Here is a 72,089-nt window from a genome sequence, read left to right on the forward strand (position 1 = left end):
TCAGAATAAATTAATTTGGTGGAAGTGTGGAGAGAAAATCTGATTTCTTCTTCAGTTTGGGAGATCTGATTTAAATGTGTGTTTAAAATAAATAAACATAAAAATAAATAATAAAAGGATAGAATAGAAAGAAACTGAAACCTTGTATGACAGCCATCAATTGTATAAGGTAAGGTATATCTGAGTACTTAATTTGTACATTTACTGTCTGTAAATAAATATAGAAAATACATAGTCCTGTGTAATGTTATACATATGTGAATGTGCACATTTCTAGCAGTGGCAAATATTAAAGATCTTAGAGAAACATCATAAAAGACCAAAAAATCATCTATATTTTTGAATTGATTAAATTGTCATTTAGTATTTTTTTTTCTAGAATATTTAGGAGAATATTCACAGATGAAATATTCTCCTAAAGTTTCAAGTTACAACTTCAGAAACTTTACCTAATACTTAGGCAGAAGTCAAGCATCCAGATGTTACTAAATACTCAGCTTTTTATGAGTATGTTAATTTATGGTCTAAGCTTTTTTATATAAAAACAGATTCACATAGGTAAGATATACATAGGGTTAGATAATCTGGTTACTAAAACTAACAGCAAAGAATGAACTTTTCTATGAAATTTCCTCTAATGTAAAAAAGTGTATACTGAATGCATTTACATTTTTCCAGCACTAAATGATTAATGGTAAGGTGGCTCATTATTTCAAGAGATTTTGAGGAACATATAAGATGTAGACTGTGCCTGCCTCTCTGGCAATAAAATAAAAATCAGGGAGTGAGAGTGACTTCACCTCGAAAGTTGAATATTTAGAGTGTGCAACCGTGGCAGAAATTTCCAAATTTTCAGCTTAATCATATTGAATAATTTATTTCTTTAATCCTCAAACCTTTCCAATATTCCTACCTTCAACTGTGAAGGACAAAGCCATATTCTGGATGATATAAATTATTTCAACAAGTTCAGAGCTGAGTAAACAGAAATCAGATTAAGACTTATCTTTTGACATGTATTATGTCTGTATTCCTGTAGTTTTTGAGTTAGGGAATTTTTTATCTGAAAACCTTAAATATTATGACAGCTTTCTGGTTTTAGAAAGAAGTTTTGTAATTCATGATAGCTTCTAAGAAGATTCTCCATATCCATGTGGGTATGGAAGAAGCAGAAAAATTCTGTTGTTGAGCCATTCACAGTATTTCTTGTAACTTAGGTTTAGTTGTGTACTATATTGCAGTCAGAATGATGTCATTATTTCAGTTTCATATACTTTTAAACAGAAAAACAATTTGGATTTGTAAGAAAGCTGGATATAAATTTAAATTTCAGAGTTAAAAACTTGCATTTCAGTAAACAAAAATCAAGTAAACCTTATTTTCTGAAGTGTAATCATAGGCTTTTTACCATCTTCTCTGTAAAGAACATTTCTAAGGAGAGTAAAAGGCTAGTTAATACAATAAACATTTATAACATATATTTGATAGTGCTGACAGTTTACAGCAGCTCAGACTCATGATTTTTTTCTATACACAATGTTGAATAATGAAGAATGAAATCCTAGTGCACTTTATTTTCTGTTCTTTCTGATGGCATGTGAACAAGGGTAATACATTGTGGAAAGATAATAGGATCAACAGATGACTTACCTGGGAAAAAATACTTTGTATCCATATTCTTGTCCAATCAATAGGGATAGGTAAAGCATACATTACCCTCAAATGATGACAAGAAACTGAGCAGGTTTATTGCCAGATATACTTAAATCTTTACTGACAAATTTTGTAGCGTACTCTTTTCATACAGTTTACAAATCTTGAGGAATCTGACAAATCAGATTTGAAATGTGGTTACCAGAGTCTTGTAAATAGTGGGGTGTGAGGGGAAGGAAAAGGAAATTAAGACTCTGAAGGTCAGCTTCTCAGGTTGCAGCTTTCAATGACAGTTTGACAGATTTTCTGGTGCTGTGAAAGAATTATATGCAATAACTATATGAATTGCTCACTTTCCTCCAAGGATTACTTAATTTTAATGTGTCATAAATACAGAGCTGTAGGAAGCACTTCTAGGTAGGAAAATATGAAATTCTTTTTTTATTTCCCTTGCAAATCATCTGCATAATGTAATCTAGAAGGTTGTGTTTATCAGTGATAGGAAGGCAGTTGAAACAGATGTTCGACATATGTACATCAGCAGCAGAAAAAGGTCATCATCTTAGGAGGCAGTTAAAAGTGTAAACAAAAGTCATCATGTCTAAATGCTCCCTGCATCATATTGACAGCAAATAATAGGTTCTTAACAGAATGTCTGTCATCTTGGAAACATTTACTGAGCATTTTGTTCAGGCTGACATAGACTGTTCAAATGAGTCATTGTAAGAGAGACAGCTACTGCCATTTCAGAAACTATCTTGAAACTTTGGCAATTACAGATCATTGTAATTCAGCAGCAGGAAGTGACAAGCTAAGTACAACAGGGTTTAACTGGTAATACATGGTAGAAATCCACCGTTTAAAACCTGTTTACTAGACACTATTAAGGACTGTACTTTTTCTTTACTCTTCCCCCGCCCTTATGTGGATTGACCAGTATGTTGGAATAGGTAGCTTGCCTTTTTTTTGGATTGTTTTGTGGTATTTTTTTCTTGCATTTAATCTAATGAAACATATTCTAGCTAATCATCTTACCCTCTTCATCTTAACAAGCACCAGTAAAACCACCTGCACAATTCAAAAGACACAGAATCTCATATAGGTTGCTACTTCTCTTCTGATTTGATGCAGGATACCTGCTTAAAGATTTAATTAAGAATTTTAGAGCCATTAAATCCTCCCTAAGAAGGCCGATTTGTAATCTTCAATAAGCCCACTCTGAATTCTGAATGTGTAAAACAACACTGATTAATTAAAACAGTTACATGATGATACGTAGTCCTATCAAAGAGAATGTAGGGGACAGGATAAGCAGAGGAAGAAAACTACTGTCTACTTTTATTGAGAAAGTGAAAACAAATACAACAAGTCCTTTCTGTGACTGTTCTTACTTAGCTTTTCTTTTAAATCACCAAGGTGCCAGAAAGAAGAAAAACAAACAAACAGGACCTGGTTTTAATCTCCTATTCCATCTGCTTCTGGAATTACTGCTAAGGGCAGGTGGCAAATGATTTCTTTCTAATTTCCTAGTTTTCTCCCAGGGACAAATTCTGCCTCCTTGTTCAGGTTGAGCAGTTCTTTACCAGCCCTAGAGATAGATTAAGAAGTAGCTCAAGCCAAGCACACATGACAGAACCTGAGCCAGTATGAAATGCGAATATGAACAGTTTGATGTTACATATGCAATGCACACAATTAATTATGAGACAATTAATTTAGTTGGAAGATTTTAGTAAAAGAAACTGGAACATGACTTCAAGGCATTTGTTGTATGATCAGTCTTCCTAGTGCACATCCATGTAAAGTCATTTCTGTACCTGCTAGTGTAATTGTATTCTGTTGGAAGTGAAGCTTTGAAAAGCTGCATTTCAAGCAAGAAGAATCTTTTTCTCAGTCTCAGCTTCTAACAGGCAAAGAAAATGACATCTCCACCAACCTCATTTGTGAATACCAAATCTTTCACTGACATTTCAATAAAAATCTGAATGAAGTGTACATGTGAATCATTCATAGACATTCAGATACACATTGATAATTACATGTTGATGTATTATATATCTCTATATATGTATATATACATTGATGTATATGCATGCATACAATCATTGTAAAAGTGCATAGAAAGTCTCTAATGAAGGGGAGAGATGTGATTTTTCTTATTTGACATAGTAATAATTCACTGATCTCTCCAACTTACTGAGGGCTGATAATAGAATAGCCAGAGGGGCAGAACCTATGTCAAGCTCCAAGATCAAAGGACTTAGATCTTTTCTCACATAGGTGCTGAATCCACAGTGGATTTCCAAGTGAAAGTGCCTGCAGCAACGTTTGTTAATTACAGGTTGTGTTCCCCTGTTTCCAAACAGGGTGAAAGTGACAGAAGTTTAACTGTGAATAATTACACACTTGAATAAGTATGTGATTAGCCCTATTTGTTGTGTTTGGAACAAGAGCGACAGGACAAGAATGGAGTGACTGCATTATTTACAGCTTGATTGTAGGCAAGTAATTATTTACGTAAGCTGGTGCTGTGGGGTCAGGGAATACATGCCTTAGAATATCTAGGATTTGAATGGAAGCTTCAGAAACTGGGTTTCCAAATGATACAGCAGAAGTGGACATTCTGCGTGTTTATCTAATAGTGGAGTGGTTTTCTTGAGATAAATGTCTTGGAATGTCAAATGACATGTTCTGTTGAAACCAGGGATTAGATGAAGCCTTTTAAAGTCTTTGCTTCCAGCCTAATAAATCACAAATGCCACCTAGTGGCTTTTTCCATATAGTGAAACGTTGCCTGTATGGGGTAAAAAAAAAAAAAAAAAAAAAAAAAAAAAAAAAAAAAAAAAAAAAAAACTAACAAAAAACAAAATCTAGAAATTTACCAGCATGTTAGTTCCATTGTAGTGCATATGGCTGATGGAATTATTTGTGGTTTTGTTTTTTTTTCTATCTACTTCCCAATAACTTTATTTGAATTGGATCATTGTGTAAATCTGACTCATGTTGGTGACTGGTAATGAATAATCCTATTAAAATACACTTCAAACTCTCTGTCTTGAGACTTTCCTTTCCTCATCAAACAGAGGAAGGTTCTAATTTACAAAAAGTCACCTTAAATTAGCTAAACTTATCACTTACTTAGATTAGTTAAAAAAAGTTCATGTAACATACAGCAAATTGTCCTAATTTACTAATATTCATCCAAGCTTGTTCAGTAAAATCCTTCGCTATTTACTTGTGTGCTACATTTTCAAACTGAAAATGTCTTCCAAACTAAAAAGAATGTCCAGCCAGCAAATATAAAGTAAATAAAAAATAGCAAGCCTTTTTTTTTTATCAGAGTTGTTCTCTTGGAAACATTTGCTTCACAAGTTGTTCAGTGCTCTGCAGAAGGGTGGGAACAATACATTTGATTTTGTTTTTGATTCATTTAATTCTATTAGTAAATGTTTTGTATGGAATATTTTTCATTTCTTTATGGCTTCACCTCATATGCCTCATATGCTAACCTCATATGCCTCATTCCTTACTTGCTTTTAGAGAATATTTATAGTTAAGCATGAGAACAAAGAAATTAATTTCATAGTACAAAGCCTACTTGTAACAGAGATTTTAATATAATTTGAGTTATTATGCTTGTTGTTACTAATACTACCAAGAATAATATAGTTCACTGGAAGGAAAGGAAATAGCTCTTGTGTGGTATTTGATAAGAAAGATATTTGAGTTTCTTGAACATCTAAGTGAGAGAATATGGCTCAAGAAATCACAATATATATTAAATTTCTATTGAGTGTTCTAGCATTACATGTTGCTTTATCATTTTCTTTGAATTTCCTTAAAACAGTATTTGAGAAAATTTATATCATGCTTTAAAATTGAACCTAAGAGGGGGGAAGAAAAAAAAGGGTACACTGATGTGTAGACTGGGTACATATTTCTATTAATGAAACCAATAGATGACAGCTTTTGGCCATGTAATTTAAAAAACAAGAGCAACTTTTCCAGGTAATATTTACATATTTTCTTGTAATGAGATATTTGAGCATATTAAGATTCCATGGCTACACAGGATTATTAGTGTCACTGCTAATAATAATAATTAGAATTTTTGCCATTTTTATTGACCTCTATTATTCCTTGCCTTCCACCTGCTCCCTACATACACCTGCTTTTTCTTTCTTCCCCTCTTGTCTCTCTCATGTATGCAGATTTGTTATGAAAAGTAGAATGAACATAGATCTGATCATAAATCTTGTTTGATGTTGTTTATCATGTATTTTCTCATTTACTGTCTTATTACGTGACAGTATATGTATATGCATATACTTAGATATGATTCTGTTCATGAGCTATATCATATTGTGAAGTAAAACAATCCTTCAGCAAGGTTATAGAAGAATATGAATATATATGAATATATACTTATAAATTTTATATAATATTTAAAATCTATCAAGTGATCTTTCAAAGCAATCAACATCTTGCTTTATTAATACACAAGTTAACAATAAAATACTGTTTGCCTAAGTTCATCTTTAATCAAATGAATCTCCGTAACTGACATTTCATATCAATGTTCTCTAGGCTAGGCAAAGTCCTTAGAAGATTCACTTTCCTAAGTGTCTATCAATAGCGATAGAAAAGTCATCAATTTCGCAAGTTGCAGACTGACATCCTTAGTACAAGTCTACAAAGGACTTAGATGTTTAGTGCTATTTCATATTTATCATCCTCATTTCAGATTTTTACAATGTGCAACTTTAACAAAAGTCAACAGAATAGGACCTATGTTCATTAACTGACTTTAGTCATGTATTTTCAAATCCTAGTCCACAGTAGTCACTTTCCTAGAACATGCTGCATTTTCCATTGATTTAGAAAGTTTGGATTTCCAGATCGTTTGCAAGTAAACTAGAGTATAATTACATCTAATCTCTCTTCCAGTTCCACACTAGAGCATGCATCAAGCTTATTCTTCAGATGTGGAAGCAGTGCAAAAACCACTAAGAGATGATAAATGGGCTTTGAGGGTTTCAAAGTACTTTTCACTTATGCCCATGAGTCACTGTGACTTATGTCATAGTTGTTCACATTGTGTATCCTCAAAATCCAGAACAATCATCAGGAAATCTGACTTTTTTCCACTTAAATACAGCAGGAAGAAGAAATAGGCCATGGAAGTGTTGGAAAGCAAAACAGAAAGATGTGGTGTTAGAGCTAGAAGACTTCTATCATCACTGAATGCATTCTGAAGACTCTGCAAGAAAATGTAGGATAGACTCAACTTCCAAGTGAGATGCTGAGCAGAGCTCCTAGCTTTAGATTGAATAGCTGTCAGAAACTGACAAAAGAAGTTTCTAAGGCAAGTGGTTGCTGGTCTTTGTCACTTGATAGTGATCTTAAGTGCAGTCCAGCTATTGAACACTGGTTTAATTTGTCAAAGACTTTTAATGTCATTACCATCTAGGACCTCTCAAAACACAATATTTCAAATACATTTCTATAAATGATTTTGACCTTAAAAATCTTAGTTCACTTCAATAATCTTGATTGAGTAAACTTTATTGCCTTTGAACTTCTCAATTTGGAAAGCTTTATGTAAAACTTATGTTTATTTGGGACAAATTATTTTAGCAGGAAAAACAAAACAAACTAAAAACAACTAACCAAAAAAGCAACCCCAAACCAACCAATCAAACAACAACAAAAAAAAACACATCACACATCCCCAAACTTTTATTTTGTAAATTGGTAAGACTTACTTAGAAGTCAAGAAAAGGTACTAAAGCTTTCTTAAAGTACATGCAGTTACCATTAATAAACTTAATCACTGATAATTTTTTATTTATTTAGCTTTTGTTCTTAGAGAATAAGCAAGAGCAAAACTAGATACTTTCAGCAAATGTATTTCCAGGTCTTTAGTGAAGGTAGCAACCCAGGTAGCAGACAAATAGGTTTATCAATTACTATGGAAAGATGGTACAGTGTCGGCAGCAAAGAATAGAAAGGGAGACTAAATAGATGAACTGAGAAAAAAGTGCTTTAAGACATAAGATACAGCTGAGTCTGCTTTTCCACTTTTACTTGCTGTCTACTTTTTTTGTTTAGCCTAGTGGCTAAGAGACTGAAGACACTCCAGGTATGTTCTGTACTCTTTCTTTCTCTAGGTCAGAAGAAGTTCTTTTATAGAGATTAAGCAGCTCATAATTAATTTATGACACAATAGAAATTGTCTTGTTGGATTATGTTTAGAATGTAAATCAGTGGAACACACAACTTTAATCACAACTAAAAGACGATGCAATGGAGTAAATACTTCTTAATTGATTTTACATGAATCCACTTAGAAATTTTAACCAATTACAAGCCAAATTTTCACTTCCAATCAAAGAAGGATAAAAAAAATGGAAACATTCAAACTGTGACTAGTTTTTGCATATATGTGTTAATCAGTTTGGATTGCATGTGAATGTACATTGTCAGAAACTGGCATACCTTAACTCAGTATACATTGGCAGACCTGTCTGAAATACTTCTAAAGCTCTTCACTCACAAATTCCTCTTTTACCATGAGGATATTTGTAAGTGAAATTGTTAATTAACTCTAGATATGTTTACACATAAAAGTTACAACAGGGTTTTTTTATTTTTTTATTTTTTTTCTTTTCCCTTAACTCTTGTGGCATAATGCTTTTTTTTTTTTTAATATATTCATAACGTGTACTGAACCTACTTCATTTAAACATTTCATTTAGATATGTATATCCCTCTAGATCCAAACACCTAAGTATTTATCTGTAGAGTTCTAGTATGTGGTACAACATGTATTCAAATCAAATATTGAAATTAAAGATGATGTTCTTTCTGCTGGTCAAAAGAAATGGCACCAGCCCCAAGAGAATAGCGCATATTGACAAGATACAGGCTGAAATACATCAGTATTCTTAATCTATCTGTTGATACTGTTGGACTGAGAAGAAATCAAACTGAAGCCAAGTAGAGGAAACAACATTAATTGGATTTTAAATAAATTCATTGTCTTTTTTCATGCCTTAATGAAAACAGAACAGTAGGGGTCATATCAGTGACTACAGTCTGAAAAAAAATCATTTTAATATAGGAAGATTCACACAGTAGCATTTTAAAATAAATTTCATACATCTGAAATCAGATTTAAGTTTGTGGGGTTTTTTTTTGTTTTTTTTTTTAATGGAAGTTATTGGGCTAGCTATAAGAATATTTATGCATTTTTCTTGCTTAATATATACATACATCATACACTTAAGATTCCATGTGACTGAAGAATATTCCTTTTTTTCTCCCTTTTTTCCCCTTTTTTACTTTTCTTAATTTTTAATTTTTTTTTAATGTGTTTACTTTGATAAACAGTACATAATATAGGAGACATGATCCTGGAAATCATTGCTTGTTGCTGAATTCCGTTCCCTGAGTACCATCCCCCTCATTAATGTTGCAGTGGAAATATTTCACTCCTTGTTGCTTTTTAGTACCAACAGTAAATAAATGAAAATGCCTTCTCCCTGGTCATTTCCCTAAATATACTTACTGCCCTTGCTTATACAGCATATATAGGCAAGTTGGCACTCTTCCCAGTATAAATGCCATACAGACTCTGGCAGTTACAGGGCTGTGGCACAAAAAGCCAAGCTCTTTTCACAAATGGTTACGAAAATACTTAAAGCTCCGTTAGAGATTCCATATCCCAGAAAATATGCCAAACACCTGATGTGTTATTGCCCCCATATTCAACTTCACTGGGCAACAAAGCAAATATTTTTTGCCTTTTGCATTCATCATATTTTTTTGCAATTAATACAAACATTTTTTGCAATTAATACAAACATTGAAACAGTAAGAAATACTTACTGCCCTTGCTTATACAGCATATATAGGCAAGTTGGCACTCTTCCCAGTATAAATGCCATACAGACTCTGGCAGTTACAGGGCTGTGGCACAAAAAGCCAAGCTCTTTTCACAAATGGTTACGAAAATACTTAAAGCTCCGTTAGAGATTCCATATCCCAGAAAATATGCCAAACACCTGATGTGTTATTGCCCCCATATTCAACTTCACTGGGCAACAAAGCAAATATTTTTTGCCTTTTGCATTCATCATATTTTTTTGCAATTAATACAAACATTGAAACTAGCTGGCTACAATATACTTCATGATCCAGCTGCCAAAAAAAACAAAAGGATGCCTCTGATGCACCTTGCAGACTAAGTCACCAGGCACAGCAAAGGCACGCATGATATACAAGCACAGAACTTGGGACTATACATGACAGTACATGACTTTCTAGTATTGAATGAATACTGGAAAGCTAGCTTTGGTACAGCATTGTATATAAATACTTATACAAATATACCCAGTTATCAAACTCAGTGAAATCCCCGGTGTTGGCTGAATTACTGAATTAAAACCATCTAAACAGTGGTACTGAAAAAAGGTTCAGTGTTAGCAAAACCTATTAAAAATCATTATCCTTTCTAACTCGTCCTACTGGCACTGGGAAACATGTTGCAAAGTTATGCTGACTTAACATGTTTGTTTTTTTCAGGTTTCTCTCCCCCTTAATAGGACTGATATTTGCTGAGTCCGAGTGAAGGATAAGGAAGTTCTATCTAGGTAATTTAATGTAACATTAAAATAGATACTTTTTTGGCAGTCTGAACTTCCTCACCTATGGTGGTCTCTCCCACTAAACATTTCCAAGTTCAACACTTAAAGACTGTTTTAGATTCTGCACTTTTGGATAAGTCAAGTACTCTCTCTTATCAGAGATGTATCTTTGTAGGGTTTTATATAAAATAATTGTGTCATTTACTACAGAATTAATTCTCTCAACTCTGGCTGTTATCTTCTAGATCTGTGTGAATTGTTGTCTCTTTCACTAAATGCAGATATTATTTGTTGTTGTTCTCCCAGGTGTTTGACAAAATATTTTTATTAATACAGTGATCAAAAATCTATGTAACAAAAGGCGGGTAAAGAACCAAAGGTACAAATCATGTTAAGATATTAATCTGAGTTTTAGAAAAAATAGATTCTGTTCACTCTCAGTAACACACTTGTTGTATGAATGTACATGGAGAAATCCATTGCTAAGATGCTTCTGACATCTTCAAACACAGCCAAGTTATGCCTGAGACTGTCCTCTCATGTGGAGCTCTTATTTTTCCTTGCACCACTTCTCCTCCCCATTTTTTTTTCTTTGCTGTGTTTATCTCATATAAAACTTCAAATACTCTACCTTCCAGCAAATTTCCTTACCTAATTCTTCAAGAACTGCAAAAATCCTGCCTTCCTAAAAAGAGAACATGTAGGGGATTTTTCATAATTAAGGACATTTGATATATGATGTTTTTTGCTTTTCTTAAATAAAAAAAGTACAATATGGATATCGTGGGACAGAGTATTTTGTTGCTCTTCATCTTTGTTTGTTTGTTTTTTGTTTTTTCCCCAAGGAAATGAATTATTTCAACTATTTTTTTTTTTCAGCCCCAGTTATAATAAAACGAAAAGAAATATCAAAATTACTCCGAGTATTGAAAACTTACAAGACTTTTCTCTGCTGAATAGGCTAAGATTACTTTCTATGATCACACTTGATAAAATATTTACTTTTCAATAACTTGCTGGCCAATTGTTTTGGGTATCCTAAACAGAAGGAAGCCTGCATGTAAACTGATGTGCACAGCTGTAACAGCAATTTGACTGCAGGTTACAGCACTTCAGTGTCCTTATCTCACTTACTGTCTCTATTCCATCAGAGTAGAAATAATCTGGGAAAAGCAAACAAACAAACAAACAAACAAAATAAATAAATAAAGGAAACAAGAATCCAGTAAAGAGAGACAGGATGCATAAAAACTTTAACCTCATCTTAACAATGAACAATGCTCTTACAGTGTTTTCATTTTATTCACCAGTCTACTATCAGGTGGTTGTTATATTTTCAGTTTGGTGTAAACCTGAATAACATGAGATTTTATTATAATTACATATGAGCTGTGAGCTCCAAATATTATGCTATCTAAATGTCAAACTATAATCTGCTTTAGGAGCTTGAGTCATATGTGTGGGCAGAGGAAATACTGAAGTACCCTATGGGAGGTATAGTTGAGTCAGTGATTGATTCCAGTACAAGAGAGCTATGATCCATACAAACTGAATCAGATGCAGGCCTACATGGAGGTTCAAGCAGAGTTAAACTAATGCATGAAAAGTATTTGAAACATTATTATATCTAATTTTACAAATCAGAATATCAAGAGTCAGTTTTACTTGTCCAGAAATAAAATATTTTATTCAGAATTCACTAAAATTTGAAATTCTGAGGCAAAAAAAAAAAAAAAAGAAATCTAAATGTGGAAAAAAATAATTATAGAAAGTCTGAAAATAAACATTCATAAATATCAAGCTTATTTTGACAACTTTTCAAATTGTTCTCAGCTATCAGTGTCTTCACTGATTTTCTCTATTAGTAACAATGCTAAAGAGAGAATGTACATAGTTTAACAACTGTTAGATCTCATTCTGTCCACTTCAGCATTCTTCATTCATCATGTAATTAATGAAATGCTATTAATGATTTTCTTCAGTCTTTACAGTTTTCCCCGTGCCTCAGAATGGCTCAGCACAGAGAAAGTGAGACATTTCCCATCTTGTATGTCTTTGGTGTTGTAAACTGGCAGAAGATACAGCAGCATGACTTAAATATTTTACTACTAAATATCCAAATCTTTGGATATAATTTAGTCACGTGACAACATAGACTATCTTAAGAATTCCACTGTATCATGATATGATAAGCTGGCTGTTAGCATGTGGATACTTTGAATGAGGAAAAACATTCCTTTAATAAGATATCAACACTAAAATTACTATGGTATTAAACAACTGCTACATAATATACGCTTGTGGCAAAGTAATGTAGATATCACTGCAATTTGATGACTGTAACTAAAATGTAAGAAGACACAAAATGTAAGTAGGAACAGACAGAAAGTGCATAAAAAGATGATACTGAGAACTGAAAGTTAGTGAAGGCAGGGAAATGGGAACCCATGCTTATTCAACAGCAGACTGAACTGTTCTAAAAAACTTTCCGGTGACTCTACACATTCAGAATTAGGCTAATCAGGCTTCAGAAGGGAATATGGAAGAAAGAAAAGGAGTGAGGAGGACAGAAATAGAATGAGATGAAATGGGCATCGAGGAAGAATTAGTAAATGAAGAATAGTCATTTGTAGACAATTCAAAACTTTTTAATAGTATCATGTTTCTGCCTTTGCAAATTCCACATGTACATTTGCTTTCATATTTTTACTAATATTCTTAACAGCAATGCTCTTTATCCCATTACAAAAGCAGCTGCACTCACAGTACATGAAATATCTTTATGTCAGAATGATAAGAACAAAGACAGAGAATGCTAAGGGAAACATACAGATGAGGATCCAGAGATAGTGGGAAATGAGCTACTTTTTATGCATTTCAAGATGAATGTCACCTACATGATTTTATAATTCTTTCAGACACTTCTATATTGTATCATCTTGCCTAGATTTGTATTTCCAGATCACTTTTTAATATCTATAAAACATCGGACTGAATATTTAGAAACAGTAAATTTTTATTTTTATTTTTATATATTTACAAATATTTACAAACAGCGGTAGTCCTACTTTAGCCCATTCTTTTGAAACAAGAAAGAGCTAATTACATAAATATACATTTCCTTTATTGGTATTCTTAATATAGGTAAATAGATATAAATAGATTTTAAAAATGGGATTTTTTTATCAACTTGAACAAAAGTAGTAGGCTTTTTGAGAAGTAGGCTCAGTAGGAAACAGATTCTGGAAGTCTTCAAACCTCTTTCTAAAAAGACTAGAGGAACCTCCTGAAGGTTCTCAACTATTAAATTATCTCTTTTGTTTTGAAAGACAGGAACATTAGAACTATTATTTTGTCTCCCTCTTTGTTGAGGAGACCTCAGCTATACAATATACTTAAAATATGCACACAGGTGTTTGCAGATGTCTCTGTCCTTAGCTTTCTTTCCCAAGTAATTAAAAACAAGATCAACAAAACTGAATTACTGAACATGATGACTCTAGTTTCTAAGTTGTAATTTGAATGGCCTTCACAATTGTTGTAAATTTCTCAAAAGCAAACAAAAACAAAACAAAAAAAACAAAAACAAACAAACAAAAAAACCAAAACACAAAAACAACTGTCAAGGGAGAAGCATTTCTTCCTCCCTGCAGTGCTTCATAGTACATAGAATCTCTGATGTGTAGCCAGAGTTTGAAGTTGCGTAGTCAGTTTCTCTTAATTACAACAGCTAGATACATGTTAAGGTTTAACCTGGCAAGCGGCCAAGCACCATGCAGCACTTTCTTCACTCCTTGCTCCCAATGAGATGGGAGAGAGAAACATAAAAAAAAAAAAAAAGACATTGTGTGTTGAGATAAAAGCTATTTACTAAGACAGAAAAGGAGAAGAAAAGGAGAATAATAATAGTAATGATAATAATATGTATANATAAGGTTTCTGCAGCGAAAGAAGTGTCACTTGCAAGGAAGTCATTTTCCCTTTTCTATTTTGCTGCTTTAATCTTTTATATATAAAACAGATGATGCACAAAACATTGTTCACCATCCACCAACCGATGCCCAACTAGTCTAGAGGCAATGATTGTTCCTCAGTCAATTCCCCACAATTTTAAAAGTTTTCTTTCATGATGTCATGTGTTATGGAGTATCCCTTTGGCCAGTTTGGATCAACTGTCCTGGTTCTGTCCTCTCTCAGCTCCTCGTGCACCTTTGGCCGTGACTGCAAACAGGACAGAACATGAGGTTGAAACATCCTTGGCTCTGTACAGCACTACTCAGCAAAAGCTAAAACATCAGAACGTTAACACCATTGTGTTTCTCCCTAAGTACAGTAGACTGAATACAAAATGAAAAACCAGCGCCTCTCCCAGCTTATTCACTGCACTAGATAAAGTTGTCAGCTTCCAGATGAAGACAAACTAAAAGGTAATTATTCACGTAATACTTAGCTAAATTGTGGAAATCTTTAGTACAATATATTGTGAGTAAAACCATTTCAGAAAGTTTCTCAAGTGATTAGATGTTCCAGTAGAAACTGTATTACACAAAGCACACATCTGGGTACACAGCAGAACCGGTCTTGTCCTTGATAATTATCCTCCACTGAATTCATTTTGCCAGCCAATTTGGAGTCAGAATATGAAAATATACTGCATTTTCTCTTTGACATATTTATTCCAACAGTACATTTCATACTCATATAATTATGGGCACAATAAGGTTTTCTATTTTCTGACACACATGACTTCTCGATCATGCCAAACAGAAAGTTGTTTGGTATATATTTTAAAAATATATAAGTAATCCTAACATTCTCAGATGAGGAAAACCCAACAAGTTCATTCACTCTTAACACTAAAATACTCATTCTGCTAAAGTCTGAGGGCTAGCTTCATATGAATAATCTTCCATATGAATTTTGCATTCTATCTTCAGAAAAGCCAGCTAGTTGTCTCAGTTTCAGATGATCTATCTCTTTAAGGTATAATGAGAATGTTATAAGACTTGTAAGGCTTGAATGCATGGCAGGTTGCTATACTATAATAAATGATCATTTTGGTTCATTGAGATAAAATACTTTTACTTGCATAATTTTGCACTTAAAGTTTACATCATTAAATCCTAATGTTCATTTAAATACATAATTTAATACAAACATTTTTTCATACACATAGTCCTTTCATTTCACAGAAAGAGTTCAGAAGTACGCGTCGTTTAACTCTTCAGTAATTCAGACCAAGGAAAAGTGATTCAGCTCTTTCATTTTAGTTAAATTACACATTCTTATGTCAGGTCTATCAGTGATCTTTGTATATTTACAAAATAAATAAATAAATAAATAAAATTGCTGTATTCCCCATGTCCACAGAATCACAAGTTTGTTGTGGCTAGAAAGGATTTTTTGCACACAATCTTCCCCTCAGAATCTTGAATTCCAAGACCTACCTCGTGGTCATTTCAGCCCAGGCTACCTTTGGTTTTCAAATCACTGCTGAGTGCCTCGTTGTTGGTGAGCATAAGATCATAGAACCATAGAACTGTAGAATCATATAATGGCCTGGGTTGAAAAGGACCTCAAAGATCATCTAGTTTCAGCCCACCTACTAGACCAGGCCTCCCAGAGCCACATCCAGCCTGGCCTTGAATGACTCGAGGGACGGGGCATCCACAACTTCTCTATGCAACTTGTTCCAGTGTATCACCAACCTCTGGGTGAAAAACATTCTCCTAATATCCAACCTAAATCTACCCTGGCTTAATTTAAAAACATTTCCCTTTGTCCTATCACTATCAAGCCATGTCAACAGTCATTCCCCCTCCTGTTTATAAGATCCCTTCAAATGCTGTAATGCCACAACGAGGTCTCCCCAGAGCCTTCTCCTCTCCAAGCTAAACAAGCCCAGTTCCTTCAACCTTTCTTCACATAAGAGGTGCTTCAGCTCTCTGATCATCTTGGTGGCCTTCCTCTGAACCCACTCCAAGAGCTCTTGACACACTTCTGGAACCTCCTGCATTGTTTATGCCCTGCTGTCTTATCCCTTTAATAGTTGTGAGGGAAGTTGAATTTCCCCATGAAGATCAAGGCCAGAGGATGTTAGAATGCTCCTGTCTGTTAATAGAGGGCCTCAGATTCTTTTTCTTCACGATCAGGTGGCCCATAGCAGACACCCACTAAAGTGTCACTCTTACATGTCTTCTCTTTAACCCCTACATCTGACCTCTCAACAGATTCTTCATACATTCCCACACTGGGCTGCATGTACCTCTGTTGTTCTTGTTTAAATGCAATTGCATCTTCTCATCTTCCTGTCCTGCATAACATATGTTTACGAGTGTTAAAAGAAAACATTAAAATTACCATGTTGTCCAAAAAACAAAGCTCCACATACCTTCATGCTAATTAGATGAAATTCATGCTTACTTTATAGTGATGTTGCTGAAACAAAATTTTTCACCTAGAAATCTTTAACATTTTTATTATTTTTTTCTTCACTTATTTATCTTTGATTCTTAAACTGCTTTTGCATTCCTTTCCATGCAAAGGTGTTTAAGTTTAGACAGAGTGCAGAAGAGAGGAACTGATTCTAATGCCAGCTCAGCTTGAAAAGGTAAGATGATAAAAACTCTGAAATTTTAAAAATGCTTTTCTGCTACTTTAAAAATCCCTCAGTCTTTACCTTTACAAAAGGAAAATAAAAATACAGTCTTTACAATTAGATCTCTGAAAACTAATGGTCATGTGTCAAAAAGAAACAAGCAGACCTATAATGCAATTGTATAAAACAGAGAGTAATCATATTCATACCAATTTATTCCTTAATAAGTGTCAACTGACTTCATGGTAGATTAATCTGAGTTCACTGCTATAAAGTGATATAAATAAGAACATAGTTTAATTAATTCCTAAGTGATCAATTCAAAATTAAAAAGAAAGGCATTTCTGGTGGTGATTTGAAGCATTTTTCCTCTTCATAACTGGGCAGTTTTCTTGAGCTTTGTCCTCAGACTCTCAGCATCAGACTGTCTTGAAATCTTTGCTATTCTGGATACTGTGAAGCACAGCTGTCCATGGGAAATGGAAATCTTCTCCACAGTTATTAGGTAAGAAGGCTGCTCTTTTCCTGATTTTGGGTTTAAATGTTGTAATACAACAAGATATATTGCTTTGTTCATTAATTGGTGGATTGAAGCAGATTGTTTTAGTTGTCTCTTTGTAGGCATAAAGCACTATTTGTAAAGCAGCACAGTTTGTTCCAAGCAGAGCTGTCTGTCGTAACAATCAAAGCCTGCAATCATATTTCTGCTCATTTTGAAGGCTCACTGTGAAATTTTTCAGGAATTAGAACTGCACCTTCAGATCTTTCTGTGATCTGGTTTAATCTATCTTTGGGATTATTTCTTTCTCTGAAATCCTGACAAGAGAAACATTCAGATGGAAAAGAAATATCATCTGTCTCAGGAATAAATCCAACATGTGCTCAGAAGTCAGTTTTATGGAGCCTACCAATCAAACAGTTGTGGGGAAGAATTCAGACATAACTAAGTAAACTTGATGACCTTCTCTGTTCTGAAAATACTAATGATGAACTTGCAGTATATAATGAAGTAATGTGAAAATAACTGTTTGAACTGATTTAAGCCCCAAGAATCAGAATCACTTTCAGAATGTAAAGTAAGCTACACATTGTACAATTTTATAATGGTGCTTTTATGAGAATTACCAAAGTCTTTTTGAAGCATCTGGAAAGTAGATAAACTGTGGGAAAGTGAGAAACAAGCTATGTTTATTCTTTATGGTGAATTCGGTGTATGGGAAATTGGTAATCACAGCCTGAACCTCTGATTAATCAGCTGAGGCAAGTGTTGGGTCAGCTGTGGGAGCACAGATCTTTTTTCTCTTCCAGGAGCTGTGCTCCTGGAAGGGGTGGAGCTTGACTCCACCTCCTCTAGACCTCATTTAGAGTCTGACCGCCACTAAGGCAGAATTTCTAGGAGATTGCTCTTTGGTGGAGATTGTCTCAGCAGTTCCCAGTAGACTGAAGGCTTCCATATGGGTGAGTTTTTCATGTAAATAACCTTTTGGGTATTTACAACTACCATCTTTTCATTATTGTCTTCATATGTTTAGTAGTTACTAAAAGCTTGACAGACAGTAAGGGAGACTTCATTTAAAGCACCTTGTATAATCCATTTAGTTCTGTTTTGTGAGCTTTTTGCTGAGGGAGGGTTGGTTAGGGAGGGTATAGGGCTGCTCAAGGAGCTGAGAGAAAGAATGGTAATCCCTGAGTATTCCTAGATAGCTTGATTTCAAATAAAATTCCAGTCATCTAAAAAACATTAGTGTGATATATGTGTGTTATTGATACTTCTGTTTGCTTCATATTCTGGGAGGTCATTTCTTTTCTTATTTTCTTTAGAAGCTTGTGTAAAAGAGGACAGAAATCAGCTAAAAGATCACCACTCCTAATGGAAACTTATGTTTTAGAGTATCAGACAAGTGCTTAAGACAATGCAGGTTACTTTATTTTTTCCTTTTATTCCCTGTAATAACCTGGAAATTCTATCCTAGAAACATAAAATGTGCATGCATGAGTGCATGTAGAGACACATTTATTGGTGTCATAGCAGAAAAGGATTAAAATGCAGGTAGCCTAAACAGAATAATTTCATTTTCCTTAGATTTATCTATTAGGAAGTTGAAACCTTGAAAAATATTAAAATTCATTACATAAAACTTCTTATTTATGACATCATTTTGTCATGTTATTGGATAGCACTTGTTTGATATCTCAAATGACTCATGAGTCTTTGCAATAGCAGTTATCCATACTGATACAGTTTATCATAATATCAACTATTCCATGAAGAAAAGAAATATACACAAACATAAAATCAACTTGAACATAATTTGAGTAAAGGCATTTTAAGAGTTGGATTTACAGTCAATCTAAACTTGCCTAGGCTTAAGTGATGGTGCTGTGGTCTACAATGGTGTGAAAAAGAACTCTGTACAGTATGTTTACTTTTAGGTAAAATCAACTGTTTCTTTGACTGGCTTTCTTTAACCACTGTGAGAAACTAACTCAAACAATCACCAATTGGCTTATATAGGAGATGTATAAAATCATAAGTAGAAACTCTAACTTAGAAACAATACTCTGAATTAGTCTGCTTAGAGGAAAGTGTTGTTTCCAATACTTTTTTTTTTTTTCCTTTTAAAGAGCGTTAGCTAAGATTAGAATAATTCCCTGACAAATATTTCTCCCAGTACTGCTTACTGCAGTTTTAATGCTTTCTCATTTATTTTTTCATCTATTTCCCAGATTTCCGACTTTTGAATGCTTACCTTCTCCTCTGGCTGAAAGAGACTGTTTTGGGTAAGCTCCAATACCATACTAAACAGGCAAAATGAGACACATGAAATTCATAGACCTTGGCAGCATAGATAGCCAAGCAGTAGAAGAAGAATTCCAGCTGAGCTAACAAGAAAAACTACTGAGAATCTTTGGCTAGCCAGCAACAGATTAGTGTGATACATTTCTAACACACTACAAAGATCTGATGTTCTCAAAATCAATGGAGCTAAAGATTCTATAGACCTGGCTTTTGGGGCATAATGACATTTTTTATTTTATTTTTTCTCCTGAGAGAGTAATTTCAAAACCATGTTAGAACACACATCTGATACAAAGACCTTCAATTTTCTGCATCCTATTTTGTTATGCTCAGATTCCCGTGTTGTTGTATATATATTCAGTTCTGGAAAGCTATTTGAAGTTCCAGGAAATTCTGGCCAGAATATTAGCAAAATTGGTTGAATAAATCCACAGATAACCAGCATATGATAGATAGATGGAAATTAATAATAGGAAAAGGAGTAGAGATTTTTTTGCTGCTGAAACAGATTTGAGTGTAATGTGAGACCATCATTTTAATCATTTTTGACAAATACAACCTGGAACATTTATCAAATCATCATATTTCCTGTATTGAAAACTGAAATAAGTATTGAATATTTTTATGGTCATTGATATGTATCAAAATTATTTTAAAATGTCTCAATACTTAGTTTAATTTTTCTTAGTGCCAAATAATAATTCCTATGAATACGTCAGATGCCATTTCTTGTGAGAGAAATGGGTTAATCTAAAAAGCTGGAGGATATCTTTTCTAGAAATTCCTGTCAGAGATATCATAGACAACTTGTGGCTTTTGAGCTAGTTGCTGGGATCTACTTTCTTAGAAATTTTTTTAAAAAGTGAAAATTTTAATGCCACTCTTTAAATGGTGTGGGTTAAATTTTAACTTTATGCAGATTTTAAAGAAATAAGCTGTCTGTGGATATGGTATATACTAGAAGTTTGTACTCAGGAAATTACACATTAATCTCTTATACTTGCATAAAGTCATACCTGTATCAGTTTTGCTACTAATGTCCTGCTATGTGTTGTAGGATATTCTGTTTCAATATTCATACAAAAAAAGTGTTCTGCTTCTTCTATCATTATTGTACAAAGCATATTATAACTTAAGAATACACATTTCCAGTCTAATCAATCATTTTTTAAGATATCAGTGTAATCAAGTTTGATATCTACTTTGTTGTAATGCAAAGATGCATAACTGTAACATTCATAGTGCTTTTATGCCTTAGTGATTAGAAAAGTAGAAACTTTTGATATTATATAGAATCTTCAAATAATGTTTGCTATAAAGGGACATAATTTTTAGTGGACAGTATACAAACAGATCTGTCACTGGTGAAGTGGACTTTAATATTAATACCCATTAATACTGTGATGCTTCTTATCATACTAATAGTTGATTACCTTCTCTGAGGGGCTGAAATAATGATGATGCTAATGTATGAAAATAAATCACTAAGTGTGTACTCTGTGCCATTAGTAAAATGTCTTTAAATGATAATAGAACAAGTATTTAAATAATTGTGGAGTTCTTGCCTTTGTGACTGAAGCAAATTGAGCTTGACTGGAAAATACCTTAAGATCAGTCATCATGTTACTGCAAGGAATTGCAGGAAAAAGAACATGTACTTGCTTGTAGTCTCTCAAGATGTCCTAAATGTTAAAGATTGGACTTTTTTTTTTTTTTAAATCATTCTCACTTTGGCATACTCCAGCTTTTTATTCATCAGACCTTTGTCAACATTTTCAGGTTCCCTGACTGTAAGTGGATGTTCTATCTAACTATTAACATGTTCCTCTTTTTGAACAGCAATTTCTTGCTTACTCTAGCTTAATGCTATTCTACAAATAATGGTACAAAAGTAATTACTAGATTATTAATTTAACAAAATCTTCATTTTTTAATGTAATTAATTTCTTCAGTTTTCAGAATAAAAGCATAGAATTGATGTTCAATTTTAACATTTAAAAAAAACCTACAAAAAACCACCAGCAACCACCAACAATAAATTACAGGCCAAGCACTTCATAAATCTAACATTTTATTGTTATCATGTGGAGGTCAAATAAATTTATAAATCAGTAAAGCACTGTACTGAAGTTTGATTTTTTTTTTTTAATGCATAATTATATCTACATATGTGATGGACTGCTGTTTAGGCACCCTGGTTGCGGGGAGAATGTTCTACAGATAAATGTGTTCAGTGCTCCTTGTTGTGCTTATCCATGAAGCATCATGCTTATGCAAACACATCAAAGCCCTTAGTAATACAGCATCATACAGCATAGAAAATTAGGAATAGTATTGTGAGCTACTGGTATGTGATATGGTCCTTGACCAAATATTGAAAAGCAAAAGCTAAGTAGAACTGAGATTTCTTTTTATCTTTGAAAGCTGCTGTACAGTTGTATTCTTTATGCTTATTTCATGCCTTCAGCTCTAAAATAGTTTTATCCCTGTTAGCATGATTTTTTATTTTTTTATTTTTTTGTTTTTTTATTTATTTATTTTTTCCCACTCAGTGAATAGTAGGTAAGGATACTTCAAATCAATGACCGGTAAATAAAATATTTGTTCAGAGCATGCCTATGCTCTCTATGAGAATGCTTTAATATTTAGAGAAATTTTAGTGAGAGTATTCTCTCTTCTAAATATACTGGGGCTTAATCTAGCACTGTCTTTCCAGTTGACAACATGTGGTTAATTAAAATATTCTGATTTGACTTCTGAAATTCAATTTATTAAATGAAAATAAGCAAAATACTAACCACTGAAACGTTTCATTTCATAGATCTATTCATATTGTTAACCAAAAAACTGTAAATGAATTACATATGGAAGTAAGGGTTACAGCTGCAGTAGGAAAAAAAGATAATAAAAAGATGTGGGTTTTCTTTGGGGAAAAAATGTCACCCTTAAAAGACATGTATGCATTTGTATTTGAGAGGAAGAGGGAATATGTGAATTTAAGAAAAATTGTGAAGGGCATATCATCACCTTGATGTAACAACACAGGGCAGTAAAGAGGTAGACAGTCATTTTCTTGCCCAGCCAAAAATTATTGAAGGAATTATTACAAGGAAAAATATAACTTTCTCTGTATTTTTGAGTGTAAAATCACTTATTATTAGTTTTTCTGAAGGCTTCTGTGTCCTGATACATGACATCAAGTAAGCAAGAAGATCAAACAATAATTATTCATTATTTGTATAGATACTTGATAATAGGCTGTATATTCATGTTTCAAGTAACTCCTGGAAAGCAAACAGAATGCATGCCTCAGAAAGATAAGCAGCTTTCCTATATTCTATAATACCAATAATAATTTCTAACAAAAATAGTAATAAAAAGGGTGAAATTCCATGGTTTGAAGTTTACAGAATAATAGCTGACTCAGGTCAGTCAGCTAAAATTAATAATGTTTTCATTTGGCTGCATAAAGTCTATTTCATATACTTAGCAAAGAGGAACAAAAGTCTATTCTGATGTGAAGTGACACTTGAGACAAATAGAAGCATGAAGTTATTCCACTAGTGTTGTTGTAGGATGGTCCAAATAACTATATTTATATTTATTTATTTATATTTGTTTCTTCTGTACACCAAACAGCTTCTCAGGAATATTCTAACTGAAATTCAAGAACTGACAAAATAAATGCATATCCAAATACATAGTTGATTTCTATATATGTATTTCTATTTACAGACTGTCTGCTTGATATTGGGAAAACTCAATACATGAAAAATATATGAAAATTAAATCTTGCTGCACTGTACTCCATATACTCAATATGTTAAATATTTGAAGAGTATAATTGCAGAATATTTGTAAAAAACAAACAAACAAAAAAAGAAAAAGTGCTGCTATAGTTATTCAACAAAGAAAAATTTCAAATCAACAGGTGGTAAAGTCATTACCAGCAAAGAAGAAAACAGAACTGTAACATTTGAAAGACCTTGCAGAGGCACACAGCTCTTCCTTCAAGAAATCCTTAAAAAAAACTCTTAATGAAGACAAATTTTAAATGTACTTTCTTAACATAAAGAAATAAATTCCTCTGCTTGTTTGGCTGGTTTTGCAAATATTACTTGTAGTTTAGTAAGACTGGTATATTTCTTATATATGTCATTACTTCCTGTAACAAAGAACACTTCTTTTGAACTACAGAACTGCTCATTTGTTATTGAAAAAACATTATATTTTTAGTCAACATTGGTTAAACACATAGTGGTCAATAATGTTGAGCTGTGAATCCAAAGGGTATATTTAGTTATCTATATATAGATATTATGAAATGCTTCAATTTCATTTTTATTACCTTCCAATCAATTAAAGTTTTGGTGAAAAAAAAACTCTCCCTAGTCTTCCCTAGGATTTGAAAATTTTCAGGAACTCCTCTTCTTGGTGAAGATGTGGACATGATGAATGAAGAACCTCCTGTGTCCTGGCAGAATGAATGCCACACAGGAATTTCAGCTCTACATTTCCTGACTTGGGGTGACCTTTAAGGAGCTATAGAAAGTATTGGGGCAGACAGGTGAGTTCCACAAGGGCAATAGTTATCTCTAACTCAGTGGGGTGAAATTCTGAATTTCCACTCTGGAAACTAAATTCTACTTTATTTTTGCTTTTGAAGAATAAGCAAGTAATATTGTGCTTTGGAATTCTCTTCACATTACAACTCTAGAGAATAATATTCTTTTTTCATTCCAAAATAACTTAGTAAGAAAATAGGCAATAATTATCGTGTAAAAAATTGTCTTATTCTGTTCTTTCAGAATACAGAACAAAGAACCTCTTTGTCTTCAAAGGCTAGACAGGCAGATACTTATAAAATAAAGCAGATAGATACTTCAATAAAATAAAACTCGATTTGATTCCTCTAACTTAAAAAATAAAATGAAAATATTTACTTAAAATTTTGGTATTCTTGGACAACATTTTCATTTTCCAAATTTGAACCAATATTTAAGTATGACGTGTAAATGATGTAATGATATAAAGTTTTTCCAGCATTTAAATATGAAACAACTGAGGGAAGTAAAATCATATTTAAAACATTTATAAAATAACTGATGAAACTAATTTTTCTCTTTCTCTCTTTTTCTGTTTCCTTCTTTTTTTTTTAGCATAGAAATATAAATAAAATAAATGAAAATTCTAGTGAAAACATCACTTTGCTGTCCTAGAAAATTATACCTCCATTCAAATCCAACTATTTGATTTAACTGTTAACTGAAGGGAGCCAATTTTCTTACTTCTTATATTAATATAAAAAATTTCAAATCATAATATTCTGAGGAATAAAACCAGTAGAACATTTGTTAAAAGCTTTTATAGTTACTATTTGTATTGATGCTTATTTGTACCTTACTGGACCTTTGTATATTCCCTGAGTTTTAGAACACTTTTCTTGAGAAAACTTTTCACACCAACACTTGAATCAGCCTTGCCTTCTTTGACAAGAAAGTGGACTATAGTATCTTCTATCAAGCTAACCTGAATCTTGTGCTACACCTTGGCTTCAGTTTTCCCAGGAACTTTTTGCATCTAACATTAATGATGTCTGAACTAAATGTCTTGACAACAGAGCACAACTTAGTTGACTGAAGACAGCATCAAAGTTCTTGAAACAAGATGACATTTTGAAAATGTTTTATGGTGTTAAAATTTGTTCTACTCCAGAATGTATGCTTGTGTCCATCAGATTGTGTCCTTAAAAATGTTTTCATTTGCTCTGCTTTATTTTCTTGAAGTTCACTACAAAAAGTAGTACGTAATTTAATGTTGATTTTAATCCTATAATCTCCTTCAAAGGGCTGATTTTGTTACTAGTAGTGAGATTACTGTGTGTTAGGTCGTTTCAAAATCTTCTGTTGGTAGAGAAAAACAAAGCTATGCCATCTTACTGAAAATATTTTCTCTTGAACCAAATCAGAATTCACAGTTCAAGTAGTACTACTTCCAGCCTGTTGTAGAACGGTGGGAGAAAAGCAAATGACCACACCTGTCATTGACATATGATCAGTTAATCTCATTTATTCCTTGGCTATGTGTACATTTATGACACAGATAATTAGCTCATACATATTGCAAAAGTGGAGCTCATCATTGGTTCCCAATTACATACCATCCCCAAGTATCTTTGCAGCTTGTTGTTATCATCCTGAAAGTTAGTCCCTTGCTGAGTTCACAAAACCATGGCTAGTTTCTCACCATCACAGGGCATCCTGTTGTTCTTGCTGTCCTTGCAGGTGGTATGGCTGCTTTTTTAGCTGCGCTGTGTTTATGACCCTTCTCAGCTAACCAGCTGTAAATAACACTCTCTACACCAGCCCTCTGCTTTTGATTTGTTTTATGACAGTAAGTATACCCAGCATGGGATGAGTAAAAGAACAACATATTTTTGTGATAAAAATATAGTTGGAAGGTTTTGTACCATTATTTTCTCAGCATATTTTCAAAGGTGCACTTCGGTGTAAATTATGTTGTTTGTTTTCATAGGCAGAGCACTGCAAAATATTCCTGTGATCGTTCTGATGCATAGGTTGTCCGTGAAGCAGTGCAGCAATAGCCATTGCACTGCTACAGATGTGCCTCGCATATGCATTGTGTGCACACAATGCTTTTGGACTGCTGACAAAACTACCTCAGTTCTGTAGAATGCCTCTTAAGTTACGGCTCTTCCAGAGGTCTGCAGCAGTTTTCTTGTGGTGCTAAGTTTGTTGATTTTTGTAGAGACAGACAGTAATCTGAAACATTTTTACTGCAAACTGAGTTGTAAATAAACTCTCCCCAATAGTTGAAAGGGACAGCTTAGTTGTGCAAAGAAATGTTGATGACATTCATTTTCAAATAAATAATTCTATTTCTAAGCCCTCCTAGAAATGTAAAATGTGTTCTCTAATTTAGAATTCATTACCAACAAGAATTTTTGAGTAGATGTCCTTCTAAATAATTCACAGATATATTTTACACAATTTGTCATACAATTAATAGTAGTAAAATTGTTTCTATTCAGAGAATCGCATCTAATTTTCTAGAAAGTATAACTGTCAGTTACAAAAAGGAAGCTCTGTCCTAAATTTTGAATAACTGCAATAATTTTAACATAAATAGGATGATCTAGGAGAATACTGTAATGGAAAATTACTTATTTATTTTCGACATTTCTAAATGTTAATGTATTTATTAATATTTTATTACCAATATAAAGGACAAAATAGATAAATTATATGTATAGTAAATGGGACTATAAATTGTAGTGAAAGAATATTATGTAGATTATTAGATTGCATGAACAACTAAGTCATTATCAGTATGAGATGTAACTGCTTACTACTTTTACAGTTGAGTGTAAAGTAAGAAGAAAACAAGAACATGAAATAAATTGAATAAAATGAAAATGGAATACTAGTAGCAAAATAACAGAAATTTGTGTATAATGTGTATAATGTGAAGAAAGGACTATCTGTCAGATTACAAAGAACAATTCCCATGTAAACCTCAATTAAGAAAAGATTAATCTGGAAAACACCCACAGCATAAGAAAAAAAGAGTAATATACCACATGTTTTACTTAAATGTTAGTATTGTTTTTCCTGAAACTAGAAATCCTGATTAAAAAATCCTATTAAAAAATGGCCTGATAAAAAAATTATTGGGTGTAACCTGAAAATAAAACTAAACTTTTGCTGGACAGATGTGGTGTTGAGCGGTCCGCATGGGTTATTCCCTCATACAAAAGTCTTATCCTACAAGTTTTATTTGCGTGGTGTAGGAATCCTCTTATTTCATCCCAATGAGAAAAAGCTGAGGTGCTACCTTTGCACAATACTGGTCCTACACTATGGTTTGTAGATATGAAGAAGATAACACATTCTTGTAAGGACTCTACTACCAAATCTGAATTTCATTTTATTATTGCTACCATGACCACATTGATTGTGAAGGTGTTTCAAAGGTAGCGGTATATTTTTCTTTATTAATTAGACTAGAGATGAATTATTTAATGCATTTACATGAAATGAATTATTTAATGCAATGTTGTGAAAACACAAAGTCTTGAGAAAGTAGATCACAAAGAAAGAAGAATTTATGTGAACTCTTTAAGAAGACTAGAAACAGGGCACGTGTGAATACAAAGTGAATTGTGTCCACATAAAATGTGAACATTGGCAGATTGCTTTTTCTTCTTGCCAGTAAAAAGTCATTCTCAAAGTAATGAGTACTTTTAGGTAACTGGGTAATGATGTGTTTATCCTCTGACTGTGACTGTCATGAATATCACTCTGGATTTGTACATTCTTTGATTTTTATTTACAGATTTATACTTCTATCTATGTTTTTTAGGAAAGTAATAATATTATTATTAAAATTAATTGCTAAATATTGTTGTGCTACTAATTCAGAAGTTAATGTGTATTTCTATAAGTGAAATGCATATGAAGAGGTCTGATATTTTCTTTTTTTAAAATTATTTTAATAAATCAAAAGGAGGATCCAGGGACTGTACATGTTTTATATGTGTATATATATATGTACAAAAAAGATCAGGTTTTCCCATATGCATGGGATTGATTATATTTCTCCAAAGCAATTTAAAATGCACTGAATTATACTTCCTTTAAGGTTCTAGAACATTCATAATAGAAGTTGCTGTTTATTTTCATATATATTTATAGGAAGGCTTCTTTGATGTCTTGTACATTCCCTTGCCTATAAAAAATGGGGGGAAAGGGGGGTAGGAAAACAACAGACCTTGTATTAAATTTAACTACACTCTACCTCCTCTCCTCCAACTTCAGATCTCATTTATCTTTTATGAGCTCTGGGCATTCTGCCATGATAAAACTGCATACTACTAGAATTCTAAAATCATTCAGTGATTACTTCTTCTTTTTTTTTTTTTTTTTTTAACCTATTCAACTCACTGTGACATTGATCCTGCCTCTTAAGAAGCTAGTTTTAATGATTCTATGCTTTAACTGCTACAGAATGTAGTTCAATATCCAAAGTTCTAAATTTGTATAATTACTCCATTTTCAGAGGAATTGCTCCATCCACTTGTTGTTAAAAATTGTAATGGAAATGCTAAGTCACAGCTTGAAGCAGTGACAGAGCACCTGGTAGAAAGGCAGGGCCAACCCAGGGGAGCTCAGGTGCATGCAATGCTCCTGACTAGAAGGGGTGGAGACAGGGTCCAACCCTCCCCAGACCTCATTTAAGGGTTGGCAGAGTTATCTTTCTGGAGATCCTTGTATAACTGAGGTATTCTGAAGGTAAGTACTGGTTTTCCTTTATTTATTTATTGTATTTGTTGTTGTCATGTTTGAGTAAATCCTCAGTTGCCTCAGCCTGGGGTATTGCTACCCTTTTTTTTTTTTTTACTTTTTTATTTTATTTTATTTTTTGAGGCAAGTTACAAATACTTTAATTTAATGGAAATGGGTTTTGTTAATCATCTCCATAGCTGCAATTTTAAAAAAACAAAACAAAACCCTATGGTTAAAATTCAGAAAAAAAAAATAAATCAGTTTTTGTTTCTATGTGGGTGTTTGTTTTTTTGGTTTTTTTTTGTTTGTTTGTTTTGTTTTTTGTTTTTTGTTTTTTTAGTATAAGGTAGCCCCTCTACTTAGGTCTTTATAATCTTTTCAGGTTGCTGAGATGATGGTTTTGAACGTTTTCCTACTTCCACTAATTTAAAGATGTCCCATGTTCTCAGAGATTCTGATTGACCGAAACCAAGGAAGACTGAGCTGAATCAAATATTATACAGGAAGCTTCTTTTTTTCCTTTCGTAGGAATATGAGAAAGTCTACATCTCTTAGAAAAAGAAAAATAAGCATTTCAGGTGAATTATCCAAACATAAACAACCAAAATATTTCCATTATGCCTTGTCCTGTAGTAACACTTCTTCCCAGGAGGATATGCTTACAGTTAGAATCATGGAACAATCATGTTCAGAAAAGATCACTGACTTAATCTGGTCCAACTGTCTGTTTAACATCATTATGCCTACTAAGCAACATTGCCCAGTGCCGTTATCTACTCTTTTCTTGAAAACCTCTGGGGACTCCACCAACTCTTCTTGGTTCTTCACTCCATTGCTAATCTTATTTCCCCTTACTTCCCTAAATTTATATTAGTTTCTAAAATGCCTTTATTCAATTCAGTGTTGATTACATTTGCAAGTTAGGAAGGTTTACAGTGAATGGTGGCATCTGCTGCTGCTCTCTGGCTTTCTTTTCATACGGTGATTGGCTGTTGGCTGGTTCAGCCCAATTTCTTATGTGGTAAGACCATTGTCTCGCTCCAATTTAGGAGTGAGGCAAAGGTTCTTTTGATATGTTATGCCCGGCGTGAGATTAAGAAGAGCATTCAAATGTTGATCCGACCAGTTTATTAGAAATGATAGACAACTGAGGGGATGGGGAAGGGAGAGCGATGAAATATCAAAATTAGGGTGATGGGGACGGGAAAGTAGGCGATAGAAAAAGGTAGAAAAGAGCAAGAATTACGTTAAAGCGGGGTATAGTCACCTCCTGGATGCAGCAGCGTCCCGTAGCATGTTGTTAACGTTGGTCCGGGGCAAAATAAGCGTAGGGGAGAGCAGCAGCGGAGTAGCAGGCCGCAAGCAGCAGAACGGTGAAACGCAGAGAAGATGGTCAGAGTACCGTGGTCTCTAGAAGCGGAGTCTCGGGCAGCGAGGTCCCACGGAGCAGAGTCTCGAGCAGCAATCCCAGGAGAGACAGTAGGCAGCAGTAGGACAACGGTGGAGGAATCTGAGGTCAGATACATAGAAACCTAAAAGGTTCTTCAGCATGCAGGCATCATCTTCAGCATGCAGGCGTTCACGTAGAGAGGCATCTGATGACAGAAAACCTCCTTGTTTCCGTAGTGAGGCATCTGGTGTCAGAAAAACCTCCTTGTTTCCGTAGTGAGGCATCTGGTATCAGAAAACCTAAATTCGGGGTTTGTCCGTGCCCCTTTTTATCCTTCTTCTTCCCAGCCTTCGTGACATTTCTGGAAGGCTCGGGTCAGAGTCCTGTGATTTCCTCAGAGATGTCAATCTTCCTTGAGATGGGCCAACACAAAAGACCACTTAAGGGCCATTAATCAGCATCTTATCTCCCTTTCGTAGCTCCCGGACTTGTCCATCTCTTAAACAAAGGGATTTCTCGAACCTTGGTTCCTGTGTGTCTCAGACAAAGGGAGTCGGTTTTTGTTGTTGTTTGTTTGTTTGTTTGTTTTTTTCCCATCAGCAATCAAGGACAGAATCTACACTGTGACTTACTTGCAGTTCCTCTCTTGATATTTTCCCAGCCCCAAGATTTAGTAAGATGTAACAGGGCAGAAACAAAGAAACTATGTTACAAACAATTGGTATTACAGAGCATACTTTGTCAGTTTTTAAAGGAAAAACTGCAGCTAAGAACAGCTAGTTTTCCATCTGTCATTCAACTTGTGTTGACTCAACTGCAATTCACAAGTACTTTAGAAGCCACATACCGCCTATCAGCCAGCACAAAGGATCCAATCTTTTCTACTGTTAGAAGACTGTATAGTTGCATGCTATGTTACTAAAGTTTTAGCCTTCTAACTACAAGTTATTGACCTAGCTAAAATGAAACTTCCTTGAGCTCAGGATCTAGTCTGTGTGTCTCACTGCAACTATGAGAACACAATGACCACCTTTTTTTTTTTCCTCCCTGAAGTAATCCAATTAGGAGACATTTTTTTCCCCATTTGCACTACTATAGTTTTATGTTTATTTAAAGTTGATTTTTTTTGTTTTTTGTTTTTGTTTTTTGTTTGTTTGTTTGTTTGTTTTGTTTTCAGATCAGGTAACAAGGCCTGCATGGAAAGACTCTTTATGTGTGAGAAAGAGCTCCTTTCATACGGGTAAATTCTGATTAATCCTCTAATTTCAAAACGAGGTTAATGTTTCAGTGACCACATCCCTTCTTTCAAAAAAAGAGACATAGGAGGGAGGTTTTGTAATCGTTTTTACTGTGTGTTCTCGCACCACAAATTTTAAAAATCAATGTATCTCAGAACTTCTTTGAAACTTTGACGATGTGTCTCAGAAGTTTCTCTTTAGTATTTGACAGGTGTCCAATGTTCTACATGAAGATATATCCCTGAGAAATGAAGTAATAAGTGTTTTTCTTCTTCTTCTTCTTCTTCTTCTTTTTTTTTTTTTTTTTTGTTGTTTTTTGTTTTCTCACTTGCATTTTCCTCTTGTTATCTAAACAGCCACGGGTTGAAATCTCCACAAACAAAAAGAAAACAGTGTAGCTCCTAGGATAGGTTTCTGTTCAGATTTCTAACAGCAAAACTTGGACATTATCAGCTTGTCACTCAGTTTTTCCACAAGAAATAAAGTCATTTGTTGTACTGTGAATGTGATTATGGAGTCTCAGAGCTGCTTGCTTCCATTCACAGATGCATCACTTGTGCTTGGGATGCCTTGCTTCTCTTGAGTTTGGCTATGTTTGTGAGTCACTATTTCATGTATGATGGGTGTTTCTGAAATAGGTGTGTTGTATCTGTGAAGCTGGGAAGCTTTCAAGAATTGTTTGTTGCTCTAGTGATTTGTTTCTGTCCTAATAACAACAGCAGTGCTCCAATATGTTATGTGGAAGCTTAAGAAAGCCTTTTAATGGTATTCCATTGTCATTCTTTTATTACTAGATCTTTAATAGTATTTTTAATCTCTCTTGTCATTAGGTAAATTTCCAATGATAATTCATTTTTACTTCTGCTAGAAACCAGGAGAAAAGTAAGATATGAAATAGTTACTGAAGGAAACCTGAACTACCTCAAAGACATGTTCTCCTTAGACTAAGTTAACTCCAAGTTAATACACAATTTTAAATTTAAATATGTAACTTATTTTTTATAGCTATGATGATTAAGGGAAAAGATGGATAGCTGAAAAACTATTTTGAAATTAAATTTTACAGACTAGTCATCTTATTTTTCATATTTTTGCAAAGCTGATTTGACATCTTCAGTGATTGTTTTAGTGTTGCTTTTTCAGGGTGTGGTGGTGTAGGGTGGGATAGGAAAGTAATTGTGCATTGATATGACTTCTTGCAAAAGCAAAGCAGGTGAGGAAGAACATTTATATTGTGTAAGAGACTACAGTGCATCTTTGGAGAAGGTTAGCCTGCTTAAAACTAACTTTAAAACTAATAACTTTAAAACTAATCCTGCTTGTGTGGACAACTATGAAAAGAAACATTTCCCAAGAGGAAGTTAGAAGAGCCTAACACTGCAAATTAAGACACTAATCTTTGCTTCTTTATAGTGTTAAAGTATTAGTCAGGATTTCTTTATGTATGTCCTTATTTCCTGTCTTTATCAGGGTGGATGTATTAAGATACAACAACTGTCTAGTAGTTGGTTCCTAGAGGTACCTGATTAGAAGATTCAAAAAGAGAATTGATAAGGAGAGACATTAAGTTTTATTCTGAGGATCTGTATTTGTTTCAAGTCCATGCAATGTTCTGTGGGCAACATTAAATTTATTAATTAACAATTCATTCTCTTAATAGTCTAAAGAGAGTATTTCTTTATTCTAGATGGAAGAAACTTTCTGAAAATTCTGCTGCATACTTGTGTAGCAGAAATATTAAGTCATGGCCTGAAGCAGTGATTGAGCATCTGGTTGGAAGGCAGGGCCAACCCAGTGGAGCTCAGGTGCATGCAATGCAGCTAGAATATATTGTTCCCAGACCTCATTTAAAGGCTGGTAGTGAAGCTGAGGGCATCTCTTGCCAGAAATCCTTGTCTACCTGAGGTCTTTTCCTTCATTTCTGTGGCTGTTGCATTTGGGCTCGTTCTCATTCGCTGTAACTGATGGCTTTACCATCCCGCTATTATTATGGTACTTTCCATTCTATTTTAGCACTACAACTGGGTTTATAATGTGTGTTTTGTTGTTAGTGGTGTTTTTTAGGTTTTGTTTTTTTTTTTTTTTTTTGGTTTTTTAGGATATCTAGCAGATCAACTGAAACAACATATCAACTCTGTGTAATACCTTAGTGGCTTTTCTTTGCATGTTCTTTTATGTTCTCTCTGCAAATGCATATACAAAAAGAATATATTAAAAAAAAAATTGCTATTAGCTTCCTCAAATGATTCAGGACTAGATTCAAATTTAAGTTTATTCAGACCCCCTGAGGCTACGTTGCAAGGGTCTGAGGCAAGCTGTCCCAAATTTTATCTTTTCTGATATTGCTGATGTCTCTCTTAATCATGAGAGAACAATTTATCATGCTACTCTGTGGAGTAGCAATACAATATTTACCTGCTCTTTGAACTCTGATTCTGTATAATCCTAAATATTTTCGTTCCCATGTCTCCTAACACAGGCTGCTAGTATGATCTAAATATGGAAAGTCCTCTCAAGAATGTTGTTTTGAAATGTTAAATTGCACATTTATATCTTGGAGTATTTTTTGTAACATTAAGAAACAATTTCAAATATTTCAGAAGAAATAAAATGTTGTGGTTTCTGGATGTAAGTAAAGGTGAAACTTCAATAGGAAAATGGGGAGCACTGATGATTAAAATAGTGTTGGAATGTTAAAATCTTACTATGTGATTGTTTCTATTCCAAAAGTAGGCTTTCTTGTGTTGATATTCAGTAATCAGCTGCAGGATTTTATTCTGAGTTGGCAACAGAATTCATTCTTGTAGCCATGTGCTTCCTTGTGTTCGTGGCTTTTTCTGTTTTTGTTTTTTTGGTCCAACAGCTTATCCATCCCCTTTTGCTCCTACATTTTACTCTGTTCTGCATAGTCGTATTTTCTGATCCTCTTTTTTGCATTTCATTTTCTCAGTTTTTATCCCAGTAGATTTCTTTTCAAAATATAGGTATGAGGAAAACAATTTGGGAAATAGAATCCCCTCGGAGGGGAGGCTTCAAGAAATGAAATAGTTCAGTTGAGACATAACAATTAGTTGCTTACAGGTTTGGATGAATGCAGTATGTTGGTGGCTGTTTGCCTCTTCAATAGTGGTTCTGTACTAAGCATCTTTACTTTCAACATATTTTGAGGTAAAAAAGAATTCTTAAAATACAGTGATGGCTACAATTCAAGTATCTTCTTAATTAAAGTTTTTATTTCACTTAGGAACACAAATAGATTTACTGTCATCTTTGGCTGCATTTCAACAAGCTTTGCACAAATAATAAAATCCACTTCTGGGTATTAAATCAGCATATGTAATTGAAAAGATTATGTGACAGCTGGACTAGTTGATGGGGAAAAAAATAGTTTTGCTAGCTGAAAAGATTATTACTAAGGACCTCACAGCGGTGAGATATCAAAATGAAATACAGATTTTACCTTTAGCTGTTGGCATTGTAACTCACAGGGCTGAAATTTATACATGCAACCCAATGGTTCTTCTTTATTGCACTTTTTTCCCTCTCTATATATTAACAAGATCTTGCCCTTTACCTGGACTGCACTAAATTATAGCCAGGTGGTACGTTTTTGAATCCTTGACTGAAGTGAAACAATGATCTATACCAGCTGTGCTGTCTCATCTGCACAGAGACTTAACTATCAAAAATGTTTATATTCAAACTTATTTACAATTTGCCTGTAATAAATGAGTACAAAAGCACTTTATTTTTCAGATATCTAATGCATTAATCTGAGGGGGTATATTATGAGGACACTAATTGCCAAATTCAGATAACTTCAAATTCAAATAACTTCAGAGAGTTAGATAGGATTGTACAGGCTATAAACTTGGAATCAGTCTGAGTTTTACTGGCTTCATATTATATTCTATCAGGAAAGGATGATAATGAGCTATTTGTGTTAGTACAGTAGTGAAACATTTTTCATAAAGATACTGTGTGATGATTTCACTCTACATCAATTTTATGCACAATACTTGATGGTCAGTGCTAGCCAGTAAAGATAGGGGTAACAGCCATTTAATGTGTAATTCATTTTTTTTCTATTTAACAGAAAAAACATAATACAAGCATAAAAGCTACTGCGAAAAGAACACTTCCCAAAATGATATCTTGTGTGTCTCATCTTTTTACTTGAATAATATTGAACTGGGAAAATGGAAACTACTCTAGAGGACAAAATTCTCAACATATTCATGACGTGATAAGCTCACATACAACTACAGTACAAGGTACATAATGCTATGCTATATTATGCATCCACATATTCAGTTCTGAATATTCATAAGTTCAGGTATAATAGGATTTTGAATCTGGCCATATATATGTGTCTAGTTCTACTACTATTAGGTTGTTCACAACCTTTTTGGAAAAGGTAGTTAAAAAATAAAGGTCAGGCATTCCTGGTTCCCCTGCTCTGACCTGTTGTTTTTGTTTTTTTTATATGCCCTCTGACAAACTTGCTGAAACTGAGCTTTCTTGAGGTATATCTGATGCTGATGTGACTGCTGACCCAGATTTTATGTAATTTGGTTTCTAGAAATTTTACTTCAGACTACTGGATGGTGAGTTTGATAATAAGAATAATAAGAACTACTAGGAGAGTGGTTAGGCCCTGGAACAGGCTGCCCAGGGAGGTTGTGGATGCCCCGTCCTTGGAGGTGTTCAAGGCCAGGTTGAACAGGGCCCTTGGCAACCTGATCTAGTAAATGTGTATATTTGGTGGTCCTGCTAGGCAGGGGGGTTGGAACTACATGATCCTTGAGGTCCCTTCCAACCTGAGTCATTCTGTGATTCTGTGCAATGTGTAGCTTGTGAACACTACAGTTCTGGCACCTTATACATTTCTGTTTACTTAAACTTTTTACATTTCTGTATTAAGCAGTAATTTAAAAGCCCATCTAGATAGGGCTTCTGTGTTCATGAAAGGGAAACTGATTAATATCATTCTGTAACACCTTGAATGCATCTCTAAAACTACCAAAGAGCCTACCTCTTTCATTTATTAGTAGGAGATGGAAAAATAGGCTTATTTTCTTCCTTTGTTTTGAAAGACAAACCCAAACGTTTCTCCTTCTAGTTATTTATAATTATTCAATTCAGATGCAATTTTTTTTAATTTTTTTTTTCTTGACTTGGTTTATTGCACACTTCTGTATTAATGGATTTTTATAGAAATATTTTTTTGCATGATAAAATTCATAAAGATGACTTATAGGAGTCACTTTATTTGTTGCAGAAGGAAATGTAGCCAGAAAAGGTCAAATAGGAAGCGTTCTTAGAACAGCAAATTTTTGTCTGATTATGCTGTTTCTGAAATAAGAAAAGGTAATTGACATTTTCTCACCCTGATACTCAGACAAAATGACTACTTTCCTCATATCTCTTCTGCACAGCATTCAAAGCATAAATGGAAATGTCTTCTGACAAATTGCAAGAAACTCAGCAGTCATTAATAGTAGTTTATGTGAATCATGTATAATATAATTTGTGCTGGGATTGCTGAAGTTTTATCAGATCATCACTCTCTGAAAGTACTGAATAATATATTGACCTCCCTAAAGGAGAAAAAACAAACAAAAACAAAACAAAAAAACCCCAAAACTTTAGATACAGCTTATCTGGCATTTTGCCTTCTCATTATGAAATAAGTATCTGCATTAACTGCTTAGCAAAGATTCATAACATGTTGTTGTTCTGCTTTATTCAGTGTAAGTAGGGATGATTCTGAAATTAATATCTCAGATGTGAACTGTCTCATGCTGCTTGTAACTTTCTTGTGTAAACAGTCTTTCACCTACAGATACAAACAATACCAATTACTCTTATTTTGTGGGGTGTTTAACACAGTGCTTGAATCCAAGTTTACTTTTGGTACATTTCTTACTGAAAGTAAATTGACTGAAGTGTAGAATTATTCTGCTCTTTGTGTACGTTTTTTGGTTTTCTAAGTCCTTCACAGCAGAAATGTCTCTGCAGAGAACTGTCATATCTACACTAAAATAATAATAATAATAATCTAATTTTATGTGAAGTTGTATTTAATCTAGTATTTTGTGGCTAGTAGAATATTTTTAACTTCTTGTTATGAAATAAGTCAGTTTAATTATTTGAAAACTGATCTGAAAAAAAGTTCTTAGCTGTCAGTTAACTGATGCTAGAGTAAAACACATTCTGACTCAAGTTCCCATCAACACTACAGCACTGTTTCTAAGACCATGTGTTAGATTTGACTTCCGCTGATGGAACTTGTCCCTGAAATACTGCTGTATAAATAATTCAACAATTTGAACCATTTCATTTGAGCTGCCATGTCATCAGTTAAAATGACCGTTTCAATCTTCTGCTGTTGCGATAAGTACTTATTCTTTTTGCAAGATAGATTTCTGAAACTGAAGACTTCTTAAAACTAAGCTTTCAGCTTCATGAAGACAAGGTACTAGCACTTACCGATTTAACCACTTACATTTCTTTTGTATCTTAGAACGTAATAGGATTTTAATTTTTCATTTTATAAATAAAAGTTCTTTTAGCAAGTATTAACTACAATTTTAAGAACCAATGTTTCTATGACTTCTAACTACTGTGAAATATTGCAGTCATGTTCTGCTTGTAAGCCAAATACTGAATGAAGTGACTCATCCACTGTGTTTAGCATTCTGTATTTGGCTCATTTGATCTAGTGTCATTTCACAGGACTCATTTGTTAAGAGAATGTTACTGTTTTCATTAAGACTCCTCTGTTTTCAAATTATCTGCACAGAAGATTGAAAACTTTTGTATTCAATATTCTTTGTGTTGGAATTTCTGAAGGTGAAATTAGTAAGCAAAGATATATTTTAAGATGTAATGCTCAGGTTGCTCCTGGGTAGCCTGAAACAGTTTTGATCACTGAGTTCTGTAAGAGGTGGACAGTCTGCTAGACAAATATTACTAAAAACTCTGGTACATACTTTACCTAATTCTGTGCTTAACCATTCCATCTCTTGAAATTAATACTTTTTTTTTCTTTTCCTACATGTGGTCATTGTGGTTGTGATCACTTCGGGAAATGTAGAATATGTGGTCTTTTCAGATAATTTACTTTGAGAATCTAAAGCTCAAGGGAGCACTTGATTAGTGTTGATTCCCTTGAGGAAGACCAAAATTTTTTACATTTTTTTTACAAAAAAAAAAAAAAAGACAGGTAAGATTACCTGCGTCATCTTAACTTGTGCAGTTAAAACAAACTGCACAACCTGAGGTAGTCTCAAAGCAGCAGACACTTGTCAGGACAACTCTTTCCTCTTCTCCCTGTTCTGAGTTTCTGTAAATAACAGTATAAGATATGTTAGCTGAGTCTATCTTGATTTCTCCCCTGATTCATACTAGTGTGTTTTGCTTTTCATATTGCTTTCTTTTCTGCATGGCTCATGTATGATCAAAAGGATTTGCTGGCACCAAATAGGATTTTATGATCAAAGAATTTACTCAGCATATGCCTCCTGGCTGCTTAGCATGTTCCAGCTTATTTTAGTGTAGTTCAGCCAAATGCGGCTCATTTTCAGTTTGTTTCTCATCTCTCTCTTGATGCAAAAATCAGTTTAGGGCTTAGAGAGCTGGAGTTGCACTTTCTGTATATTGATGGTAAACGGGAAAGGTCCTGAATGCAGGAATCCATGTCACGTATTTCTGTGGAGGACAATTAATGAAATCACCATGCTTTTCTTTGATTTTAACCTGTGTAGACTGTAAGAGTTTCACAGTTATAGCAGTCCTGAGATTGTATAATAACGGGTGGTGATATCAAAGCATTTGATGCTAAGGTTTCCTGGAGCTCTCATCAGCTTTCAGTGGTATGTCTGCTCTCTTGTCACTCTGTGCCCTTTAAGCCCGATATTATCTGATAACTTCCACAGGTCACAGTCTTTTTGAGGAAATAAAGAATATTGTTATCTTCTCATTAAGATCATTAAAATTGAGAGGTTTTATTTAGACACCTTCTTTGTAATTCAATATTTCTATTAAAAAAGTAGAAGTGAAGGATTATCATTAAGTCATAAACACGTAAATACACTATGCTGAAAATACTGACTGTTCATTAAAATACAATAAATGAAGACTTATTTCTTTAAATATTACATTCTTTCTTTATGGATCTAATCCCTTTTCTGCTACTGGTTTTGGGCATGCTGCTTCAGGAACATGGACATAGATGAGACCTATATTCTCTCTCATTTGCAATTCTTCCAGTTTTGGTGGCAAGCAGCAGATGTTTCTGAGGAAATGTTAAACTGAGAAACCCACAGTGACTGTTTCTTTCTAATCCCAGACAGTGGGATCTGGGGGTTGGACTCGATGATCTCTAGAGGTCCCTTCCAACCCCTACAATTCTGTGATTCAGTGAGTGCATGGTTGTTGTCCTTAAACAGAAGGAAATACTACTTGAGTAGCCCAGTATCGGGCTTTTCCAGAGCTGTCAGAAAAGCTCCAGAGAGCTGATTCATGCGTCCTGAAAGATGCCAGATACTGGCTTAAGTCTTGGCTATTAATAAGACATGTACAAAGGCTGTTTTAAAGTATAGTCAGTACCACAACCAGCATGACAGTATGGTGAACTTGACCAAATGAAAAAGAAAATAAAAGGACCATAACTTTATAGTGTCAGCAATTATAAGTGGAATAACTAAAGACATCATTTTTAAGTGCAAAGTGATGAATCTCTGTAATGCTACCCTTTTAAAATAAGATCTGAAATGCTGCATTACAGCCCTAGAGTAGATAATATCTGTCCCATTCCTTCCAAGGAGTAAACCCAGGAGAAATTCTGTAGTATATGTAAACCTTCTAACAACTAAAATGAAAACTGAAGTAAATATGAAATGAAATTGTTATTTCATTTGATCTGCTGCTAGAAAGCAATATATTTGGAGAATAGGTGATAGAATATGCTTTAAAATGTGAAAACAGCATATTTTGCTTATATAACTTGGTGTTCCAGATCAGGATGAAGAATCTTGTACCAGGTTAAAACTTACTGATTTTGTATTTAGATTTTCTATGACTTTCTACATAATAATGCGGGCTTATGCCAAGTATAATTTTCTGTGTTCATAGTGATGCATCGTCACAGTTACTGTGCTGTATGTGATATTTAATCTAATTGTAGGCTCTTTTTTCTTGAGCCAGCTGTTAAAGGCACTTTGGGCACTAATTTAATGTCCATTTTTTGTGTTGCATGTAGCATTGGCAACAAAGTAACTTGTTAATGTTACAAAGTATCTCATTGCATCAGTATAGAGCTTTCTGCTCAAAACATACTGAGAAATAAGTTTGAATATAGCAACACTGAATAGCAAAAAAAAATGTGCATTTTTATTTTCCATCAGAGGAACTATTATTTTATCTCAGATACTTTTAAAAATATTTATTTTCTACTTATATTTATTTCCTTTTTAAAAAATATAATTATAGGAAATAACTGTAAAACTAATGCAACTGACATGAATGGGTCACATGCCACAAGAGCAAAAGCAGTTTTATTTCCAAATCATTCTTGCTGTAGCCCTCTAATTTCTCTGTCTAAAGGTAGAGACTTGGCTTAAACAATGTAATTCTTGTCAGTAAATACAAGTGTCTATTTCAAATGTTCAGCTGGACCTGTCTGTCTTGGTCTGTATGTTTACAAGCATCAGATGAGGATACAAAGAGTATTCAGAACATATTGTTGATGTAGGTCACTTTTGGATATTTCAAACAGAGTTTTTCAAGTTTTATAGCTTTAGAACTCTATTTACCCTACATGAAATTCTTAGTACTCAGAATTTCAAAGAATTTACCCTAAAACTGAGGCTTTCAATTCATTGACTTTTTATGGAGACAGAATGCTGGAAGGAATACTTTCTTATCAGACAGGCACAATGCCTTTTAAAATACATCAGTTCTGTATTATCTTAGGTAAGATAAGATAACAACAATGAGCACTAATTTTTCATGCCCCTTTGGGCTGCTGAAAACAAGAGATAAGATCACTAGCTTCACCTGGAGATTACATTTACTTTTTTTTAAACTAAGATATATGCAGAAGAGGCTCGTGAGAGGAGGTAGTATTTACATTCTGGCATGCTAATGAGTTTCCATCTTTTTTTATCACCTGCTCTCTTTCCCCTTGTTCACTCTTGTAACTACTTTTAATATTTATTTATTTTTGTATGTTAAAAGATGGAGAATGTATATCAGCTTCATTAGTATTGCAAACATGGGATTGGAGCTATACCTCTGTACAGACATCACCATACTTTTTGGCAACTAAATGCCTAGTCTAGCAGAACTAAGACACAGTGTCAGGTTTGACTTCTTTACAATGTGCGAGATGAGGATCTACTCATTCTCTTCCCAACTTAGTGTTCAAGTCCAAATGACATTGCTTTTCTTGTACCCAAGTTTGTTTCAATTTATCTCAGCACCAAGCAAAACAAAAACTTAACTCAGTTTTTGGCATTTTTTGTTTGTTTGTTTGTTTGTTTGCTTGTTTAGCAAAAGCCTCTTCGGAGGCTTTTAGGACTTGAAAGGAATTCAGAAATCAGAAGAGCAGATAGCAAACACTGAATAATATTTTAGATTTTTAGAGAAGTGTAAAAAGTACATGGTTGAATGGATAAGACTTTATCACTGCAATTCCTAGTGAACTTTTAAATTGAAACACACTTAAAATTCTTTGTAAAATTAATTTCTTATTATAAATGAATGAATGTAAGAATGAAATAGAAATATCAGAATTTTTGCTTCTGCTGTCTAACTAGATTTTTAATGTTTTACTGTTTATATATGTGACATTACATTACTTAAATTAATGTTTCTTGGCAGAGGCTCCACTTTGTTATTTCTCATTTTATAAATAGACACAGACTATTGTGCCAGAGTCTTAATGCTATGTAACACGATCTTCTTCCGTTCCAAAAACCTTTTTCTTATAGTAAGTTAGAAATCAAAGGATATAATCCGTGTATTCTGGATGTGTGCTAGCACAGTACTTCAAGGTAAATTGTTATTGATTCATCTTTTTCAAGGAAACACATTTTGACAGAGCAGAAGATAGACACAGAGAGATATGATTCCAAATAAAAGAGGTAAAGTTAAAAAGATTTACATTTAAATTAAAAAAGTATCTGCAGGAATTCAATAACAGTATGCAAGGGATTTAGCTTTGGAAATATCATGACATTAAAAAATATATATATTAAGATTTACAATTCTAATTCTTTAGGTATACATGGAAAGCAAGGAAAAAATTGTTTTTTTTAACAACTGTTTTTCTATTATATAAGCTCAGTTAATAACTGAATTTTAAGTACAGTTATTCTGAAGTATCTCGTATATATAGTATGTGCTAAAATGTATAATTACATGTTTTTATGCATCTCTGGAGTTCACTTATGTTGAACAGTCTTAAATATATTGACAGTAATGTAATGTATTTCTCATATTTTGATGGTGGAATGGTGATTTTGTATTGTGTCCAAATATTATGTTAAAATACTCCAATGGACAGTCAGCAGTTGAGCAGGAAATGAAGTTGAAAATGTGGTTATGTAAAATTATGAAATATACTCAGAATCTATTGTAGAGAAACATTTTCCCATCTAATTTCTCTTCTATGGGTGAGTTAGTATGTGCATGAGTATAATATCCCATATATTATGTGGATACGTTACAAAATATGTTTCTGACAGAAACTAGGAGACTGTATAGCTGTGGGAAAGCAATGAAGGCTAGCAAAGTGTGTAGAGATCTTCTGAAAAGAGACTGAGGAGCCTGTAAAAGCTCAGGAGTGAAAATATTTTAGAACACTAAAAGAATATAAAAATGTAAACCTCTACTAGTGGAAATCTACTAAAATGATAGCTGTGTATCAAAAAAGATTGACACTTTGATGAGGTGTCCCTCTTTCTCTCCTTTCTTCCTATCTTTTTCTTCTTTCTTCCTCTCTTGTATATTCCTTTATCTCCCCACAAAATTATCTGATGGGAGTTTTACTCTAGACTCCCTCTTCCCAGTCCCAGATATTCTGCAGAAAATGTAATCAGATAATGCAACATTCAGTGTGGGAAAAGTCTTTTGAGGACCTGTTTGCAGTGGTTTTTTTTTGGTTATCTTAACATTTCTGAAGTCCTACTGTGACATTAAGGAAGATTGAGACAATTTTTCTTTGAAATCCACTATGAATTTATGTAGGTTATTTAGTCTTCCAGATCAACATTCGGCAGACTTGTTCATTGTTGTTTACAGGGACAGTTATAGGCTTTCTGGAGACCTTAGGATAATGTATTTGATAGATAGTAAAACATATCATAGAATTATTAGGCACTTGTAAGTTTCTGAACCTCTTAATGAGGTTCAGTTTTGATGAAGACACATGGAAAATTTGCCCTATCAGTTTTTATTTTTTATTTTTTTCCATGAGTGAGTTCAAGCTTTGAAAAGGCTAAATGGCCAGATTTATTCATTTATTTATCTTTATTTATTTATTTGTTTGTTTATTTATTTATTTATTTATTTATTTGAAATAAGAGAATGGAACACTTGAAAGTGTTAAGTACTTAGGAAAATAATTGGAAAAGGGAAAACAAACTCAGAGAGATCCACATAATTATCTGAATAATTTCTCTGAATTTTGAAAGTCTTTGATTTTTTTTTCTTCTTCTAGAGTCTCTTTTTTCAAAGTAACCACAATATTCTGTTTTCTGTATTATAGAATCACAGAATCATGGAACATTTAAGATTGAATGAGACCTCTGTATGTTATCTGGTCCAACCATGCACTCAAGCAAGGTCACCCAGAACAGGTTGCTCAGGACCATGTTCAGTCCACTTCTGAAGATCAAGAAGTCTACATCAGGAAATCTTCCTTCTTTTCTGCTAATGCATGCATAAGCCACAGTTTCAGTTTATGCATTCATCATGTGTTACAAAGGACTGCTCACATTAGGTCTAGTGAAAATGGGGTACATACAAGAAACAAAGCAGATGAAATTTGTAGTTAATATGGCATTTCATCCCTACTTTACCGTGTGTAGTATAGCTAAAACATAAATCTAAGTGCAAAAATCCCCAAGTATATCCTAGGACATAGCATCCATGTCATCTCTTCTTTAAATCTATTGGTAGGTACATCATCCCTTTCTCATCTGATTTAGAAATTAACATTAACAGCCAAAAAGTTGTGTCTCAATGACATAATACGATCTTGTTATCTTAAAGTAATTGTCATCAATAATTCTTACAGCTTTAATTACCTTCATTTTAACCTGGGACAAGGAGTAGGGAAAAATTGTTTTTTGGGGGCATTAATTGTTGAGTACTGATGATTTGTTCTGTGGTGAATTAAAAACAAAACAAACCTATTGCTACCAATTTCAGTCTACTTGTTCTCATTTATGTATTACCATCTCTCCAGAAATCATCAGAAAGAAAAAAATTCCCAAAACTCAGTTACACTATACACTATAAGATAAAAAAATCTTATGCTATACTAGCAATTAATCATAAAGATCCTAGACTTTCATAATGAACATTTTCTTTATTGATTTGTGGACGCACCACCTATTTTGCTGACAAGGAACTAGTTCTAGTGCAGGGAAAATTAGACAACAGAAAAATGTATCTGCTGTGTTTGCAGGGATGATACCTAGATTTTTCTGGAACAACTCGTCAATTCTGTACATTGCCCAGTTGTTGAATCAGGAGCATAACGCAAGTCTTCATGTAATTATGGAACAGTTCCTTTGTTACTGAGATTTAATCGTAATATAAAATGACACCACACTGATTTCCCATCTTGGAAAACATTGTAGGGAGTATAGGGCAGAATATGACCTTCTATTTTTGAAGTTCTTCTTTGTTGTAAACCCTCACCTGCAGCTGTATCTGAGGTCTGTTCTCCTATTTATCTTGAAAGACACTCTTTCACTTCAAATTCTGAATATAAAAATTTTCTTAGCACCAGGAAGTCAATAATACTCAAATTCACTTCTAATTTTTATACTTACATGTATTATATAATTCTCCCTTGTCCCCTGGTGGTTTGAATATTATTTAGAAGTAACATTTATGAGAGACAAAGTCTTTGGATATTTTTTCAGAATATGGCTCTTTTATTCATTTTAAGCTTAACTACACAATATTAACAAAACATATGTCAAAATTTACAATGAAAAAATCAGAAGTGGATCTAGTGAAATATGATAGCTAGTATTATCAGGTGCTTGAATAGTTTCTTAATTGGCACAGCTTTAATATCATTAAGAGTTTTATGTATGCTTCAGCTATGTGTTCATGAGGAGAAGGATAAATATCAATATACATCTGTCAAGTGAGCATGGTCTCATAAGAAATTAAATTAAGCCAGGTAGTTTTTATAAAATACTAATCAATACCACTGTAATGCATGACAACACAAGGATGATAAAGAATCTAGTCACCTTGATTTTTTTTATAATTAAAGACAGGTTAGTCCAAACCTTGGAACTATAAGCCTTCAAAAATGTGAATAAAAGTTTGAGGTTGAGAAAGTTTGCCATAACTACATCTAGGCATATTTTGCCTTGTGTTATGGGTATAGACAATTAAACATATGTGGTTGTTTGTAGAAAGAATCATAAGACAGCTACTTGAATCTAAGTATGTGCATACTGAGGATATCCAAACTACTGACATTTAAGAGCTCTGTTACTGACTTCTAAAACCTGTCTGTAAGTACTGAAGAAGGCTTCATTCCTTTGTGGAGAGCAGTTGGAAAAGTCCCATGTGAGTAAAGACCAAGTGGCAAGTTTCAAGCATTTGTTAACTTCAGTAGTTTTTATTTGCAATTGCAAGAAAGAAGTTGTGCTAGAGATATTCTTGCTATCTAGGTTTATGTTGCAGTATTTCTGTGCTTCAGTTATATCTTCTTTAGTGACATTGAGGTAAATTTAGAAAAAAGAAACAATTTGAAAGAAACTTAGATATACTTTGTTTCCATCTTCCAAATTTTTCTCAGGGAAAAATAAATTAATCAATTGAACAACAACAACAACAACAAAAAACAACCAAAAGAGTCCACTCCTAAAATTCTTTGGTATATAGAGATTAAAGATTTTGTTTTCATCTACGGAGTTAGGAAGTTTCACAGAATATTGCTTAAACTGAGTAGTAGGAAGAATATGCCTTATAGCTTGGAAAACAAGAGGAACTTGGATCACTAAGTGCCTGTTTTGGTTTTCTTTTGCAATGCAGTTTCCTATTTGTCCTTTTTGACATAACATGTCATTTATAGAAAAAGAAAATTAGTGGGCTTATTTGCTTTGTTTTGGTTTGAGTTTACAGTGTTATTCTGGTTGAGAAATAAGCATGTTGTTTCGCTGGAAACCTCTTATTCATATAAAACATCAGAGTGTGGAGCCAAAAGCTTAGCTGTAAAGTAGGACATTGTAGAGAAAAAGTGAGTGACTGCTTTGCAAAGTAACTTTTTGTTTTCTGAAAGAAAAAGGTAAAAAATATTGTTCTGAACATAACAAGACAGGTGGATGTTTGATGCCTTATTTGGGGATTTCATGGAAGATTAATCACAAGATTCCTATCTGCTTTTTGGTGCAATGGGAGGTTTTGGAAGAAAGAACAGAATCGAGATTGAAGGTGAAAGGTATTATTATATAAAGATATGGAGGATTATGCTCTCACAATTCCTTCAGTATATGTTATACAGAGTTCTTCTGTGCAGTAGTGCTCTAATGGCAAGTTTATACTGAATGTGTAGGTAGCTAAATGTACATATAAGCTAAGGGTGAATGGTGGGTGTCACCGTGCCACAGTACCTCTGCTAATGACCACAACGATAAGCAGAAGCAGGACAAGCAGTCTTTTTCCAGAGGTGCTGCTTGAAGGAGCAGACCACTGCAAAAGGTGTTAATGCTTGTGCATGCAGTGAAGGCACCACTCCCTGGCTTATCTGTTGGGCCAGGTATGTCACACTAAACTGAGAGAAAAGAGGAAGAAAAAAAAAAACCAAACAAACACAGACATGGGGAATAAAAGGCCCTCACTAAACTGGGGACTTTGGAGGCAAACTCCCAAAGACACCTTTGACGGAGAATTCCCTGCGGGGAAAACATCTTCGGAAGAACCCCCTAGGCTTTCTCCCATTCCCTGTGGTGATCAGTCAAGTTCCTGAGATCAATGGACCTACTGTATACCTTGCTGGACCCATGGTGGTGACTATCTCTTTTGCTCTCTACAGAGACTCCTTGCTTATATTTCTTACCTTTCCTATCGCCTACCTTCCCTTCCCCATCTCCCTAAATGGCTAGGACTTTAATAAACTGGTTGAACCAACATTTGAACCATTGTTTCTTAATTTCACTCCTGGTATATATATATAACAAAGAACCTTGCCTTCCTCCTGTAATTGGAGTGAGACAGAGCTGAAGTGAATATACTGTATTAAAATTTATATGTTAAAGTATAAATTGACTGCTAGCCAGGAACAGAAAATCTATGCTGCTAAATGTGTATGTGAGGGGATGAAATATAAGAAGTAAAGACTGCACAGTATTTTCATGGGATTTGTTATTTGAAGCCAAACCCTCTTTCCCTCTTTGGCAAAGTAAATGTAGACTAGTGTTCAAATATTGTCAAGTGATCTATTTAGTTTATCTAGCAGAAGGACAAATGCAAATACAACAACTACCATCCTTGCTCATTCTGGTTTCTGCACTATCATATCTAAGTCCCTTAATTGCTCTCTTGTGTTTTGTTTTTACTTATATTTAAAATTTATTTTCTTTTGATTTTTAGTGCAGCATCATGCTACTTGCATATCACTGATGAGTAGAATTTCTGCAGAATCTGTTTTAACAATCATCTCCTGTTTCTACAATCTCAATCAGACTTAGTTTCAGTGTGCCAGAGTGCAGAAAACCGAACTGTCAGCAGCAACTGATTTATAAGAGTGATTTACCTTCTGGAGAGTGTAATTATTTTCATAGTTAAGAATTAATCAGGTGAGAGGATTATGGAATAATAACACTCTTGACTTTGGAAGGACAAACTGAATGGATATTGTTCTGCTGAGTCATCTCAGCAGATGTAGACCTCAATGCTTTGACGACTAGAAGAGTAGATTTCCATGAGGCTTGTTTTTATTTTCAAAGGAAGAAAAGTTATTTTGCAGTGTCTATCTTTCAGCTCATGTAGGCAAAAATACATAAGAAAAGATGGAGTAAGAATAAGATACATTAGCAATCATGAAATTAAAATGAAAGTCTAGATGAGATTTATTTTTTTTCATTTGACATTGTGTGTGAAAGTTTCTCTGTCTATACAGATGTTTATTTTTCTTCTTAATTGTGATTGTGGCAGTACATACATTTCAGCTGTCTTGGCATATTCATCATTTATGTTTTCTTAAGCTTTATGGCAACTGAAACTTCATTAGCAAGTGCAACATGGTCTGAAAGGTAAACGATGAGATTTTGCATATATTTACTTGAGGACTCTATATGATTCTTTTATAAAGTATATTTTGCTTTACATTTGTCTGATCTCACCACTGCTACCAATACTAAAAACTTATCCTATGTACTGACAATCAGACAAGTTATGTGCAGTGATAACTAATGGGAGACGCTGATTCTGTGAGTTACTTCTTTTTTTAGTTTCTGTGGACTTTTTTGGTGAGATTCTTCACCTTCCGTAAAGTGATTATCATTTCTCTAATTCCCTGCAAATCAGCAATATTTCAGGAAGTATGCTGCCTAACCAACAATTGCTGGTTAAAGTCATTATAAAGGTATCCCAGACGCTACTTTGTACCTATATCTCATACATCAAAGGACAGTCTTCTTCCCTAGCCTAACATGATCTGAGATCTTGAATAAACAAACTATACAAAAAAGGGATCATGAGAAGATTCTACTGGGATTTCTTCAAATTTAAGCAGTCACAGTTCCTTGTTTAGCAATCCTACATAGCCTCAAATAAAGCAAAAATTTATTTTTTTACTTCAAAAATAGTATGAAATAGATAGAAAACATCATCTCTTGCTTTTTGTACATTCAGTGAACTAACAACTGGATTTTAGTCCAGATCAGTCATTAGGGTCACTACAGTATCAATGGTAGATACATTTCATCTTTCCCACAGGAAGTTGTTTTATCATGAGAAGTTAATACTTTTGTGTTCAGATGTGAGATAGAAAAGATTTAGAAATTCAACATGCTGCTTTTACATGAGAAGTATTTTTGAGCGGAAAGGTGAACTTTCACATCAAATCAAAGATGCTATAGTATGCTGGCTGAGATTCATTTGGCTTCCCTACCTCATTATGCCACCTAACCCCTACTGCAGGTATTTTAATAGTGCTCAAAAAGTGACCTCTGGGACTGGACAAGTTATCCTTTCTACTATGTCTTGTTTTCAAAGAAATTATGCAGTGACATTAATTTTAGTGGAGATGCAAAGGCTATAATGTTTACAATGCCAAATAGTCCAGAATTTATTCACATATTTACCAAATATTTCTCAAAAGTCAAGATAAATTTCCATCTGTCCCAAAAGAGGCAAAAATGTTCTGCACTTTATTTGCATGAGGGAGTTGTGTATGAAGATAGTAGTCTACATGTTATTATGCATAATTATAACTATAATTAAAGCCCTTTATTTCCTTGTCTCTCTAATTCACCTGTGATAAGCTGGATCATTCATATTTAGCATAAATGCAGTCATTTTCAAAAGTGGATAATAGTATGGTATGTTATTTATTTATTTATTTTCCTGTTAACTAAGGTAGTACAGAATATGCAGGGTGCTGTACAAAGAGGAGATAACGAATCTTTAAAATTCTCCATTCAAACCGCATTTCGAAAAACAAGAAATCATTTACATCCAGTAGATACAAGGATGTGTTTTCAGTATATGCAGAGCATAGTAGCACAGTACATTTTACTAAAAGTCACATGAATTTGAAAAGTCTCTCCCTTCCTGACTCTATTACCTGTCTCATTGTGTGAAGAAGAGGAAATGAAGATGTGAAAGTAATGAATACAAATGTTGATTCTACCAGTTATGGATCACACAAGATTTTCCACACCTGAAAAATTCTACAGGAAACATTTGTTTTTATTGGACGGTTCTTTTCTTATAATTGATATACATGGCACTGAATCAGAATATAAAGCTGCTAATACTTGTTTCCTTCTGACAGCAGTAGAAATATGCTGTTTATGTAAAGAAATAAAGAAAGGAAAATAAGATATACAAATGGTATGAGACTGACATTCCTGCAAAACTTCAGCAGCCACACAGAAATCATGCCTGTTCCAGTACCTTGCCACTCTCACTGTAAAGACCTTCCTCCTGACAGCCAATCTACACCTTTATTCCTTAAGCTTAAAACCATTCCCCCTTGTACTATTACTATCTACCCTTGTAAAAAGTTGATTCTCCTCCTTTTTATAATTCCCTTTCAAATACTGGAAGGCTGCAATGAAGTCTTCTAGCAGCCTTCTCTTCTCCAGGCTGAACAAGCCCAGCTCCCTTAACCTGTCTTCATAGGGGAGATGCTCCAGCTCTCTGATCAACTTCCTGGCCCTCCTCTGCATCCTCTTCAACAGCTACACATTTTTCTGTACTGTAGACCTGGATGCAGTATTCCAGATGGGGTCTCAAGAGGGCAAAATAGAGAAGGACAATCACCTCCCTCTCCCTGCTGGCCACCCCTCTTCTGTTGGAGCTCAAGATACCATTGGTCTTCCAAACTGCAAGAGCACACTGCTGGCTACGTTCAGTTTTTCACCCACCAGGACCCCCAGGTCCTTCTCTCCAAGGAGTTCTCCCAGTCTGTATATGTATCTGGGATTACTCTGACCCAAGTGCAAAACCTTGTATGCATGTTGAACATCATTAGTTTCACACAAGCCCACCTTTTGTGTTTCTTGAGCTCCCTTTGCAAAGCATCCCTTCCTTCTGATGTGTCAACTGCACCACTCAGCTTACTGTCATCAGCAAACTTGCTGAGGCTGCACTCAAGCCCAGTGTCATTGTCATTGATGAAGATACTGAAGAGCATCTGTATCAATACAGACCCCTGGGAGATATCACTCATCACTGGCCTCCACCTGGACATAGTGCCATTCACCACAACCCTCTGTCTGTGGCCTTCCAACCAATTTCTTATCCACCGAATAGCCCACCCCTCAAATCTGTATCTCTCCACTTTAGAAATAAACCTGTGGTGAGGAACCATGACAAGTCCATTTAGATGACATTAGTTGAGTTCCCTTTGTCCACTGATGTTGTCACTCTAACATAGAAGGCTACAAGACTGGTCAGGCCTGACGTTCCCTTGGTAAAGCTATACTGACTGTCTCAGATTACCCACTCATTCTTCATGTGCCTTAACATATCTTTTAGGAGAATCTGTTCCATGATCTTCCCAGGCACAAAGGTGAGGCTCAAGAGCATGTAACTCCCTTGGTCCTCCTTCCCTTTCTTGTAAATGGGAGTGACCTTTTCATTTTTTCAGTCCTCAGGAACATTGCCTGGCAGCCACAACTTTTCAAAAACAATGGAAAGTGGCTCACCAACCACATCTCCCAGATCCTTTAGGATCCTGGATGCATGTCATTAATCCCCATAGACATTCAGTCTCATGAGGTGGTCTTGGACTTGCTCTGTCCTTACAGCAGAGGCGGCAGGGGAGATTTAGCCTCCCAGTTTCTACCTAGAGGCTATGTGAGAAGTATGAGAATCTTGCCTGCCAGTCAGACCAAGGCAAAAAACTCGTTTTGTACCTCACTCTTTCTCAATATCTGCCATAGCCAGTTGTCCTATCTCTGTAACCAAAGACATTTCACTCTCTGGCCTCCTCTTCTGGCGAATGTACCTATAGAATTCCTTCTTGTAGTTTTTAACATCCATCACAAAGTTCAATTCCATCTGCGCCTTGGCTTTCCTAAACCTCTCTCTTCATGTCCGCACATCATTCTTGTATTCTCCCCAGGTGACATGCCCTTGTCTCCACAGCCACTACAATCCTTTTCCCTTAGTCTGATCAGCAGGTCTTTGCCATGGCATTTGGGCTTCCTGCCTCCCCTGCCTGCTTTTTTATTCAGAAAGATTGAGAGCTTTTGTGCTCTCTGAAAGGCATCCTTGAAGAGTAGCTTGCTTTCCGAATCAAGTCACTTAATGATGTTAAAGCATTTCCCTTGTCCCTCCTAAACCCATTGGATCCAAATATTTCTTTTTATGTGGGAAAGAGACCTACACAGTGTTATCCCTACGGTTTTTAATTTTCTATTTCAGATGACACTATTAATCTCTCAGTTTGTCATCTACAGATGCTAGCTGTTCTTTAGAACAGCTCTGATGGACTCAGGAAGCTAGCTTTCTGTTCCACTATTGTCAAGAAAAAAATTTAAGGGGAGCAGAGAACAAGAGGAAAGGATTAGAAGAAATGAAGGATTGCATATCATAGAATCACAAAATGGTTTGGGTTGGAAGGGACCTTCCAACTCCCCTGTTATCAGAAAAGACAACTCCCATAAGGCCAGCCTGGCCTTGAATGCTTCCAAGGAGGGGGACCCTCATGGTAAAAAATTTCTTTCTAATATCTAGACTATATCTACCATCTTCCTGTTTAAAACCATATTCTCTAGTCCTGTTGCTACATGCTCTTCTTATAAAAAGTTCCTCCCCAGCCTTCCTGTAGGCACTCTTCAAGTACCGGAAGGCCACTATATGGTCCTCCCTCAGAACTTTCTCATCTCTAGGCTGAAGAGCCCCAGCTCTCTCAGCCTGTCCTCATACTGGTGGTGCTTTGTAGACACCCTCTGAACCCACTAAAACTGCTCAATGTCCTTCTTCTGCTGGGAGTTCCAGAAATGGGTGTATTATTCCACATGGAGTCTTACAAAAACAGAGTAGAGGAACAGAATTACCTCCCTCAACTTTCTCTTGGTGAAACCCAGAACACAGTTGGCCTTCTGGGCTGCACATTGAGTCTCCTATCAACTGACAACACCTCTGCAGTGTAATTGCTGAATCACAGCCTGAATGAATAGGTGAACACTAGTTGAGAAGGTGTGGTTAATAAAAAGAGCTCAGCTGCAATTAATGCACTTGAGTGACAGGGAGGGGTGGATCCTCACCCTCAGTTAAGACTTAGCTGCTGAGGGAGCAGAATCTTTCTCTGGATAGAGTTCATGCTTGTTTTGAATCATCATTGTTCATCAGGAGGGGTGAGCCAGTTTTCCTTCTTTGTTATTTGCTATTGTTCTGTAGTGTCTGTATCCCATTTGAAGGCACTGTCATTGCCTTCTTTTGCCATACAAACCCCAAATCCTTCTTCTCAGGACTGCTCTTAAATCATTCTCTGCTTAACCTTTGTTTCTTCTTTCAATTTCTCCTATTTTGGTACAGGATTTTACACTTGATCTTGTTGACATTCATGGGGTTGGCAGAGGCCCACATCTTAAGCCTGCCCAGGTTCTTCTGGATGGCATTCCTTTCCTCTAGTGTGTCAGCTGCACCACCCAGCTTGTTGTCATCTGCAGACTTGCAGTGGATGCACTCAGTCCCTCTGTCTATGTAGTCTACAAAGATGTTTAGTAACATCAGTCTCTGAGGAATGCTACTTGTCACCAGTCTCCACTTGGACACTGAGCTGTTGACTGCAACTCTGAGTGCAACCATCCAGCCAATTCCTTATCCTGTGAGCAATCCATTCATCAAATCCATTTTTCTCTAGCTTGGTGACCAGAATGTCAAGCAGGGCAATGTAAAATGCTTCACAGTTCAGGCAGATTATGTCAGCTGTTGTTCCTTTATCTACTGATGCTGTAGCTGCATCATAAAGGGCCACCACGTTTGTTAAATACAACTTGCCCTTGGAGAAGCCAGGTTGGTTACCTCCCACCACCTCATCTTTATTTTCTACATGCCTTAGTAGGGCCTTCAGGAGGATCTGCTCCATTATCAGGTCAGACACAGAGGTGAGTCTGATATCTACAGACTTAACAAAAGTTTGAAGTAAGAGATTAGTTATTTTCTAGATTGTTTTCTTTTCTGGAATAAAATGGTAAAAAGCTATTCAATTCTAAGAAGAAAGACTGCTATTAAATCAGGAATCTGAAGTAGGCCATGAAGAAAACTAAGCAGATATTTTTGTGCTGAATGAGAAACTTTCATTCTTTCCTTTTATTGCCCTGCATTTGCAACAGGGCATCAGTAATTTTGAGGACATTCAGAATCACATTTTTGGCCACTGCTTACACTTGCTGCTTAAAACATTATTGTGGTCATGGAAAAGATCATCTTGAGTGTGATCACACAGCGTAGGTGGGACAACCGCTTGTTAATTAATGAAAGGCATGTTCTGCTTTGCCAACTTGCTCTCCTTCCATGATGAAGTGACCATCTAGTAGCAAGGCCTTTGCCACTGCCTCCCACAATATTCTTCTGAAGAAGCTATCAGCACTTAAGAATATGGGTTGACAGGCTAGATGATCTTTAGAGGTTTTTTCCAACCTCAGTGATTCTATGATTATTTTCTTGGGGGTTTTATGGATGGCAGTCTTATGTTATTAGGAAAACTTACGCAATCCAAGAACCAGTCTGAAACTTGTTGTTTGTAAGTGGCAAGAATGAAAAGTTAAAAAAAAAACAAAACAAAAAACTGAAATGACTGTGAAGTATGAAGTGATTGTTGCTATGCAAGTTATTGTTAAGTCTCAGATTCTGAAGTGATTGATTAGCCATGTTGGTTTTTTTGGGTTTTGTTTGTTTGTTTTCCATTAAGGAACTGAGATGCCTACATAAAAAGATCAGTTCTGATAAGAAATTAGATTATTCAATGAAGCTTATCAAATTTATCTGGTTAAAAATCATAATAATATGTATCATAGAAGATAGAACTATGAACAGTACACTGAGGTCTTTACCTACATAGTCCAGAATGAATCCCCTTTAAAATATTTGTATTTCTTTTGTTTATGCAAAATGAATGGAGAAATATCTTTCATAGCCATTTCATGTTGTTATGATCTGTCAGATGAAAGACTTTGTGAATGTGATAATACATCCCAGAGAATATAGGTAGAGACTATCATTCTAATGGTATATTCATAATACATATGAATCAAGCTGAGATAGACTTTATGTAAGTCACTCCAGAAGCAGCATCTCCCATTTATTTCCATGGAAACTACAACAGATTTAAAAAAAAACAAAACAAAACAAAAACAAACAAACAAACAAACAAAAAAACAAAAAAACCCCACCACAATAACACTATTTATGTTCAGCAAGCAAAAAAACTATAAAACAAAGAATACCACACATACTAATAAGCAAATAATAAACTATTTGTTTAAAGAACAAAGGAGAATTTTTCCTGTACAGAGAAATACCTCAGTCATGTGGAGTAGCTATTTCGTCATTTAGGTTTCAGTCTTTCACTTTTTTTTTTTTTTTTTCAATAAAGGAGGAGTTAACATTAATATGAAGGATACAAGGGAGGTTTCTGTTGCTCAGAAAGCTACTAATTTATCTTTTAATACAATGGTTTAGACAACAGAAATATGTTATAAAAGCAAATATAGCCTTTTCTTCTTAGGAAGCCTCAGGCTTGCTTTCAAGTAAAAAACTGACTTTTTTTTTCTGTTTCATGTTTTTGTTATGTTTTAAAGTGAAATGGAAGAATATAGAACAACATTACAATAGGGCTCAGACCAGTACTTTGTGCAGTACAGGTGAAGAGTGAATTGCAGTTGCTCTGAAGAATGACAGTGAGTAAAATCATTAGTCACTTGAAGGCCACAGAAAAATTCATTGAGAAGAATCAGAGTATATTCTCTTCAGCTGATAACTGAATGTTAAGCAAAGTACTTTAAAGAATATCAAAGATTGATAATGCCTTTAGCTAAAACACATATCTCTCTTCCTTGTACAGGTGGTCTTAGAACACGAATCAAAAACAGTAGTTACGAATTATTCTCAGAATCGTTGGGGTTGGAAGGGACCTCCAGAGATCGAGTCTAACTTCCCTGCCAAAGCAGGTTCTCTACACCAGGTCGCACAGATAGGTATCCAAGCAGGTCTTGAATATCTCCAGAGAAGAAGACTCCACAACCTCTCTAGGCAGCCTGTTCCAGTGCTCTGTCACCCTCACAGTAAAGAAGTTCTTGTGCACATTCATGGGACCAATAGAACCATATCAGTATCACTGTTTTCAGGCAACCTCTAACTCAAAAAGGAATTGAGAAATTAAAAAACAATATTTTGATATGTTTACAAGAATAAACACAAAACTTTAAGTATTTCTATCCTTATTGATGTTAAACTGATATATTACTTTCAGCGTAACAAAGTCGGAGAGATTAACACAAGACTGGATCAATGAGCCAAGGTAAACTGTATGAGTTTAGGACCAAGTGTCAGGTCCTGCATTTTGGTTACAACAACCTCAGGCAACTATACTGGCTTGGAGAAGAGTGGCTGCAAAGTTACCTGACAGAATGGGACCTTGGTGTACTGATGGACAGTTGGCTGAATATGAGCCAACAGTGTGCCCAGGTGGCATTCTGTCTTGTATCTGGAATGACGTCGTGAGCAGGACTAGGGAAGTAATACTGTCCCTGTACTCAGCACTGGTGAGGCCTCAGCTTGAGTACTGTGTTCAGTTTTGGGCACTTCAGTTCAGAAGGGGCATTGAAGTACTGGAGCAGATCCAAAGAAGGGCAACAAGGCTTGTGAAGGGCTTGGAGATTATACGTTACCAGGAGTCACTGAAAGAACTGGGGCAGTGTAGTCTGGGGAAAAGGAGGCTGAGGGGAGAACTTACTGCTCTCCTCAGATACCTGAAAGGTGATTACAGTGAGAGTGGGGCTAGAATTGTCCTGTCACCAGTGAAAAGAGGGGAAATGATCTCAAGTTGCACCAGGATAAATTTAGGTTAGATATCAGGAAACACTTCTTTACAGAAATGTTTGTTAAGCACTGGGATGGGCTCCCAGGGAAGTGGTAGAGTCACCATCCCTGGATATAATTAAAAACTGTTTGGATGTGGTGCTCAGGGACATGATTTAGCAGTGCACATCAGTTCAATATTAAAGTTTTCACTAGTGGTGTTATAATGCTTAACATAGGGTGGAAAGGGACAGTTTCCTAAGAAGAGTTAGAGCTCATAAAAGAGAGAGAAAAATAGAGACGGAGAGAATGAAGAGAAAAAATTCTTAAGATAACAAAGAGCACATTCATTTAACAACGCTGTGTGTAACCATAGGTTCTGAAGAAATAATAATGACTAAATATTTAGTTGCTACAGTTACTATCCTTGATCTTTCTGTGAACCTCCCAAAGTGACAGCAGTGAGTACTGCTGTGGATCGAGGCCAGTTTTGCACTTTTGCCCATGGACCATAATTAAAATAGATTAATGAATAAGGAAATGCCTGCAGTAAGACATCAGTCTTGCAACATTTCCCAAAGGTCATTAGATTTTTTTAAAAACTAAACTATAGCTTAAATTTGCCCAATTACTTTATAGTATTTCCTTTATAACGTATTCTTTTCACTGCCAAGAAGCCAGCTGAGCATGCACACTAGAGATATGCAGAAACTATTATCCATACTCCATAATTTGGATTATAATAGCATTGATTGTATGAACAGTGTAGTTTTCAGTGGCTTTCAAGGATGTTTTCACTGTGCTTGTTTAGTGCAAACCATTTCTTTTCAGGAACCCTCTGGGGAAAAAAAAACTGTAAGGGGAAAGAATTATGATGATTTTTAGACCTCCCTCCATGTGTTCGTTCTGTAGCTTTTGTGAGAATGTTTTTTTCCTCGTGGTTTCTACATATCATTAGTTATATAATTTCAACTAAGTATCATTATCTCTACCTGAATTACAGTGAAAGGCCAACATACACTTTTAATGAGAGTTCAGTTTGTTTTTTCACAGCACATTACTGAAACTGAGTTAGTGAGATGAAACAGAAATTTTTCACATCTTTCATCAAAAGTACTTTTTACTCTTCAAGAGAGGAAAAGGACAGAAAGAAACAGCAGACTACAGCCCAAGAGTAACAGAGTACATAAATTCTTGTTGACATTTTACAATGACATCACCTTCTATCACTTCTGCCAATTCTGTCTTATTTAGATGACTGAGAGCAGATGATGTGGTCTGCTTCTTATTAATTTTTGGACTCTTCATTTAGACTGTTAGTTTCTTGTTATTTTAATATCCTTGTTACAAAACACTTCAGTTTACATATGAGCATTACCCTTTTTTTTTTTTTTTTTTCCCAAAGTATATCTGACACCTATATATGATTGGATAATTTCTTTGTATTCTGAAATGACTGTTAAAGAAGAATATCTGGAGAACATATGTAAGTTGAATGCTTCATAAAGTAATTCTACATAGAACTTTTAACTTGAACTGTCCTGAATCTGTAGAACACTATGGAAGTTTATGACATACAAGCATTCCCTAGGAGTGAACCACTGTGTTATGTTGATCCATCTCAATAGAAATAAGAAAGGAAAATGGTTATCTTTATGTATCATGACCTTAGGTTTTCCTACAGTTATGAAGGACTACTGAAGGAAGATTTAGTTTGCTTCTGTATTCCCCTGTTTTTGAAGATAGACTGATTTATACAAGCTACTATAAATTTCTCCTATGTAAAGGTCTGAAGTGGGGACCACTGTAATAATTATTGATAGAATTATCATCTGGTTGGTCTTTTGAATATTTTACTCTGTTAGGTTAAGAAAAAGGGATCAGAAGGCCCAAGAATTATGGGTTTCAATTATTGTGAACAAGCAGCCATCTGGGATACGAAGTACATGGCAGAATACTGTAGATGCTCAAAGGTTTTAATTATTTAGATTCATGTACTTAATTAAGTGACAGAAGTCACTCTTGTTAGAGGGAACGTTTTTCTTCTTGCCACATAGATGATGAGTTCATGTTGCAGTTATTGGTAGTATGTTTAAATGGAACATTTTCAAGCTCTATTTTCTTAAGAACATTTCTACTTGTTCATAAAATCTAATGCCTACAATGTAATTTCATTGCTCAGTTTGACTCCTGGCTTCTGTTTAACTGTGTAAGATACTGCCTATCAAACATAAAGCCATGTATTTGGAAACTAAAAAGAGGATATCCTGTTAAAAAATTCCTTAAAATGTTTGTCTTCAAAAAGATAAGTAAAAATGGAGATTAACTGAAACTTATGCTCAGTGTTCTCTTGATAGTTACAAAGATATTCAGTTTCTTCCTTGGAGAAACATAGGTTAGGAAATAGCCTGGAAATTTTTGTTTAGTCAAATTTTCTTATATGAGTTTTTTGTTACTTTTGTTTCAGACTGGCTGTGATACCTTTTCTTTAGTGACTTCAGTATAACTAATCATACAAGAGTGGAAACAATATTAAAACAGATACCAGTTTTAGCTTCAGTCCTATTTTTATGTAATATTAGAATTTAATATTGCTGTTTTATCACCGCAGGCAACTTAGTCCCACATAGCTGCCTGCTTAGCAGGATGGGGAAGAGAAGTGTAAATGTATTAGTGGGAAAACTTGTGGATTGAGATGAAGATGCTTTAATAGCTGCATGTGCATGTCAAGCTGAATGAGCTTCCCATCAGCAGGCAAACATTCAGACATTTCCAGGAAAGCAGTGCTCTGTGATGCATAAGGGTCACTTGAGAAGACAAACATTCCTTCACTGTTTCTCCACTGTGATATATGCTGAGCATAGGACCACTGTGTCAGTTATCCCAACTGTCTCCTTACCCAGCCTCCTCACTGACAGGCCCAGCATGAAAGGCAGAGAAGACTTTGGCTCTGTTCAGACTCATTTCTGCAGTAGCTAAAATACTGTTTTCATTTTTAAAACTTGGAACTATGACACATACAATGAAGACAATTAACTATATGTCAACCAGAACTGGGACAGATATTCAAACAGGTTCTCATCTGATTTATTGTGGATCTTTCCGAGAAAGAAAATGAGGTTTGATTATTTCGTTAAAAGCTATGTGTAATTGTGGTGTGTTGACCTTGACCTGTCAATCTTAGCAGTAAAATAAAATGTAATGAAGGATTTAGAAACTGAAGGTAGTTTTAAGTTTAATTGACTACAGTGACCTATAAGTAATCTTTAAGTAATCCAAAGTAACAAATGCATTTTAAAGGAAAAAAGAAAAAAGTCAAGTTCATTTTATTGCAGGCAGTAACAGTTGAAAGGTAAGGGAAGAGAGGAAAGAAGCATTTCCATAGCAAACCATAAACATTTAATGTAGAAAGAGCTACAGATGAGAGTAATCATGAATCACATGAAAAATCTGGATAGTGCACTCATTATTTACATGTTTTTTCCCCAAATACTGTATCATCAGGATTTGCACTGATTGAGAAATGTTAACAGAAAGTGGATTTTGATTATGATCTAATATTTCCAGGAGATCCCTGTCTTTTTTTGTTCTAGGGAGCCCAGAACGGGATACAGTGCTCCAGGTAAGGCCTGACCAGGGCAGAATAGAAAGCTAAGATAATCTCCACTGACCTGCTGGTCATGCTCCTTTTAATGCACACCAGGATCCAATTGGCATTCTTGGCCTCTAGTGCACACTGTTGGCGTGTGGCCAATCTGTTGTCCACCAGAACCCCTAGGGCGTTTACAGTTGACTCTGTGGATGTAGTTTAACAAATCTATCTTACGTATATCTCATCACAGAAAATTCCAGAATCTAATCAAAATACAAGTACCTGAAAGTTGCCACGCTTATCATGCTTTTTTTAAAAGCCCAAAGAAATAAGAATGCTTTTTGACATAACGCACAAGTTGGCATAAGGTCTATATCAACCTGGGTACTGCCATCTAGACCAGGACTTTTAGGAAGAATGCCTTTCTTTTTGTCTCTAAAGGACAGGGAGAGAGAAAAAAGAGATGTTTCACCACAATTACCCCAAAGTGATCTATAAACACTTGGTAATTATTAACAGATAACTGATTCAGAGATCATAATGACTACAGCAACACTGCAAAAAGAAACCAAAAGAACCTTAACTAAGGGAAGCAAGTTCTACAATCTAATAAAGAGGAGGGTCAAAAAGAGAGCTGTCTTCCAGACTGTAGGAGATATACAATAGAAGAGCAGGGTCATTTTTACTATGCAGCATGTAGCAGTTCACAGACTTCTTCACTTTTATTGGTTCATAAGTAAATAGAAGATTTGAACGGATTTCCAGTCGTTTTTTAACAGGACAGTACACTTTTCATACTTTGAAAGCAGTATTTTATTTAATATATGGATTAAAAGTCCAGGATCTGGATTTAAGTTTCCTCTGAAAAACAGTGGAGGACGAGTCAGCCTGGTTTTGCTTATATTGATGCCAAATCTCTTTTCAGCTGCTTAGAGGAACTATGTCAGAATATGGTCTGCTTTTATGTTCTTTATCTCTCTTTGGATACTTTGCCTTAATGCTCCAGCATGCATGCATATGTATTCTGACTAGACTCTGACATTGCCTGTATCATTTTTTTTCTAGAAAGAACTGTGGCTAATGTGAGCTGGCCCCATTAATCAAGTATGGTCTGTATGGAAATATTCCCAAGCTGTAAAGTGAGTAATTTCAAAAGGCAAGAGATAGAATGGACAAGCCTTGTATATGTAAATGTTTTCTCTGTTTTTTGTTTGTTTGTGAAGCAGACAGTATTTGAAGTGTACGTGCTTGGGGCTTGTTCTTAAGGGGTGCTCTGTAATCTTAAATCATGTACATAGGTACTATAAAGTTGCTAAGTGTATGGGAAATTGGTAATCACAGCCTGAACCTCTGATTAATCAGCTGAGGCAAGTGTTGGGTCAGCTGTGGGAGCACAGGTGAGAGGAATTTAGCTGTGCTCCCAGAAGAGGTGGAGCTTGACTCCACCTCCGCTATACTTCTTTTAAGGGCTGACCATCACTAAGGCACCATCTCTTGGAGATGGCTCCTCTGTGGAGACTGCCTCAGTGGTTCTCAGCAGACCGAAGGCTTCCATACGGGTGAGTTTTTCCTGTAAATAACCTTTTGGGTATTTACCATCATCTTTTCATTATTGTCACTGTATACTAAGACTTGAAAAAGGAAGATTTATTGTTTGGGGCTTCTAAAACTATATCCTCATTTAATAACCTATGGGAAGATCCTTGAATTTGAAGCTCTCCCATTGTAAAGTGGTGACATAAGTGTTAGTTAAAGAGAGAGAATTTTGTTCAGTTTGCCTCTGATTTCTTGAACTACTCCTAGTTTCAGCTGAGGTGGAATTTTAATTTTTTTTTTATTCCATACCATTGTGTGCCCTGGTGGCGCAAGTGGTAGGAATGCCGCATTGCAACACCAGAGGCCCTGGGTTCGAATCCTCCCGGTGGCGCAAGTGGTAGAAGTGCCGTTCTGCTACACAGGAGGTTCGAATCCCGGGGGGTTGGACTTGATGATCTCTAATGTCCCTTCCAACCCTCATGAGACTATGATACTATGATATGGCATCATGTGGTAGGAGTTTTGAAAGGAGTGGGAGTTCATCTGGCTCTCTTTTGCTGCTTGTGGGTGTATCTGGGCATTGGTTGGTGAGTAGTGACCATTGCTAGGGCATCAATTGTTAAACACAATTATATGTGTCAAAATTATTATCCTTTTCTCTATGTTAGTGAAAAATTTTATCTCAACCCACGTGTTCTACTTTGTTGTTGGGGGTTTTTTTTGTTTTAATTGTTTTCTTTTTGATTCCACTGGGAAAATGGAGGAGTGAGCAAATTATTGTGTGGTGCTCAACCACCTGCCAGGTTAAACAATAACACCCTAGGAAAAAAAGAAATTACAGGACACCATAGGAAAAAATGTTAAAATGAAAACCTTATAGTTCACGTTTCTTATTTAAGAGCTCAAAACACTGTGGCTCTCATCTGTTGGAGTAGATGAGAGGTTTGTATATGATCTGAAGCAGGAATACGACGTTTTCTTTAATAACCTCCTTTCTGTTGTACATATACAAAGATGCTGAAATGGTGTAAGCTCTCATTTCACAGATATATTTGATTACTCTTTTCCCACATATATAGATGGCATAAAAATAACTTTGATTGTGAAGAAACTTTATCCCTGATTTCCCTAGATGAAGAAAAACATAGTGGGGAGATTTTATTACACAGTGGAAATAGAAAACTCATATTTGTGCTGAATGAAGTAATGAGGATGCTCTGGCGATGATTTGGGAGCAGGCTTTAGACTGTTTCAGGAAGGCAGAGAGATGAAAGATAAACAAGAAGTGGAATAAGAGTTCAGGACCTACTCTAAAGCAGTAACAGAAATCTTCATGTCTGTATAGTCTGGATGAAGTGTATAAAGTTACAGATGAGGAAATCACATTCTGCATTCTACTACAGTGGTAGTAATCAGAGAACACTACAATACTCACTGGTTATTCAGTGGCAGCTTTTCTTGGGTGAGTCAGCCAGCTGTCAGTATTCAAACTGGGTAGTGCACAGAAGGCCATCCTGATTTTTACAATGTTGTTTATATTAGCATTGATTCACTTTTGAAAATAATTCCAGGAGACCTTGAGCTACATGGATAACCCATTTTACTTCCTTGACAATGTTGTCTTGGTAATTGCAAATTGCAGCATTCCAACCAGTGTGAGTCTGGCAAAGAGATGCCCAGCACTGACAGAAATTATAGCCCGGAAATGAGATTCCTTGTTTCACATCCTGTGCTGAGTTATGATGAGAGATTACGGAGGTGAGTTTAACTTCAAAAGTCATGGCACTACACTAGACACAAACACACAGATGTCTGAGATGCAATTTCAGAACCATAGTGAGATAACAGGTATAAATTCAGCTTATCTGCAGCATGTGTCAAACCCTCACTGTAGTCAGGAATGTCTCAGTCATTTATGATTAATGCAACTGTCATGCTTTTGCTTAGCCCATACTCTATGGTTTCAGCTAAGTATGGCTTACACAATTCAGGATCTTGTGATTAACAAGATGAACAGAACACTGCAGTTATTATACTAAGAGTTAGTGTGACTATCTTGGCATAGTCAAGGTTGTTGCTCCATCTCTCATCATTCCTCATTTGTACAGCTGGAGAAAAAGGAGGCTAATGTAAACACCAAAGGACAGAGGTGGTAGTGTGGTGTGCACTGAGGCACAGCATGGAGGTCAGAAGACATTGTATGCTCTGCAACAAGGCAAGTGAGATAGGTTCCAAACTTGAAGGCAAACTATCTGGCATGCTGCCTTACTTTGACTTTGCAGAACACCTTATTCTGCTGGCTCCTGTGAAAGCAGCCTCATCAGCACTTTATCATGTTTAATGTAACACTTTAGCATCTTGTAGGAGTAACCCATGAGTTTGACTCTGATAAAATTACATAGCTTACTCTGTGGACAGACACACTGAAGTACAAGGAAATATTTTCACAGCTCTGCTGAAAATACTATTAGTAACATACAATAAAGGCAAAATACACACAGAGTTTGTTTTCAGCTCTGTTCTTTGAATTTTCCATCATCATTTATAAAGACAAAATATATTCACAGGAATCTGTTTGAATAATGAACACTTTTACTTAGAAAATTTATTTTTATACATCTTTGCTGATAAGACCATTAATTATAAGATCCAGTGGATGCTAAAGAGACTGCTTAAAATCCAATGATTGTCATTACTTAACTTAGAAATAGCACTGAGAGACAAAGTTGTTAAGATAATAGGAAAAGAAGGATAACGGTAAGTTATTCACATTGAGGATGCTGAGGAATAGAGGACTGAAAAATCTTACTGCTCAGACTCTGGAAAATATATTTGTATTCTGTGCAGTTGTTCAAACTGCTGCAGAGGTACTGTACAGGTGATTTAAATCAATATCAGTTCAGACTCCTTGTCAGTTTCTGAGTCTCAGAAATGTCTCCAATGCTAAAATAAAAATAATAATGAAGATTACAAGGAATATAAGTAAAAAATTTCAACAATAGCTTGTAACACTGAAAAAACCTGATAGTGTTGTGAGTAACAGTGGGAGATGGTGTTGAGTTAAATAAAATTCAGATGAAAATCTCCTATCATGTAAATTTCTATAGTCAAACTCAAGTGGGAAGAGGTTACCTTTCATTAGGTGGTAAACAGTATCCTTCCATCAGTGACAATGAGAAAGAACATATTGTTGAGATAGTCAGTTGAAAACAAGCTTTTAAAATAGTACTGTGTTTTAAAGGGGTATTATTTGACTATATTTAAATGTGCCAATTCAGTAGAGATGTTGTTTCTCAGGAATTTTTGATGAGGTCATTACAGAACTCTGTTGTAGTATAAGTATTTTGAAATATATATATATATATTTGAAAGAATAGCCAAAATACAAATCAAGGCATGAAAAATATGGTTTGTTATGTTATGGGTGCTGGTTTTTTGTTTGTTTCTTTGTTTCTCCACTTTGTGTGTCTCTTTTTTCCTCTTGAGAGAGAAGGTAACAAGATATTTTACTGAGATTTTCAAAATACCTGTCTTGAAAAGTGTTTATCTGGCAGTAAACAATCCTATAATCTAATAGGAAAATGGGCACAAGAGAAGCTAAAGATGACATCATTGTAGTAATGAGTATTTATAACCTAGTCATTTCAGTAGTTTTCCTTTTGAAGCTGAGGTATTTTTCACAGTCTTCCTAAGTCAGCCTCAGGAATTCATAATTTTATAAATATATTTTGTAGCTCAAAAAATAGTTTTGTGTAAAATTAAGAAATCTCTCAGTAAACACTGTGATCTGCCTTGCATTGCTGCCTTACATTGTGGTTCTTTGCACCATGGAAAGATATGAATACAGTGGTCCAAAACTGTACGTTCTTAAATGTTATTGGGAAAATATCTTGAATTTCACAAAATAAGTACAGTTTTAAACTCTGGTTGGAAATAACTCCCACTGAGCCTGACAGAAAAATTGCTTGTCAAAAATTCTCTTTTGATACTTATTCCTCTGCTTTGAATAGTTGTACCAGCAGAAGAACATAGCATGGTTATAATAGAGCAATAGGCTCTGTCAAATGTGCAGAAGAAGTTGGAAAAGAAATGAGGATCATGTCTGTTGAAATACCTTATGCTTCAGTTTCAGGCAATGATTCATGAATAACTGTTAAAACAGATAGAACTTTTAGTGCAAAAATCAGATGAAGATCTACTTCCTGAAACCTAATGAAAAACTAGATAAAAACAGAAAGCAAAAGAGTTGTCAAAACTGCTTACACAGAGAACTTTGTAAGTTGACTGAACTCTCCATACAACAATCTCAAGTCAACTCAGTTTTCTTTTCATGTTGACTGTTAAATGTGTCAACGTATAACCATTGATTAACAAGGGGGATTCCAGCTCCTCCTGTTCTTTTCCTAAGCAGTGTGCATTGGTGTAGGGGCACTTCAGCTGGGCATGTGGTCTTGTTGCTTTCTTAGAGGATAATTCCTTCATTCTTCTCAAGTATTTCCTTTGAGTTTCCCCATTGCCTTCTGCTACCCCAGCAGTTACTGCCTCATTGTCATAGGATTTCATATGTGCTGCAGTATTGCCAGCACCTCTCATAGCAGCGGGTTGAGGGCCCCTACTAACATCCCGTCTCTCTAATATAGCTATGCCATCCTACACCTTATCATGGGAAGGCTCACTGTCCCTCCTGCCCTCTTCAGATCTAGTTTAAAGCCCTTCTGATGAGCCCTGCTAGCTTTTCCAAAGGCACCCTTCTTCTCTATTGAGAAGGGTGAACTCCATCCAGAGCATGTTGACTTCTGACATGATGGACATCCTTTATTATCTTACATTTTTTGACTTGCACATTGACCTGTATATTTTTTCTTTTGTTTGGTGTGTTTTGGTTTGTTTGTTTTTGCTTTTGTTTTTCATCAATTATTTTCACAAATGCTATAGATATCTTGTTTTGTTTTTTTTTCATGGAATGTGTTTTTTGTTTGTTTGTTTGTTTTGTTTGTTTTCCCCTCAGTGAGTAAGCAAGCAAAGAGGTCAGTCTCAGAGATTTAGTTTCTTTATGAGAGATTGTTTTGCAAACAAATGCAAATTTAATTTTCTTTGTATACCACCATCTGAGAATCTCCATATAGTTCTTGTTGGCAGTGACCTGCCACACATCCTGGATGAATGAATAACTTTTCTGAATGCTGCTGAATATGTGATAATGTAATTAGTGTTCTTGCCAACTGAACTGAAAATGAGATGTTGTGTCTCCAGGGACCACTGTACTCATTTGTAAATATATATTTTTAATTTGTCCTTCTTTTAAATGAATCAGATACATATGAGCTAAGCAAAATTCTCCATTATACATTAAAATAAAATTATACTGTAGAGTAAGTGGACAGTTCTGATTCAGAAACTAAATTTTGATTTGAACATCACTTCTTAAGGAAAAAATAAAGTATGTTTGTAACTTTTCCCTGCAGTTAAAATTATGACTGATAATTACTCAATTTTATATTCAGACCAATATATATTAGATGAAGAGAAACAAAGTGCATAATGTGCAGGTTACACAATATACTAGCACTATCCTGAGGAAAACACAACTGATAACCCATGTGAATGAGAGCAATTAATTTCCTTGATTTGTTGGAGACAGTACAGTGTTTGATAGAGTGTCAAGGAATCAAATAAAACTAATGATCTGAATACATGATATTTAGAATGCAAATATTTATCATTTTTTAACTTGTTAGTTACATACGAGGGCACAAGAAATACTGCACAGAATTTTGTCTGCTATTTTAAAGTAAAATTTAGGGAAATAATTCTTTAGAAACATACATGAAGGCTGGTTTTCTCCTGGGAAAATGTCAGTTGGGATCAAGCTTACTCAGATTCAGCATGACTTACACTGTGTATCACTTCCACTGCTATAGACAATGACTTTAAGTCCAGAAAAAAGTGAACAAATCAAATATTTATGCTCATTAGGAGGGATGAGGGTGAAGGTGACACATAAGCCTGAAGCTATTTGTAACAATGATGATTTCCTTTTCAGCTGAAGAAAGTAATGCAGGTGTTTCTCAACTTCAGCTGTGACAACATTGTCAAGTGGTTTGTTTTTCAGAATGAAGAAGATTAAAAAATTATGATTAAGGAAAAAAAAACCAAAACAACAGCAAAACAAAAAACAAAGCAAAAAGAAAAATTCAGGAAAACATCAATCATACTACTAACTAGTCATCTATGAAAAGCAGGCATTCAATGAAGTTATGCAACAAGGTGTTAGCTCCAGAGGAGCTGGTGATCAGGTGTTGTAAAAGAGAGAATTATTGTAATAGGACAGTGACCAGACCAGAAAGCAGTACCTGTACTGACTGAAATTAGTTTATTTTTGTACAGATAGTCAAAGTGTGAGGAATAATGAGAACAGTACTTACATTATAAAACCTTCCCACTCCTGAGGAGTGTACTCAGGGCCTGATACTTTGTCTGAACAAAACCACATTGAGCAGATAAGATTTGCAGAGTAATTGTGTAGTTATTCACTGCATGGATACTGGAATAACTAAGAGATGAGGAAATCATATCAATGAGTTCATTGTATGAACCACAGAATCCTGATTCAAGAAGGAAGCAGGACAGGATTTTCAATAGCTACCTGCAATATTTTCCCATTACCTCTCTCTCTTGCTGTTTTCCCCTTATGACATAGATGTGAGCTCTATCTATTTTTCTGTATCTTGGGACTTTGGCCCTCTTGCATGGCAATATTCCCTGAAAGTGAGTAATATGTAAGATTGTCTGAATCATAAGAATATATTATTACATTGAAAGATAAAGGTGAAGATGCACTTCAGCATGAGATGATGTTGTAACTGTGTGCCTTATACCAAAATTAATCTTTTCCAACGCTGTAAGTCATTTATGGCTATAGTTCCAGTCTTGATAAACAGTGCTTACTTCATAGAAATATTTCTGTGTTTAATTTTGATAGACAGATCTTTAAAATTTGTTAACTAATGAATGTTTAAAATTTTAGCATGTTGTATTTTCTGAAAAAATTGAAGAATAGTTAGGGACATTCCTCACTTCCCATTTTTATTAAAAAACTTTGTCTTCACCTTGACAAATCTTTCTGCCCCAGAGTACATAAGATGATATTAAATACAAGTATAGAGAAACATGAAGTAAAGTGTGATGGGGAGAATGACAGAACAAGGAGGTATGCTGAATAAATTATACAGAATGTAACACGTTGCATAAAATAATCACTATGTTCAGATTCTAGTTATTTTCTCAGGTGATTTTTCTCTTGTATAACAAAGAACTTCTGATTGTGAGCAACTGAATGGTTAATATTTTTATGGCATCTATCCAATGTATGTATCAAAATATCTATAAAAATACCAGGAGTTCATTTGAAAACAATTTTTAAGAGAATTACAAACAACTCCAAACAGTTTTCAGTTTCAAGAGCTTCTCAGATGCTTATATATATAATTATATGTAATATATATATATATTATTTTTTAATATTTAATGCCAAAATTTTCTCATTTGATTATTTTATTTTTCTTCTTTGCTAGATGGAAGCAGAAATAATAATCTTTTGGGGAAGATATGTCTTGCTGATAAAGTTTTAATTCTAACTCACTGATTTCCTGACTTCTATTCTGACAGCCATAAATATTCAATCTCAGTGGGCATTTGATCTTCCTGGTATCTGTAAGTATACTGTAGATTTTGATTGTCTTATGATGGAAGACAATTTTGTTTTATTTTTGCTTTCACAGTTGGCATTCTGTGGCGTTTTTTTTATTCTCTCTTTATAGACCCTTGTCTTTTTATTAATTCTGTGTTCCCTGTTGTTTTTATGTTTTGCATTCCTGCTGTCACTACAAGAATCTTATTGTAAACAAGAGTGTTGTATCTCAGTGGGTTATTTCCTGTTAATAATCTATGATACAGTGTATAAATAAAACAGAGAGGAGTCCACTGGTGCAATTTATTAGAGTTATTGTAGTGTAACTTTGGTAATGTGCTCAAGTTCCTTAAGAACTATGGAGAGTTCTGAGCTGAAGGTGACAACTATGTATTACAGTTCAGAAGAGAAAAATAAATATCTATGTAATGAAATATAGCTAAGTCCAACTTAATAATTGCAACTCATTGCCAATTCTTGGAAACCTATGTGTACTTTGTTATAATTCATATGAAACAGCAAGGTAGCATATAATCCAGGTTAGGGTTAGGCTAGATGAATGAAATCAAGCCAAAAAGAAACCAAACAGAAGGTCTATTCTCCTGTCACGGTTTGAACTAAAAATCTACCTGCGTCCGTGACAGGGGGCCGTGGGCCCCGGAGGGGCCCTAGGCCGAAAGAAAAAACAGTTAATTAGGAAAAGGAAAACCAGCGGCTAACGATCTAGGGGGCACACTTATTACTAAATACTATTAATCGAAATATCAGATAACACAATATAATACAATATAATTGAAAAATTGATGCTAACGAATCAAGCTAAAATAGAGAGGAGAGAATGAGTCCGAACCAGAGGCCCTACTGTGGAATCTAGGCGAACGGCTGAGGCTCCCACACACTCCCTGAACGCAGAACCTCGAAAGAGCTCAGTCTGTTCTGCGGCACAGAGTTTAATATAGAGTCCAGGTCCCGTGACTAATTCGTGTTGTTCCCTGGAGCATGTAGTCTTCTTTGATAAGTTGCAGATTCAATAAACTTATTTCATGCTTTAATGATTATGATGTGGAATACTGATAGCAAAATTTTACAAATTACTTAAACCAGAACATTCCACCCCTGTATTTCTACACAATTACCATTATGTATTATACATACATACACACTCATAATGCATAATTAGTGATAATCAGCAACCTTATTTTTTCTCAACAATCTATATTTTATTCATTCAAATCCTAGTTGAAGAACAAAACTCTATAACCCTAATTTACTATTTTATTAATTTGAGAAAATGGCAAAACTGCCAGAAAAGAAAACATGTCAGACGTAAGAGGGGAAAGCAGTGCTGAGTAGGGGTCGCCCCACAGTCAAGGGTGCATCATCCTTTTCCCACACACCCACAGCAAGATTTCCGTTTTGATTTATACTTCTTTTCCATGTGTGCTCTAACACATGATGGCAGTGCCAGGATACTAGAGTCCAGATGGAAAATTTGCTTACAGGGATGCCTAAACGGTATATAGGAGGAAAAGTTGTTTCCCTTAACATTGATCACTCTATCTTCAAGTCCTATACCTTAATTGAAACTATTCCTGTACCTACATTGAAATATTTTCATGAGCCATCTACCCTATATATCTAACAAGGAAAATCATTGGCTGCCACTCCGCCCAACATCAA

At 34.9% G+C, this 72,089-nt stretch overlaps 1 long non-coding RNA gene across 6 annotated transcripts; it reads left to right on the forward strand.

Annotated features, from left to right (window-relative positions):
- The first annotated feature begins 14,314 nt into the window (after positions 1 to 14,314).
- LOC107315002 lies at positions 14,315 to 28,400 on the forward strand. 6 transcript variants are annotated; one of them, XR_004307475.1, is made up of 5 exons: positions 14,315 to 14,728; positions 16,847 to 16,911; positions 17,309 to 17,404; positions 18,208 to 24,266; positions 25,133 to 28,400. It is a non-coding gene; the product is annotated as an uncharacterized LOC107315002 (long non-coding RNA). The 6 variants fall into 6 exon arrangements; XR_004307474.1 differs by having other exon boundaries at positions 16,847 to 17,404; XR_004307476.1 differs by lacking the exon at positions 14,315 to 14,728 and having other exon boundaries at positions 16,048 to 17,404; positions 18,208 to 18,357; positions 19,627 to 24,266.
- The last annotated feature ends 43,689 nt before the right edge of the window (positions 28,401 to 72,089 follow it).

The sequence above is a fragment of the Coturnix japonica genome, chromosome 5 (assembly GCF_001577835.2).
Source record: "Coturnix japonica isolate 7356 chromosome 5, Coturnix japonica 2.1, whole genome shotgun sequence".
NCBI classification, from domain to species: Eukaryota; Metazoa; Chordata; class Aves; order Galliformes; family Phasianidae; genus Coturnix; species Coturnix japonica.